This window comes from Amphibalanus amphitrite, unplaced genomic scaffold (genome assembly GCF_019059575.1).
Source record: "Amphibalanus amphitrite isolate SeventyFive unplaced genomic scaffold, NRLGWU_Aamphi_draft 000054F_arrow, whole genome shotgun sequence".
Classification (NCBI taxonomy): Eukaryota; Metazoa; Arthropoda; class Thecostraca; order Balanomorpha; family Balanidae; genus Amphibalanus; species Amphibalanus amphitrite.
This window is the reverse complement of record NW_024881550.1, coordinates 116170-188258: the sequence shown is the minus strand read 5'-3', so window position 1 is coordinate 188258 and position 72089 is coordinate 116170. Positions and strand designations below refer to the sequence as shown.

Here is a 72089-nt window from a genome sequence, read left to right as displayed (position 1 = left end):
GTCCCTTTAAAGGGACCCTCCCACCTTCAAAGAAGTTAATGAATTGGCATGAAAGTGATGTCGCTCGGTTCAGAAAGAGCAAAAACGAATATCTACCAAATTTCATCAAAAAATATTCACCGGTTTTCAAGATATTAGACTTTTACTTTTGTTTACTTTTTTGGATCTCCGCTGTTCCTAGCGACTTTATTTGAAAGTGCGGCATTTGTTGCGCGCAGAGCAGCATATACCACCGCGTGCTACAAAACGTTTTAGTCAAACATTTAAAAATCGGTAGATATCTGCGCTGACGTCACACATTCAGAGGGGTATTCCTATGCATTAGCCCCTCTGAATCAAAATGCTGCAATTTTGAAATTCAATATTTCCGATTTAAGGCATTTCTCGATGTTGTGAGTGCCGAAACCGGTAATTGTGAGCCAGGGACCCCATTTTGGCTATCTCAACTCAAATCTTATGTTAAGGTGGGAGGGTCCCTTTAAGGGGGTTGAGGCTGGGAGAAAAAAAAGGGGGGGGGGCTATTCTCACAATTTCACGGAGAAAATCACGAAAATTCTCACGATTTCACGATGTCACGGAAAAGGCGGCCTAAACACGATTTCAAGGTCATGTTCGGACGACCCCTAGCCCGTGCCTAGCTGAGTGAACGAGGGTTCATGTCTGTGGTGATAAACTGAATGTCCAATGATAAAAGCGCGCGTTAGACGGCGCCCAAAAAGGGCTTCAGGACTTTCCGAACACCCTGTACAATACGCAATATGCATGCATTGCAATATCTTGATTCTTGAATTGCGCTGTGCCAGTCTAAGGCTATGTATATTGGAGTTGGGTATATTTGATAGAGGGGAAGTCCATTGGTGTTAATTTTCATAAGCTTTATTTACGTTGTGATTATAAAGGTTGAATCAGATTGAACACTTTTTTTGTATGGGTATACAAATGAGTAAACATGCGAAGCAGTTACTCCTCGCCAGTGAAAACATTCCTGCAATGAAACTTTCTCGCTATGAATCGTGCTCCCCTTTCAATTATATTGATTTTCATCCTTACCTGTCGCATATAACCCGCCTCTTTTAGAAGAACTTCTGAAAGGTGTCACCACGACACGCATTATAAGAGACACCCGGCGCTCTCTGGAGGCACGCGGTGACCCCGGCACAAGCAGGACATACTGGATCAAGAGGAAGGACGTCACGAACATGGCGGCCTCCATCGGGGTCAATACGTCTGGCGACCCTACGACCACCAAAAACCCAACGAGGTCGTCAGCGTGAGCATGTATGCTGAGGAGATTCGCGCATCGGAACAGGTGAGCTTATTACGAGCGAGTTTGAAGTATGTAAGTGTTTGGCAGATTATTGAAAATTATTACGAGCGAAGCAAGAAACGGCATATGGATGGATAATCTAAGCATAAGCGGCAATGGTCACGTCTTTGAGAAGCTTATCTTTCAGCATTTGCAGGCTGGGCCCATTGACATACGCTAGTCATACGGCCAGGGGGGCGACACGGCTATTCGCGCAATGTATTAATTTATGGGCCGCGCGGGGCCTCGCGATGACGCGGCTGGAGGCAACTGCTCAGCGCGCTAGGATACTTCTGGCGGGGCCGGGCGCTGAACGGTGTGCAATGAATGGGTTATGGTCGGGCAGACAGAGATGAGGTATTGAATTTGAATTGACATCAGCAATCGGGTAGGGAAGGAGAACGTTTCTAATCGAGCTCAGGGGGATGTCGTCCCGGTTTTCCCCATGTATTATTCGCCAATCAGCTTAACACTACCAGTGACGTCACTGGTGGATCGCCAATCGGGGCCGGCCGGCCGGCCGGCCGGGCCCGTAGGAGGCCAAACGCAGACGTTTTCAGAAAAGCGTAAGCCGTATAGATACAGTTGCGGATGGAGTTTTGATGTGATTCGGCTCTCCAAGAGTGCGTCAGCGGACCAGGACCCGGATTAAGGTCATAGTGAACCGGCATCTGATAAAGTCCGCTCACGGCTTAGCAGCCGACTTCGACGGGACCCTTCGCCCTCGTAAAGCACAAAAGCTTGCCGGTCATCAATCCACCTGCTTCTCCTCATCTGCTTAATGCCTATCTCGACCAGTTACTGCAGCCGTTTTGGAGCGACTCACGGTCGATAACACGCCGGGCGTGCGCTAGCCGCCGGTGCTAAGCGCTAACCATTGAGTGCGCGTGGCCGACTGCCGCCCCGATGGCGCTGGCCCCTGGCACCGGCACTGCCGCGGCGCCGCTGACCCATGGGGGGGGGGGCTGCTAATTAGTTGAGCCGGAATTGGGGATAGAAGCCGGTATGGGATTGGGATAGAAACTCAGCGAGACTAAGGGAATGTGTTGTGCCTTCGGTAGGCCCCAAAAATCCCCGGTGTAGTGCCCTCAGGGCCGCCGGTTATGAAGCCTTTGGAGGCACTGGTGTGGGCCCTCACAGGTAGGTACCGGTGTGAGGCCCTCCATAGACCCGGGAACAGGGGGGGGGGCAGCGGGGGCGCTTGCCCCCCCCCCCAACTTGGGAGCCGAGGGGGCGGCGCCCCCTCAACATTGAGGCAGCGAGAAAAGATCTTTCCTCCCTTTTCCGGACTTCTTTCCTTCTTGTTTCCTTTATACATCTACATATCAACACACGACATTTTCCTTGCCATCTGAATTGTTTCTGCTGATACAGTATCGATTTGTCAACATCTGCTATTGTCATCCTGCTTTGATTTGGGCCTGACCTTGGCCATAAGTTTGGCAGGCCAGATTTTATACTGCACCAGCTTGAGTCAACTTTGAGAAATACATAACGTACAACGGTGGTAAAATCGTTGCTACAGGTATAACACAGTTTACCCGCTCCGGGTGTGATGGGGGGGGGGGGCAACGAGTGCACTGACGTGGCGCCCTCGGAGGGCCGGTATGGGATTAAAGCTCAGCGACACTAAGGGCGTGTGTGGTGCCTTCGGTTATCGGTAGCACCCTCAGAATCACCGGCGTAGGGACCTCAGAGCCGCCAGTAAGGGGCCTTTAGAGGCACAGGTGTGGGGCCGCCATGCAGGTGCCGGTGTGGGCGCTCAGAGGTGCTAGTGTGATTTTCTCAGAGGCGCCGATGAGGGTCCTTACAGGCGTTGCTGTGGGCCCTCATAGACGCTGGTGTGGAGCCGTTCAGACGGGTGTTGACTGTGGGGCCCTTAGAGCTGCTGAAGCGAACTCTCTACAAGCCGACAGGGGGTCTCAGTGACCGGCAAGGGGTCCTTAGGCCGTCAGAAGAAGTCCTGTGGGGTCCTTAGAGACCAGCATGGTACTGTCAGACGAAGGTGGGGCCCTCAGACTCACCGGTGTGGGGTCCTCAAAAGTCACCAGTGGGTGGCCTTAAGATGAACAGGTGTTGGTTGGGTCCTCAGAGCCGCCAATATAGGGCTTTAATAGGCACTGGTGTAGGCTATCGAGTTGGGGGTGTGAAACCCTCAGAGACACCGGTGTGGGCCCTCATAGGCGTCGACGAGGGCCCCACAGTTGCCGTTATGGGGCCCTCAGAAAAATAAGTGTGGGACCATCACAGGCGGGATATGCCCCTAGAACTGGCCCCTCATAGGCCGGTAAGACCTCTCAGAGGCCAGTAACGGGCCTTTGGAGACCACCAAGGTGCCCTTAAAAGCCGCAAGAGGCCCTCAGAAGCAGACTTGTAAGCGATTCAACTCTGATTGAATCGATTCTCATGAATCGCTTGAAAATGCCGACTCACTGTGATTGAGTCGGTTGAATCACCTCTTGTCACCATATGAATCCTGATTGAATCGGTCACACATGGCAACTGCAAGTGATTGAATCGGCAACTCATCGATTCAAGTTGATTGAATTAACAAAATGATTCAATCACCATGTGCTGGAAATTGAAGTTATGACCATATTTAGTACTATATTATGTAGAAATATATGTGCTATTTGCATCATAGTCACACACAATGCACTGCAAATTTTTTAGGTATTTTGTCAGTATTATAAATGCGCACAGCTATCATAATTGAAAAAAACATAGAAATTTTGTTTTAAGTTTTTAATCAAACAGTAAACACAAAATTATACATAAATGTCAATACATGAAGATGAAAAAAAAGAATGTTAAGTTTCATTCCAGTGCCCTAAAATCAGTATAGTAATCAAGTTAACAGTAGCAGTAAGCAGGCGCACATTGCTCAACACACATGTTTATGATATCATGTTAATCTTTATATTTTCAATGCCCTGTTTCAACAGGACATTTGTGAGCAAGCAAAACATATTGATGAATACACAATGCATGTTCACATTATAATTTGGTAACCTTAGTAACTGATTTGATTTTGGGCTAAGGGTCATAAATTGCTTGATCTAATCCATGGTCTTCTCACTCACTTTACATTGCCCAGCAGAATCAGCGTTTACCTATCAACGTAAATATTGGAATACCTTGGCTTATGAACATTGATGGATCTGTCACATATTGCCGTGGTGGCTCCCAATTACACAAAAGTAAAGATACAATGGCAAAAAGTAGATACATACCCTACTAGGTATTAAAAAAAAACAACCACCTTCCCATCACCTCCACCATCACCCAAAAACTATTGTTTTCATAGCTCAACAAACAATCTTTATCCGTTTGGTGTTCTTCACCTTCCAGTTTTGAGGACCGCTAACAGTTTTGCATTCGATGCTAAATTCGGATTAGAGATTTGTCAGACTGCTCGCAATATTTGCCACATGGAAACCACGCAAAATACGCTTTTATGTCGCAGCCGCGTCAATATACGCTGCAACTACCTAGTGCTGGGCTAAATACATATTGCCAAACCAATTTAGATTTTTACTGTTTGATATTTTTTTCTTTAATGGACTGGACAGAATAAAAACTGTTTCACACGCATGCATAAATATGCTTAATTGAATCTAAAAATAAAAACTATGTATTTTATATAGTTAAGTAATCCATGGTTCTGCTGCTAAACTAGAGATGGCTGCCCACTTAGCGCATGCGTACTTCAGTACTAAAGTCCTGGCTACACTATGCGTGTTCTGCGTGCGTTTTTTGCGAGCTTGCGTGTTTTGCGTATATTATATAAAAGTTAATAAAACCTTTTATAACAATTTAATAATTATTTTTTTTTGTATAAAAATATAACAAAAACAAAACATAATATCGTTTCTTTCTTGAACCATATTATGCAAATCACGCAAACTCGCAAAAGCAAAAAACGCACGCAGAAAACGCGAACTGGCCAGGCCTTTACAACTTGCAACTCAGCTCCGCCGCGTATGAAGTTTGGTGTCGTGGGGCGGGCTTGGAATTGTTATTTTGTCATTGAAGATATGGATGGTTGAGGTAGTTTTATCATGAGAGCATTCAATTTATATTATGTAACTATTGAATAGCTTCGTATGTGTCGATATTCCGTATTCTTGATAGTAAAGAAAACTTGTAGCACGCCGAAAATGTCAAGTCCTGTGTAATGCTTTACCGGCTTTACCTACCACTGCTTCCTAAAGTATCAATCAATATTTTTTTTTAATGGCTGATCACCAGCTATTTTAGTTTGGGTATCACAATTGATTTGCAAATTTTGGTCCTTTTCGATGATGCTGATAATATGTAGTAGTGTTCTGTGCAATTTTGCATGTTTCCTTTTGCAAGCGCCAAGCCAATAAATTAATTTTGGTAAGTCCTCTGGTAGCTTCATTTGTAACAGAACTTGTGTTTTCTGTACTTAAATTACCATCTTTTCACCGTATTTATATAAATAGCTACAACTTTGTTGAGTTCAGTATAGATTTAGTACTTTTCTGTTTTTTGGTATTCTCCTAGTGTATTTGGTTGGTATCTGTTTGGTATCAGTTTCCAAAAATATCTTAAATTGATATCAAATATGTATATATTTTATATAACATCTTGATTGAATCGCGTTGACTTAAATCATGAGTTGAGTCATTCCCTGAATCGCTGATAATGGGATGAGTCGTGATTGAGTTGAATCACAAGGTCCATGAGTCGTGATTGAATCGCTTGGAAAATCAGACTGTTTGATTGAGTTATGATTGAATCGGTCATTTCATCAAGTGAGTCGTGATTGAATTGATTGAATTTTTTTTGAATCGTTTACAAGTCTGCTCAGAAGCCGGCGTGGGGCCCTTATGGAGATCTTAATGTGGCTATTTAGGGCCCATGAGCTGCTCTAACGAGCCCCATGGGGCTGTTCTGAGTAGAAATATGGCCATCGTTAACCCTCAGCGGTCAAATGGCGCCGCAGGGCCCCTCGGAACCGAGGGTCCCTTTGAACCCGATGGGGGGGGGGGGGGTACGTGTCTCCTTAGACCCCTAGCTACGCCACTGTTTCATATGCATCATGTCAGGCATTTTAGGCTCGCCCCCCCCCCAACTTGAAAATCGTTCCCGGGCCCCTGAGGCCCTCGGAGGCATTGGTGCGGGGCCCCAGAGGTACCGCTGTGGGCCCTCTGAGGTGCTAGTGTGTGGCCCTCAGAGGCGCTGGTGAGGGTCCTCACAGTTGCCATTGTGGGCCCTCAACTGCAGTGTGGGGTCATCACAGCCGGGTGCGGGACCCTTAGAGCTGCTGGCTCGAACCCTTTATAAGCCGACAGGGACTCTCAGAGACCGACAAGGGGCCCTCAAGAGGTCTGCGGTGTCTTCAGGAGCCCTAGGTTGAGTCCTCAGAGACCAGCAAGGTACTCTCAGACGCCGGTGGTGGCCCTCAGAGTCGTCGGTGTGGGGCCCTCAAAAGTGACCGGTGAGTGGCCGTCCGATGCGAAGGTCCCGTCTTAGGCCGTCAGAGGCTCCGGCGTTGAGCCCTCAGAGCCGCCGATATATGGCCTTAAGAAGCACTGGTTTGGGCCTTTGGAACTTCATTCAGGGGTGCCGGTTAAACTCAGAGGTGGCAGTGTGGGGCCCTCAGCTGGGCACCGGTTTGGGGTTTTCACAGCCACCGTTGAGGGCCCTCGCAGGCGCCGTTGTGGGGGCCTTCAACCATTGGTTTAGGGGGTCATCACAGGCGTGTGTGGAACCCTTAGAGCTGCTGCCGGTCCCTGATAGGCCGGTAAGGGCCCTCAGAGGTCGCCAATGGGCCCTGAGAGGCCGGCAAGGGGCCCTCAAATGCCGACAAGGAACAATAAAAAGCCGGTGTGTGGCTCTTATGGAGAGAAGTGTGGCTATTCGGAGCACATAAGGTGTTCTTTCGAGCCCTGTGGGGCCCTTCTGAGTCGAAAATGCCAGCGTGGACCCTCAGCCGCCAATTGGCGTCGCAGGGCCCCTCGGGCCCGAGAGGCCCCCTGATCCGATGGGGGCACGTGCTCCCTGCCCCCCCCCCCTCCGGGTACAGATAGAGAATGCAATCGGCGGTGCAGGACACAACAATTGCAATCGTTCCTTTTCCCGTCGCGAGGTCGCCCATCCGACCCATATCCCAAGATTGTCAACCCTGGGGCTCGGGTCGGCAATGTATCGGCAAGGAAATCAGCTTTAGGTGGGTAAAAAAGTTATTAAGTCATTAGTTGTCGTTACGTTCAGTAATAACAACGATAAAGTGCCAAATGTACCCGACGTACGGCTTGGAGCCGGGCGCCGCGCGGTCTCCACCAGTGACGTCACGCTAATGCTTAGCGACCGGTCCATTGGAAATTGCGGGATGATTCTACCTCTCTTATACGGCCTTGATCGAGCTTGGGATGGGGAAAGCCGAAAATATCGGCCCCCGCCGAAGTTAGTTGGTAGCACTGCTGCTCCACGGCGTACATTTCCTACCAGCCCATAGGGTTTACATGTTAAATGGCCTGTTTTCGGCGAGCGATATCTCGGTGAACCTTTGAAGGAATCAATGGTTCTTAGTCTCAAATGATAGATCGATGAATTTTCTTTCGACAATTCCTCTACCATTTTTCACGAAACCCAGCCGATCTTCTACGGCGTACAGGGTAAAGATTTCTCTGCACGCCAGCACCCGCGATCCGCCTCTCCGATCGTCGGCGCGCGGTCCTCGGTAGCGCAGTCGGTAGCGTATCGGGCTACGGATCCGAGGGTCGTGAGTTCGAATCCTGGAAGCGCCGTGTGATTTCGGCTAGAATTGAATGATGTAGAATCTTGAATGTTTGCGTAATCAATTATTAATTGCTAATTGAATGTATCTGCGCACTAATCGGCCCCCAAAACCTGTTATTTAAGAAATTTAAGAAATGAATGTCACGTGCGCGTCACGACTGCCAACCATTAGCGCTACCATATTCTAGTTTGAACTAACTTTTTGCTAGTCCCGACCACATATAGTAGGTTTTCTAGTAGTTATACTAGAAATTCCTACCAAAGTTCGTCCTACCCTTCACTCAATATATCCTGGAAAATATCACGATCGGCTCATAGCTCAGACAGGGCCGGGTACCGTACCATGTGTTGTATATTTAGGCGGGCAGACACTAGACAGAGATGAGTTATTGGATTTAAATTCACCTTACCATCGGTTTCTGGTGGGGTTTGAAGACGTTTTTAGTCAAGCTCGGAGTGGGGCAACCCACTGGCGGATCCAGGGGAAGGCATTTGGGGCAAATGTCTTCCCCCACATTGGCAGCGCCCGAAATCGCTTTTCGAGAATAAAAGAAAACTTCACAACTTTTCTGAGGAAATGTTGGTTAATCACGCTGCACAGCAGTGCGCAAGGAATCGAAATCCGAGTTTTTTTTAAATTAATTCCGAGAAACCTTTTTGGGGTAAGCCCCCGCAGTGTCCAAGACCGCTTCCTGGATCCGCCAGTTGTGAATAAGTCACGGTCGATACCGAGCTTCGGCGGGACCAGGCGCTGTATACAGTTGTTCTTTCAATGAAGAGGTGGACAGACACCTAGCCCCACATCCTATACTGCTATGCCCGTGCTTCTGTGGGTGAAGCACTAAAGCATCACGGAATCCCACAGGACCTGCGAGTCGACGAGGTGGCCGCTTTGGCCGCCGGGTACTGCAGCTCCCTGGAGTTGCCTGGGACCGATGGCAAAACAACAGCTCCGGCGGTGCCCCTATGGGCCGTAGTAAATTAGTGAATTCCCGTAATGTAGAGATCATATCCTCAATGATCTCCATTACCATTTTATATTCCTAAACAATATGACAGACCAATTATGCTTGCCTACGTTCAGGCATTACCTCTGATGGTCATACGCCCAGTACAACATGTGTTGTCTGTCAAACAACAATCGACGACGGGATCCCTTCTCATCATCTCTTAAGCCATCGGTTGTCAATTCACCCACCCCGTTTCCCTAAAAATAGACGGTCAGATTCGGCCTGGGTCCTTACGACCCTTCTAGATTCGCCAGAGACGGAATCGGATCGCCGTCATTGCACCTGTCTTAAGCCCGGTTCTGACTGCCGTTTTTCCAAGGCCCTAAATACAAGGTTGCACGGACTTATTTCTACTAAACCTACCAGAATATAGTTTCACGGTTGGATATTTTAATAAATATTCAATCAAAACTTCTTTATTACTTTCTCGTTATCATTAATAAGCAATTTAATAAATTGACTTTCAATTTGCTAGCCTTTTACTGGCAAAATAACTTTCTAGTATTGGGTCAACATAGTTGTGTAGCAGTAGGAACCATATCTGGCAAAACCCCTATGCCTACATACAGCAGAAAAACAGCCACCAGGTGTCGCCACAGTCGCCACTTGGTCGCCACACAGATGTCGCGCGCGTCGCCAATCGCCACACTACCGATTTCCATAAGGACGCATATGTACGGATATGTATAGGAAAGTCACCCTTAAGGATTACGCTTACATCCTTTGCTTATGAGGTCGATGTTTGAAAATTGGGAGGGGCTCAGCTATTTTCGACCACGGATATGGCTTTATCACATGATGAGGAACATGCTGATAAGCGTTTTATGTGTCATATCAGCACAAAAGTATTTTTAAACATTTTTCAAAAATAGCCGTTCTGCCGTATCTTTCAATGCAAGGTGCCGTCGGTCAGTCCCGACGTGACGTCACGCAGGGAATTTGCCAGATTTTCCTACTAGACTTCGACACCCCCTGCGTTTTTCGATCGTTTGGTGGATCGTATGGTGATCGTATCGTGATCGTATGGTGATGGGATGGGGATCGGCACCCCCGTTTCCCGATCGCCGCGATGGTAATCGTGTGTGTGCAGTGAGAACCGGGAAAAACGTGACTGTGCGCGTCGTTCGGTAGCGGCAGATCGTACGTCGTAGCCGTCGTAGTGCGTTCCGTCGAAAGATGGATTGAGTTAATCTTTTGTCTTGATCGTATCGTACAGTTGACATCGTGTGGAGAACTCGCTGTGCTGCTGCTTTTCTTGCTGCTGTCTTGTGGAAGGTTTGTGCTAACACATTTGATATAACTTATCTTATCAGTAGCATACTCTAAATAAATAAGCTTGATTGACACAATAATACTTATAATCAAAGTAGGTACCTCCACTTAGAAGATACCATACGAAAAATCATTGTTTAGTTCAGATGCGTCAATTACATCAAAGTATTAATTTTATTGCACGAAAAAGTCTCACCCGATAATGTTAATTTGATACTTAAATTAAAGAAATGTTTTAACTACATTTAACCTCTTTATAAGTTTGAAAAGTATTAATTACCCTGTTTATAGATCTCGTCCTTTTTTTTGTCCTCCCGGCAAGCCAAGTGGCTATAGCCGGGGGAAGGGGAAAGTTACTAGCTGGCAATAGGCCAGGTCTTTCGTTTACGTTACGTTAATGCCGGCTATTTGATTCCGGCCCAAGAACTAAGAGAAAGGCAAAAGACTACGTTAAACCGGCTCATGTGGCGTCCGGTGGGTTGCAAAGCAAAGGGAAGGCCGAAGTTCACGGCGGCCAATCAACGCGCTTCCCCCAGATGACGTCATCTGTGCGCCTGCGCTCTGCCGAGCCGGCAAGCCTCGTGGTGACCGGCGATTTACCGGCGACACCGGAGGTGGCAGGAGGTGGTACATAGATATCTTACCAATGAATTTCTGTCAATTTCAACGAACCGATTTTCAAGAAAACCGATGCACAGCATTCACAATACTCACTTTTAGGTTGTAGGTTACTTTCCAGGACAATTTGACATGATTTTCAATTTTTCAACGTATTTTCAAAATCGCGTACCTTCCACGGCCGAGAATGGTTTCCGCCGCCATGCTGCTCCAATGAAGCCGAAATGTTGATTAACTTCACGGAACAGTCAGACCCGACTATTCAAACTAAATTATTGAATTAGAGAGATGTTTTAAACTACATTTAACGTCTCTTCAAGCGTAAAAAGAAAGTATTTATTTCGTTCTTATCTATCACCGCCGGCAGTAATGGCGGACGCAGACTCCCACACGATACGCACGATCCGCACGATACGATCTACCAGTTACCAGATCGTATCGGGCCTAGAGATTTTTATCTTTTTCCGCCAGCCACGCTCACCATACGATCACCATACGCTTACCATCCGCTCCGATCGATTTCGGCAGTCAGAACCGGGCTTTAGTGTCTTTAATACTATGACAGCTTCGACCACGGACGTCGGACGGGGTGATCGTTCCACGAATGTACGCACCATCCAGGCCTAGGATGCATCGAGGTTTAAAAGAATGCAGTCTGTAGATCAATCAACACAAAAATGGTGGTATGCAACCACATTAAAGGAAGACTGCCACCTTCAAAAAGTTTTCTCAGATCGGCCTATGATTTATTCCCTGGACAAAACAAAATTTTAGAATTCACCTGATAAAGTATCATCACGTGAATCGCGAAAAAAATGTCGATTATCATACAATTATCAATCGGTTAATGTCTAGCGACAATGTTTACACATCACTAGACTTCAAGGTCATAAGATTATTACATTTTATTTGAAAAAGTAAGGTATTTTATGATTTACTAATATATGATTTCATAAGAAATTGGCCATGTTTAATTTATTTTGCATTTAAGTTAGTAAAACATTTAAAAAATCATGGCTCATTTGGAATGGGTCTGGCCCATGTTAAACCCCATTTCCCACTTTTTTGGAAAAAATGAACTACTGAATATATAAGTTTAACTTTTATTTTGACACTCCAAAATTCTTCTCTGATCTCGAAACAATCAAAGTTTTGACATATATTTACCAAAAGATAAGAAAATTCGTGTTTCAAAGTTATCGATAAACAGTAGAGATGTCGGTTTTCTTGGACTAAAAAAATGGCATCAAACTGAACTTTGGTCTCCGATTTCTCGCAAACGGGTTCGAATTTCGGAAAACCGACTTCAGTCTGGGACATAGGTGGCTCAGCTCTAGTGAAAACCGTTTTGTGGAAAAAAGGTGGCAGTCTACCTTTAAAATATCTCCCCGGCTCCCGCAACGTTCCAACGCCCCTCCATTATGCATTCGCCTTGTGTGTCCGCCGAGCCGGCTTGCCTCCAATGACGTCATCGGCTGGCCGGCAGCGTTCAAGGTCAAACGGCTGGTGTTCTTACCTGGAGTTCTATAGCCTTGTATACGGCCTTGACGCTAGTTGAGTGGATTAATCCATTATTCCAAGTAGGGACTATTCCCGATGGGCGATGCATGTGGGTGATCCCTATTAGTTCCTGTCAGAGGTGCAAAATAAAGAGATGCTCAGCGAAGAGTTAGCTTTTTGAAGACTTACGTAGCTCCAATGATACATTTATAACTCGGTAATTTTTAGCTGATTGTGCTAACACATGTCAAATTGGCAGACAAGTGCTTTTCTATGCATCACGTCCGAGGGGTGCTAGTGACGTAGACACTGACTTTGACGATGCATCAAACAATCTCATTCATTGCTTGAACTGTGTTGTTGCCCATTAACTGTAACAATGTCGTGTCTTGCAGCAGCACCTGCTGGCGCTGAAAATGCCTGGGGACACCGATCCTGAAGGCTGTGTGGCAGAAGACGACTTCATATTCTCGTTCTGCACGGAGTTTCAGCTGAGGAACTTCATCAAGCATGGATGTCGCACCATCTGCATTGATGTACCTCATGGGACAAGTGGTGAGTGTCTATCCGTGATTGCAGGTTCGCCTCGCCAGTTTCAGGTGCTGAGTGTTCAACGTGCGTTGGAAGTTCGATGCGAAGTTCGATGTTCGATGCGTACACATTGCTTGTTGGTTTTAATTATATTGTTTGTTTGTGAGATGACTAGAATAGTAATTCGTTGGGTCACAAGTGATCTCATACTGTTGTACAGATTCGGTTACGCCATCTTATGTATGCCTGTTCGTTAAGTCTTACATTGGTTAAAAGAGGCCGTGCTACTTATATGGCACGAGAATGTCACTAATATCCGTTGGTGAGATCAGTTGATTCGGCGCTTTTGTGACGTTCGATGATTTGTACATTTCTGTGCCTTGTATAGTTAACTTTTGAACTGAAGAAGGAACGTTTCCGAAATATATTCATTCATTTTAGGCTAATTTTGGATTGTTAAAAGACAGCATACGGTTATTCTTCTATGATATTCAAATGTATTATACTTCCAGAGGTAAAAAAAACTTATTTTGTGTCTCCTACAAATTTTTCAACCCCCTTTGTGTCCCCTGCCCCTGGAGGCCGGATAAGCGTTGCACTAGGGAGGTAAAATTTGAAGAAAAAATATAGAATTCATTGGGCCGGGTCACTCGGAATTCTACTCGACAGGGCGTGTCGTCAACGTCAGTGTGGCCCTAAACCTGGATAATATACAGTGTCCCAAAATTTGTTGATTTAGGTGGGAAATAATTAAATTCATTTGCCACTCTCGTTACCAATTTCTGAGACCAATCAACCATCTCAGCCAGGAACACCTTGAGTTTGTTACCTCAAAAGGCACTTGTGTAGATACTTGGTTTATGATCATGGATAGGGGAGAGTGGGGTAAGATGCCCAGGGTGGGAAAGACGCCCCACCCCCTCTAGCGGCGAAACAAAGAATAGAACCTGGAAATTAATGTTCTTAGCGTAAAGCGGAAGCCTGCCTTGTTAACTGCACATAAATTTGCGAAGCTCAGTTGGGCAACGGCTGGCTGGTGATTGCATGTTTTTTATTTGCTACTTTCAAAAAATATTTTGGTGTCAAAACATTGTAAATATCAAAGAAGGTAGATAATTTTTGCGTCCCTTGCTATAGTCGTGATACATTAATATGCGTGTACTGCGTCCCAAACAGTTTGTTTCAGGGTGTAGTTTTATGGCTAACAAATTGTACTGATTTAATGTTACTTCGGTACCTTGGGGTAAGATGCCCCCTGTGCTGATGGGGAAAGACGCCCCCCCCTAAATCCGTAGGCTGTCCTTCAAGCAGCCCGTCAAATCATTTATTACATACTTGTGATGAGAGACAAAAGCAAATCTGGGACTATTGAGAGTCCAGTACGGTCGGGTGCTCCCCATGCCGGTCTCTCGGCCCAAACAGCGACTTTTTGGGCGGCATCTGACTCTGAGAGCCCTCACGACGGCCTCTGTGGGCCCCATTATTGGCTCCAGGGCGCCTCACGACATCCTTTGAGGGCTCCCACGTTGGCTCCACGGGCCGCGCTGGCATCTGAGGTCCCCACGATGGGCTCGAGGGCCCTCAAGCATCATGAAGACCTATAAGGGCCCCACAGTGGTCTCCAAACGCCACCACGGAGGCTTGTTTGGCCGCGCTGGACTATGATGGCCCTAACGATGACCTCTGAAGCCCCTTACGACTACTTTTAAGGGCCCTTACGATGACGTTTGGTGTCTACTGCGGGCTCGAAGGGACTACTGATTCGTTCAGGCGATTCACGTGCCCATTTATGTCACTTATAGTGCAGGGGGCATCTTCCCCAACGCCAGGGGCGTCTTTCCCACCCTGTGGGGTAAGATGCCCCCTTTCACTTCTTCAGGAAAATGCTTAATAGCAAAAAAAGTCATTATATTTCAGGCACGAAAGTGTGATATTTTTGGAGAAAAATGATGTCGGCTTCCGTTGAAACTCAAGTTTTTGATTTCCGATCAGGGGCGTCGACGCGTAAGGAAAACTGGTCCGACTTTTTCTCGGGGGGCCCCCACCGGTGGGGGCCCCCAGAAGCCCCCGTGGCCGCAGCAGGGGCCCCTGGCAGGGGCCCCCGTGGCCGCAGCAGGGCCCCCCGAGAGCCCCAACAGGGGCCCCCCGCGGCCGCAGAAGGGGGCCCCGCGGGCCGCAGCAGGGCCCCGCGGTGTCTAGCAGGGCCCCAGAGGCGCAGCAGGGCCCCCGCGGTCTCTAGCAGGGCCCCCGAGCCGCAGTAGGGCCCCCGCGGTCTGCAGCAGGGGCCCCCGCGAGCCACAGCAGGGCACCGCCTAGTCGAAAAAGTGGTCCGACTAGTCGGAAAAGTCGGACCGGTGTCGACGTCCCTGTTTCCGATCGTCATTTTCGAACAATATATGACATAGTAAAACCCTGGGCATCTTTCCCCACTCTCCCCTACTCATATGGATAAAAATAAATGTCACTGATCTTTTTTCACTATTTTTATATCTAATATTACCAGCAGTATCTACTCTCTTCCCCCTTTTTGGTGGATAATATTCCCCTATCCCGCGAGTTGCTGGGGAAGGGCGTTAAAGGGACCCTCCCACCTTCAAAAAAGTGAATGAATTGGCATGAAAGTGATGTCGCTCGGTTCAGAAAGAGCAAAAACGAATATCTACCAAATTTCATCGAAAAATATTCACCGGTTTTCAAGATATTAGACTTTTACTTTTGTTTACTTTTTGGGATCTCCGCTGTTCCTAGCGACTTTATTTAAAAGTGCGGCATTTGTTGCGCGCAAAGCAGCATATACCACCGCGTGCTACAAAACGTTTTAGTCAAACATTTAACGGACGTTCGAAAGCCTGATGACGTCATCAGACTCCCGTAATGGTTAAGAGATAGGGACCACGCTGGTCCCACCCTGCAAGTAAAGGGAAGAAATTTCTTGAACACCATAAAGCTGCGGGGGTTGCGACCAGGATAAATGGTGGTTTCTGAGCCTGGCCGCAAACTTGGCTATCTCAACTCAAAACTAATGTTAAGGTGGGAGGGTCCCTTTAAACGCCCCCACTTTTTTCGCCGCGCTGTAGGTTAAAAACGGCGCGCCGTAGGCGTGCCAAATTTTGGGTACCTGTAGGGAATTGATTAAAGTATATTGTGCCAAAGCTTCAAAAAATTGGTCCTACAATTTTTGAGATCTCGAGGTTTTAGTGACGTCATGATATGGTTTTCCCATTTTGGTTGAAAACCAAAATGGGATATGTTCGAAAAATAATATAAAATCACAGAATAGACATAACGACATGCCATAAACGCCATTAGACTGCCAATGTTATGTACAATCAAATGGCTATCTTCGATTTTTGATAACCGCTCTACATTTTCCAAAATCTTGGACTGAATCTTGACTATTTCTCGTGACACTGTACGATCTTGATGCATGCATTTTTTAAATTGATATTTTTCAATCAAACACGTACTCGTAGGATAAAATAAATGTCACCATCGTTCTACGCCCAAAATTACCCATAAAACATGTGTCATAGACTGCGAATATCAGTTTTGATTTTCGGGGGTATGTTCTTATCTGATTCACCTGACCTTGACCCTGACCTATACTTGACCGACCCCTACATGGATCTGACACTCTTGTAGCACTTATATGAGGGATAATGCTCAGTTTTGACAGAGTTATTGACGAGAGGCGCCCATTACGAGGTTCTGAAGTTCATGCTACCGAAAGCCCCATTTCAGGTGTTTGACCTGACCTTGACTCGACCTGTGATCTCGAAATTGAGCTTTCAAGTACTCATCTGAAGCGTCTCGTCGCGTTCTTTCGTTTCGATGCGCCGATTGGTTCTCGAGTCATGGGCTGGGGGCGTTTAACGCCCCTCCCCAGCAAACGGCGGGTGGCGAAATACCCCAGCAACTGCCGGGCTATAACACCCCAGCAAAAACTCAATTTTGGGATACTGAATGCATGTGTACCTAACTTATCTTGTGCAGTGCAGATGCATTTAAGAATTGCTGACAAGCTATTTTACATTTTTCCATAATACATTTGGATTTGTGATCTCTATGGTGAGATTTCATACCTTTTATGGCATAGCAAATAATAGGTACCTATGTATAGTACAATATACCTGCCTATGCAACATGTTGCAAAAGGTGGCAAAAGGTTCCTTTTCTAGGTACATACATCAAGGACACTAATATTGTTAAACCAAAATTCCAATCAATAAATTTTTGGCATTAGTATACCCCTCGCATGTGTGCGGCGTTTGCCAGCTTCTCATGTCTAATCGGTTCTTATGTCGGGGGGGGGGGGTCGGTTGGACCCCCTTGGCGTTTGGCCCCTGATCGAGCTAGAGCTTCGCGGAAAAGACGAGCGTGTTGCCCGTGAGGAGAGGAAGCTGATGATACCCAATTTTAAGGTCCTAGGTCATTGGTTGACCTTCCAGGTCAGGTCAATGACCCAAAGTCGGGAAAATCGGGACCTGTTAGAAAGTCGCAAAGTGTGGCTGCTATGCTAAGGGGTTTTTCGGGATGCTGATCACGAATATCGTGTTAGTTTTGATCACAGATGATGTCTTTAAGCATTTAGACAAGGTCGGGTCAGGTCAGGTCAGGTCAACCAGTAGGCGTCGTGACGGGTATTCGTAGTACTCAACCACCTCTGACAGCTTCGTAACATGTTACTAAGTCACCAAAACTACTTCGTAAATGTCCAAATGGTTGCTAAATTCGAATTCAGCTCCAAAAACTAGCCTAGAAACATGTAAAACTCGAAAAAGTGAACCGAGGTCACCAAAGGTCACTGACTGACTTCAGGTGACCTTGACACCCACCCTAATGCATGGGAGCAACATCAAATCACATGTTTGAACATTTGAAACCACGAAAAGCCTGCAAACGCGCGGCTAATGCGAGCCGACATACGCGGAATCGCGATTCCGGCCAAACATGGTCTCGGAAAAGAGGTCACAGATCAAAGGTCATTGGGGTCAGGCCAGGGTCATGAAATTTTCAGGGTAGGTGTAAACTTGATCAATGTGAGGGTACTGAAAGTTTCGTCGCGATCGGCCGCTTTTTACGCGAGTTATTCGCGAAAAACCATGGGGGGTCCATCCGACCCCCCCCCCCCTACACATGCGAGGATACAATACGTCCAAATAAAAAAGGTGTAGGTGCTAGGTATACAGGGTGTTGCAGATAAATTGGGACTAAGTTCATGACCTTACAAAAAATTTGGTATGCGGAGGAACATCATGAAAATTTGACACAATATAATTTCAACAATTGTTTTTCATTTGATATTGAAATTTTAATCCTAACATATCGCGCAGTCATGGAGCAGCGTCGGAGGGAAACGATTGGTGAGTTAGTTCGCGCCGGACAGAGCGCGAAGGACATAATAAGTTTAACTGGGTACCCAAAGTCTACCGTGTACCGATATTTAACCGAAATTAGTCTAATATTTGCTTCATATACTTTCAACCAGTCAATCTGTCCCATCTCTTGCTCCCAACCCAACTCCCAACTATTTTTACTTCCCTTGAATTTATGATGTAGAAGTGTGTTATAAATATACTTACTGCCTTTTTTCTGACTAATGATCGCTTGAACATTTGGGTGAATAATAGGATATGCTTCCTTTACTTTGCCTTGTCTGTTTTTCCATTCAACAGGCAGACTATATACCAGACCTAGATAATCTATTATTGTCCCTTTCAGATCATAAGTAGCTTTTGCTTCCTCAAAGGACATTATTTCTCCATTGTCCCTTAATAGGTCATTGATGTAAACTATTCCTTTTTGCCTCCATGCTTTTATTTCATAGTTTCTAAATTTTGTATGATTTGAAAACCACACGGAATGTCGATTAACATCTTCTATGTCCACCATGATGCTCTGATCATATTTTGCCATTGCTCGTACAACATCTGTCCAAAATTTATTGGACATATTTCTTCCCATTTCCAATAATGAATCTGCATTGCGCTCCCAGATAAACTGGAATCGTGCTATTTCTTGCCTAAACAACTTGCACCAGTCATGATTACCCATGATTTCTCTCCTCACCCATGTAACTTTCAGGGCGGTATCGTACGTGTCAACATCTATCATATTACACCCTCCCTTTAAATGATCTCTATAAATACTACTTCTTTTCAACCGATCAACTTTTCCGTTCCAAATGAACTGGAATAATGTCGCTTTCAACTTTTTCATAAACTCCTCTGGCGGACTGGGGAGTGATGTAAGTATATGTGTCAAAATCGGTAGTAACAACGTCTTGATGATTATGATTTTACCAGGAGCTGGAGGGGATGTCGCTCGACGTTCTCACACACCTCGCAGTGACCGAAAACGGACACCAACATTCCTGAGCGGCTTGAAACGCTCGATACAGGCCAAAACGAGGACCTCGATGAACAAGCTTGCGCGTGCCCGTCACGTGAGCAAGAGCACGATCAGCAGAGCCGTGAGAGAGGACCTCGGGATGAAGTCGTTTACCAGAAAACGACAAAGCCTCCTGATCGAACCAGCAAGAGCGATACGAAGGGAGAGGGCACCGAAGGTCCTCAATCTTCTCAAGCACCTCGGGAGTGACGTCAGAGTATTTGTCGATGAGAAAAAGTTCATGGTAGAAGAGGTCGCCAACCGCAGGAACTCGCAGGCTATCGCCTACAGCCCTGATGAAGTGGCTCCCGTGATGAAAGGCAAAAATCCGGCATCAGTAATGGTGTTCGGGGCCGTCGCAAGTGATGGCCGCATAATGCCGCCCCATTTCATGCCTGCTGGTGTGATGATCGACACTGACGCGTATTTGACCATCCTGAAGGAGTCTCTCATCCCCTGGATGATGAAATACTATGACTTGAGCAAAGTCATGCTGGTGCAAGACTCCGCCCCAGCACATGCTTCCCAGAGGGTGCAAGATTTCCTGAGCCAGAGGATCCCCCTATATGTACCCAAGGACATATGGCCCTCCAACTCGCCTGACTTGAATCCATGCGACTTTTGGATGTGGGGCGTGGTAGAACAAAAGTCCAACTCGACCACTCCTGCCAACGTTTCTGACCTGAAGAAGGCCATCAGGAAGGCAGTCAGCACCATTGACCAGGACGAGGCCCGGCACGCGTGCTCCGCTTTCCGGCGCCGTCTCGAGAGGGTGCGGGACGCCGACGGCGGTCACATCGAGTGACAAGGCTGTGTGTACATGACACAATACACGTGCGAAGTTTCAACTTTCTGTGTTTTCATTCACCGTATTAATAGCATGTTGAAATTAGGTCTGAAAATTCCCAATTTACCTGCAACACCCTGTAGGTGGGTTGTATTGTGTGCTTCCGAGCTTGTCGGTTGGCAGGTTAAAAGGGACCCTCCCACCTTTAAAAAAGTAAATGAATTGGCTTGAAAGTTATGTCGCTCGGTTCAGAAAGAGCGAAAACGAGTATCTACCAAATTTGGTCTGAACGAAAATGACCGCCGAAAGGTCATTGGCCAGTTTTACATGGAAAACTGGGCGAAGGGCAAACCATATACTGTAAAACATTTTTCTGTGATGAATGTACCGAGAAAAACAATCTACCGGGTAATTTCGAAGTGTGATGAAGGTAGGACATTGACCCGAAAACCTGGGAGTGGCCGGCCAGCGGTGAAAATGCCCACACAAAAAGTTAAAGTCCTGAAGAAGTACATGAACGAGAAAATCGGGAGGTCGCAGGCACGTGCGGCAGCCAAATTCAATGTCACCCAACAGTATGTGTCTAAAATACTGTCGTCTAAGACACCACTGAAGTATCGACGCCGGGAAAAAACGTCGGGAGCCTCGGAAGCCCAGAAAGAAAAGCAAAAAACAAGATGTCGCAAGCTCAGGATGGGTGACCTGAAGCCATCAGAAAATACAGTCATTGCCATGGACGACGAAAGTTATTTTCCGTTTCATTGCCCGGAAGTCCAAGCAAATAGAGGTTATTATACGGAAGACAAAGAAAATACCGCACCAGAAGTCAGATATCAACGTAAGGAGAAATACCCAAAGAAGGTGATGGTTTGGGTGGCCATTTCCACCGCTGGGATCAGCCAAAGTTTCATGGCATACAAGAGTGCCATGAATGGGGAAACATACCGAAAGCAGTGCCGTCCTCGGTTAAAGGCCTTCGTTGAGAAACACCATGCTAAAGAAAACGTGATCTTTTGGCCAGATTTGGCCTCAGCCCATTACGAAAAGTCCGTCCTGGAAGAGCTGAAGAGGCTTCATATAAAGCTCGTTAAACGAGACGACAACCCACCGGCACCTGCTGTGCCTCAACTCCGACCAAGAGAAAAGTGTTGGGCTTTGCTGAAGGCATCAGTATACAAGGACGGCTGGCAGGCAGAAAATGAACAGGAACTCCAGTCACGAATCGTCAAAAAGCTGAAGGAAGTTCCCGCGGAAGTGTGCCAGAGGCTGATGGCACAGGTGAAGACAAACGTCCGCCGTGTGTCTGACGAAGGCCACCAGGCGCTCCTGCGGCTCTAGGTCTAGTAGAGGACAGTGCACCGAGTGTGTTGGTGTGATTTTCATATCTCTGAGTCGCTCAGTATGCAAAATACAAGCTCCTGTATTTTGTGTCAATTTTTAGTTGTGGACCTACAAAACATGGCAATTTATGCGCCAACGGCGTATAAAGACTTTTATCGGTCGTCGCAAACTTAAGCGCTTGTCAACCTGCGGCGGCTGAGCCGGCGCGGCGGCGGCGCCGCACCCGCAGTTAACGCAGCGACAGGCGACGCAGAGCCAGCAAAAAAGTCGTTGTTCGCCCGCCGCCACCCCAACGCCTCCTGTGCCTTGTTCGTTTATCTTGCTTTAGGCGGTGCTAATGCTGTGTGCTCTCTGTACTGGGCTGTTCCACCTCTCCAAAAAAACGGACAAAATACAGCCCCGTTACACACTATGACAATGTTTTTTGCAAGCGCGAGGGCGGCGACGGATAAAAATATGTATGTTACAGGGAGTTTGAGAAATCCGTGAGTTTGCAAACTCCCTAGGGAGTTTGCAAACTCACTGATGGGTCAGGGAGTTTGCAAACTCACTAGGGAGTTTACAAATTTACTAGGGAGTTTGCAAACTCACTGACCGGTCAGGGAGTTTGAGAAGTTCCAGAGCGATTGGGCCAAATAAAAACAAGTGGGCAGCATGTGAGTGGCATACCGTGATGTTAAAACAAAGGAGGCTAGTTGTAGGGCCTCGCACGCTGACTAAAAGCTTATAGATCATATGCACACCATAAATACCTTGTTTTATTTTCAACTGCTCAGTGATCTATCCAAGCATGTACCGCCGCTTTATCTAGTCATACATTTATTTAGTTCACGTCCCAATCAATTAGATCCGTTCCACTCAAGTGTGACTATTCCAGAGTCAGGCTCAATATATCAAAGTAGAAACAGCTCAGTTGGTCACTTATGATAAAGTGCAGGCACACGCACCAATTCACGCCCATTCCCATCCGCCATAGACGTGTCATCGAGAGCCGGCACTGCTGGCAGCCAGCCCAGCTCCGACTGGCGCGCGCTGCTTGTTTGTTTTTGTTTTGCTGCAGGTTAGGCCCTTTCGGTCTGACAAGACCATTTCAGAGCCGGAAGAATGATAGGAATTAGGGGGAGCCATTGATCTGGGCAGACACCCTAGAGAGTCGCCGGGGCCTAGCCCGTCCGAATGGAAAGGCCGACCAGCCCCCCCCCCCCCCCAAAGCACTCTCTGCACCCGGCTTCGGGGTGCGCTCCCTCGGGAGCAGCGCGGCGGTGCCGCTCCAAGGGAGCAGCTCGCATGAGATAAAGGTGCCTGTCCAGCCCGGAGTGGGGGTTTCGGCGTGGAGGAGAAGGATTTCAGTATCCTGATTCCTTAACCCGGCAGGCGGTGGGCCTACCAGCCACCTTCCGCGCGGTGGGGGGGGGGGGGGCATTTTTCCCCCCTCCCATATCTCCGAAACTACTAGACGGATCCGGAAAATTCAAACGGCGTTCGATAGCCCTGTCAAATTTGTCGAGGGAAACCAAATTTCATTGACTTCAGGGTCACCGATGACGTCGCAGGTCAGGTCAAAGATAAAATGTTTCACCGTTCACGGGGCTTCTAGGGAAAGCGCTATAACACCGAGTAAAACGCATTTTGTCGATAATCAGCGATAAGGCGTCAGTTGTCTAGTACATATGTTGCTATTAGAGGTCACTGGTCATACCAGGTCAGGTCACAGGTCAGGTCACCAAAGGTCACCAAGGGTCACCACATGAGCCCAACTTTACTAAGGTTATGCGATGCATGTTTTATGGCCAGTTTTTCATTTCCAACTCAATGGTGTTGGTTATAAGACCATCAGGTACGGTTTAGGTCACTTTCTGGTGGAGGTCAGGTCAAGGTCAGGTCAAAAAGGGTCAAAATTCAAAGTTGATATTTTTACATAAAATGGGTATTGATTCGATGCAGCTCGTCACGGGGAGTCTAATGGTGGTCTTTTTTTGCGCTACGAGGTCTAGAATTGCTAAAAATTGAGTTTAAAAATTTGACGTTCTCATTTTTGAACAGTTTTTTCGATATAACTTGGCCAAAAAAAGAGGTATCGATCTCAAATTTGGTATGTAGATAGAAGGCGGTAGGGACTATCACATATATTCCGGTTTTTCGAAATTCAAAAAACTTTTTGGATTTTTTTGGTATTATATTCAAAAAATCTAGTTTTTGATTTTGGGGGTCAAAATCCAAAAAATTCGAAAAACCGAAATAGCTGTTTTGTAGCCCTTTTGATTCCACACCTTTTATGTCTGAAACATTTTTCTGTATCTCTAAAGCTGTAGGCCTGACAGCTCTTCCCGCGAAACCTTTTTTTGGGTCAAAAATGACGTCACTCTGACGTCATTAGCGGCCAACCTATCATAGCCTTTGGAAAAAAAAATTGTTCACCATGTGCGCTAGCTGCTCCCGGGAGGGTACTGAAAGTTTGGTGACGATCGGCGCAGCAGTTCTCGAGATATATTGAAAAAAACTAAGGGGGGCAAAAAAATGCCCCCCCCCCCCCACCGCCTGGAAGGTAAAGATGGAAACGACGGAACGGAGGAGCACGTTGCTCCGAACCTCCCCTTTACATAGCCGCGAGTAGCATTTTTTTCCGGCAAAACAATTAAGGATCTGTAAGCTTTTTGTCAGCGTGCGACGGTTATATACTAGGCCGTACCACTAGCCGCCTCTGTTTTAACATCACGGACGGCACGTATGCCACCCTCATCCTACACACTTGATTTTTTTTTGCCCAATCGCTCATTAATTTCTCAAACTCCCTGACCGGTCAGTGAGTTTGCAAACTTACTAGTGAATTTGTAAGCTTCCTAGTGAGTTTGCAAACTCACTGATGGGTCAGTGAGTTTGCAAACTCCCTAGGGAGTTTGCAAACTCACGGATTTCTCAAACTCCCTGCAACATGTGTTTACACTTTTTTGTGAGACACCCTGTATTGTTCATCCTAGGTGTAAAAATTAATTCCTAGATATTGTTACTTGATTACTTTAATTGTATAAAGCATCATTTACTGATGACACTACTAGCCACTGAAATGGACCCCCGGTTGCTTTGCCGAGCGCCGAAATCGGTGCCCAAGCAGGGCTCCATGGGACGAAGGCGGCGTGGCCCCATCCAGGGGGTACGCTCCGGCTGTTTAGCATTACGAAAAGTGGTGACAGACGTTTGTGGAGGATTGTCGACGAACTGTTGCTCCGCGAGCAGTAGTTACACGCTAGCGGAAAATCCACCAATCAGCGCTCGGTAGTGCTCGACGCTGATTGGTCCGGTACTCGTGCGGGGGACCGCAGTTATTCTCTGTGGATCCGAATAGGCTTTTGGATTTCGGAGGGGTTTCTTTAAGATTATATGCTGTTTCGAGCTGTTTTCGAGTTGAAATATATTTCTTATGACTGTTAGCCATTAGCGTCGCCACGGGGGGGGGGGGGCAAGCGGGGCAGCTTGCCCCCCAACCTAGGACCGGGCACCCCCTGAGATCGATACAGATCCGATGAGATTTTGGAGTCGGGGAAAAATGGGGGTACCTTTCTGAGAATGCCTGTGAGGTCAGACTCTGTTGGAGCGTGCAGTTCAAACCAAAGTCAGAGTCGCAGTCGCCAAAATCTTCAAGACTCCGACTCCAGACTCGGAATGTCAATGTCATGATTCATGCCATGTTCCTAGTTGGTTCTTTGTTACATTTTGTAGCTGATTTTCATAAATTTTTGAGTGCTGACACATAATTTTCGTTCAAAGCGTGACACGAAATTTTCGGGGCCTTTCTCAACTCTCGTCAAATGTCTGCGACAGGCACAAGTACCGTTCAAGTGCCGCAGGGCTCATGAGCCTGCTTTTCACACAGGCTCCTAAGGAGCTCCACTGAGCTCTAAGGATGAATGATGTACTTCCGATTCACACTTCCGACATTCTCTCTCAGTCTCCGCCGAATGCCCAATTCTTAGCTACAATCGGCGGCTGGGATAAGCCCTATGCATTCACGTAAAACCTCGTCATGCATGCGTGAATGGAGGTTTTAGCGAGGTGATCCGATTCAAATGGAGCGTTTTTCACCTTCTTCTGGGTAATGATCATGAGCGACGAGAATCTGTACAGGGGCCCTCTGCAGTGCGTCGGCAATCGCAGCCACTGTAATTCTAACGGTCGTTTTTGTCCATAAATTTCAAAATAGATTTTTTTTTGTAAAAAAAAATACATGCTATAGCTAGAAGGAAAACTTTGTCACCATCGGATTCCTCGCACCATTGCGCGTCGAATGATATGTAAAACGAGTGAGTAACGGCTGGGGAAAGGCAAGATTTAACACAAAACTTGATTTTGCCCCCCCAACCGAAAATGTCTGGCGACGCCTATGCTGTTAGCTATATAATGGCACCATAAAATCATGATTTTTAATAAATATGACCGATGTAATATCGGCCGAAAAGACATCCTGTCATGGTACGGACTGCCCTGCGACTGGTGTGGGGCCCCTAGTGCCAGCGTATGGTAATAATGGGTTGACGAAGGGTTATTGGAGAGGGTTATTGGAGCCCCACAAGGATTCATTATAGGGTCATCAGAGGCCGGGAACGTCCATCAGGGGGGTCTGAGTAGGCCTGTAATAGGGGCATACATTACACATCATGGAACATGGGTCAATGTAGATCCATTAGGGGCTGTTGAAGGGCCATCATTGTTCAGCGTGGGCCCGCAATTACCTCTGATGGGCATATGCCGTGCCCCGATGGACTAACGCTGGCCCCTGATGAACCATCACCAGCCCCTGAAAGGTCTACAAAGCCCCCTGCTGGGCCTAAATTGGTCGCTGATATGCCCGAATGGGCCACTGAGAAACCCGCACAACATCCCCTGACTGCACCTGATGGACCAATGCCGTCCTCTCATGGGCCCATCACGGCTCTTGAATGGCCTCTTCAAGTCCCCTGAAGTGCCTTTATTGGCCTAAATGGACCCCTGATTAGCTTATGTGGTCCCTTATGGTCGTATATGGCCCCCTGAGCCCCCAACGTCCCTAGACAGCCTTACATTATATGCCACTGGGCCCTGTTGGGTCAGCACCGGCCCCTGATACGCCTGCACTGGACCCGCCGGGCCTATACCGACCCATAAAGGGCCTATGTCGAGCCCTCATGGGCCTCCGATGACCACACGCCGGCATGTGTGGCCCCATCAGCAGTGGTCCGTCTATCCCATGTACTTACGGTCTTTTTGGCCGATGTGACACCGGTAGTATATAGAAATGTCATGATTAAATGCCATTATTACATAGTCAAAGGTCACGGAAAGAATATCCAAGCTAAAAAATGGCCTTAAACCCAACAAAAACTGATATAAATCACCTTCAAAAGTCATAAGTCTATGAAACGCCATTGGGGAATAGCTGCAGTCCCCCGCAATTTCATCAGAGCATCGGGCCAATCAGCGTTGAGTATTGCCGAACGCCGATTGGTCGATTTTCGCTAGCTTGTAAATGCTGCTTGCGGATAGAGACCCCGTTTCCATGGGCATCACTGATCCGGATCAGTGCCTCGTAAGGGCTTAGGCTGCCCATGGAAACACCCGTAATCCCTTACCGCTGATCCGGATTCTAATCCAGCTTCGAAAGAAGCTGAGCCGTTACGATAGGGATTAATGTTTGACTTTTTAATTTTCTTATTTTGATTTTAATTGTCTTAATGGGCCTGGATGCATATATCACATTAAGAAATATTTTATTTAAATTATACTATTATTAGAATGATATGTTACAAAATTTGGGCTATATTATTAAAGATTTAAACCATTGGAGATATTTGTTTGTGCATTCCTCCTGCAGGGAGTCAAGCATTCCGTTGCGCAACAGCATCCACCCATCAGTTATCTTGCTACGATCCATTGTGCCGATATTCTAAATCTATTTGTTGGTGTTAAATGGCATATTAATTTTGCAATCTTTTCCAGCATTTTTTCATTACCCGTGTAATCCCTTACAGCACAAATTGAAATGCAAACTTTCTCGATGTTGCATCATTTGCCTGTCAACTATTGTCACATATAAATTTAGGACGCCGGGAGCCGATTGCCGCGGTGGCGCAGCGGTATGATTTTCGCTTTGTGAGCCGAAGGTCTCGGGTTCGAAACTCGGGGTCGCCCGAAACGTTTTCTGAAGTAATAAAAGACGAACGAATTACTATGTAAATTTATTTGTTTATTATTATTTTTTTACATGAATCGAACTGAAAAATGAGTTATTGTAGAAAGTTTGGAAGATTTTCCCAATAGCCGAGTTTGCTATCGGCATGTATCGGTATGATAAAAGAAAGCCAATCTTCAGGACGCAAGATCCTTGTCGATTTTTGCACAATACCAGGCAAAAATGTTAGCTGGTCTTTTTATCAATTGCCAAAGTGCGCCAAACTCGTCTCTCCTAAGCCGATCAGTAGCGGCTGAGCTCTTATTTCACTGATCCGGATCAGTACCGGCTTTGCCCATGGAAACGGCCCCAGTCATCCGGATCAGTAGCGGCTTCACTGATCCGGATACGAATCCCTTTGCCCATGGAAACGTAGTCATAGTCTTGAACAAGTGAGGGTCGCGGCAACTAATTATCGCTTGTCACCACTTTTTCGTCGGGAGCGTTCTACCTGGTTTATATAGCCTGGGAAAAGTCACCTCACCGTGACTTTTTTCGCGGGATTATCTGCAAAGTGCAGGCTAAGCGGCTGCGGCCCACGGCGCCGCAGTCTGACAGCGGGGTACGGTGCCAGGGCCGGGCACAGGAGGCCGTGCCGCCGTGTGCCGGGGCACAGGAGGCCGTGCCGCCGTGTGCCGGGGCACAGGAGGCCGTGTCGCCGTGCGCCGTCGGCTCAGTGACCCGGCTGCCCTTGCCGGGCCGCCGCGGAGCACCTGCGCGGCGCCGCCGGACCGCCTCTTACATAACCGCCAGCGCAGTCGCCGTCTATGCATTGTCCAAGTGGCTTTATCGCCCGACTTACATCTGCGGTAAGTCGCGCTGAACGCGGACCTGCTTGTCGGAAGGACATCATAATCTGCTTGCCATGATTAATATAAACTTAATGTGACGAACAATTCTCACCAGCTGAGCCGTTTTTTCATTGCTCGGGATGGCGAGCTAGGCCGAGGCGCACGCCGTCGTGGCGGTATATAAGACGAGGCGGGCGGGCGACACACACACACACACCCCGCTCTTCTGGTACAGCAGTCGGGGCCACCTGCCGCAGAGATGAACGCCAAACTAGCGGTAAGACCACCAACTGTGTTCTGCGCCAGGCACGCCCTGACCTTGGCGTAACGGGTGTCACATTGCCGTCTTTTGCAACAATTTCAGGACGTCGTTTTGTGTTTGATCGCTTTCAAGTATAGACTTTGCACAGCTCTTGCGTCACTCTTAAATGATAAAAGGACACGTGGTGTTAAAATTTATGCCAATATTTGGTCGCCCGAGTACATTTTTTAAGTGAAATGAGGCAAATATACATTATTCTTGTTCGCGTGATAGTCATGGTACTCTTATTGCCTTGTGTTATAAATGCATATGTTTTGGTGCGATGAACTTAAAAACATATTTTTTATTAATACTTGATAGTTACTGGTAGAAAATGTCACACTGCACCAGAAGTTAAATTGCCACAAAAGAAGTATCTAACATTGAGCTGAAGAGCAGCCTCAGCCAGCCAGTTTATTAACATGGGTTGGGCCAGCGGCACCCGGTGGCTGGTGGTCTCAGTGTGTGTACGGGCCCGCGCCCCGCTGAGCCTGCTCTGTACGGGCTCACGCCCCGCTGAGCCTGCTCTGTGGTGTCTCTGCATGGTCACGCGCCCCGCTGAGCCTGCTCTGTGGTGTCTCTGCATGGTCACGCGCCCCGCTGAGCCTGCTCTGTGGTCTCTGCACGGTCCCGCGCCCCGCTGAGCCTGCTCTGTACGGGCTCACGCCCTGCTGAGCCTGCTCTGTGGTGTCTCTGCGCGGGCCCGCGCCCCGCTGAGCCTGCTCTGTACGGGCTCACGCCCTGCTGAGCCTGCTCTGTGGTGTCTCTGCATGGTCACGCGCCCCGCTGAGCCTGCTCTGTGGTCTCTGCACGGTCCCGCGCCCCGCTGAGCCTGCTCTGCACGGGCCCGCGCCCCGCTGAGCCTGCTCTGCACGGGCCCGCGCCCCGCTGAGCCTGCTCTGCGGTCCAGTGAATCAGTCCGGCACTGCCGTCTGACGCTGGAGCCGCGGGTAGCCGGGCTTGTCCGCTCTCGATCAGTCTTGTACCGTCTCGCAGCAACTTACGTGCAGCGCGTGCATCATGTTAGCCGCAGCACTGACAACACCTTTATTCGATCTTTTTATCTCCCACTTTAGTTGCACGGTGCACCTGCCCGCAGCGTTTATGGCAACTGTTTACAATCAGTGGGATAAGTGCTCACAAAACCCTGCCCTTTTCAGCTGGTGACGCTGATTCTGGTGGTGCTGAGCGTTTCGGCGCTCGGTTCCAAGTTCGGCGGCGGCCATGGCGGCGCGTTCGGCCGGCCGATCGGCGGCGCCTTCGGCCGGCCGATCGGCGGCGCGTTCGGCCGCCGAGGAGGCATCAGCCACGGCGGCTTCGGCGGCAGAAAGGGCTTCGGCGGCGGAAAGGCCTTCGGGAAGGGCCGCTTCGGCCGCTCCCTGTCGTACGGCAGCGGGGTCGGACGGGTGAGCAGTGGAGTCGGACGGGTGAGCAGCGGAGTCGGACGGGTGGGCTCCGTGCACGGCGGGCTCGGACGCGTGAGCAGCGGGCTCGGACGTGTGGGCTCTGTGCACGGTGGGCTCGGACGCGTGAGCTCTGGCCGCGTGAGCTCTGGCCGCGTGCCGGTCCGCTCCTTTGCACAGGGCAGCCGTCGCTACGGATAAGGAATCAAGTGCTACAGATACAGAACCCAAATGCTACGGATACGGAACTTAAGTACTGGAACAACAACAGTTCTTGGCCGCCTTTGACGTTGAATGAGTGATTTCACGCAGCAAGAATAGCAGGAGTGGCCGCTGTTTTCTCAGAACCTTTATCTACTTATTTCATTATATGGGAATGCCTAAAACGCACCGCACGACAGGTATACTGAATAAGCGCACGGTATATGAATTGAAACGCCGCCAGGCGCGGGCTGGCAATGAAACCGGTTTGCTCAATAAACGATTTTGACCCATGGAAATATACCTTGTATCTATTGCCTACTACGTTTGCTGTCTCGTTTTCTGAAGACTTCGAGTGCTTTGAGTTTTGCGACAAGATCACTACGTCAGGCAAACTCAGTGCGCACTCTGGGCAGCTGCAGCTGGCCGTCAGCCGTTGCGCGGGTGTGGCGGGAGGACACATCGGAGCGCAGGACGACTCGCTCGCGTAACACCTCGGACGCACAGGGGGCTACGATCAAATGACGCAGTGTGGCGACTGGCGATGTCACGCTCTGTAATCATCTCATCCACCTTGCACCACCCGAGTTCCCGCAACGCAGGCGTGACATGATCACGGCGGCTCAGACCAGCGACGATGTGAACACCGAAATTTATCCTTTTTTTGATACGCTGCTTTTGGCTGGCGTATTTGGCTTGTAATGTTATAAGATGACACTGCAGTGTCGGCTTGTAATGTTATGGCAATGGGGAAAATGATATTTTAGATGGATCAGTGGGGATTTTCGCATGGAAGTGAGAAGAACGAACGAACAATTGATATCGTGAACTGAGATGACCTCTGTGACCTGACATGACCAATCGTGACCTGAGGCGACCTCTGTGACCTTGCATGACCCATCGTGACTTGACCCGACCTATCGTAACCTAAGGGATCTCAGTGACCTGTCATGACCAAATGGTGACCTGTCATGACCAAATGGTTTTCATCTGAGATGTTTTCATCCAAATTTTGACGCCGTGACTTGAGTGTGACCATTTCGGCTTTTGCTGGGTTTATTTCAAGACTGTTCTGAGTGAACCATGCAAGTGCTACAGAAAGGGTGTTTTCTATGCGAGATTTTAGTGCCTGAATATTGGTTGGTTGGTCGGCATCGAGGAACTGGGTGTCGTCTGCGTACATTATGAGTTTTCCGTTGGATATGTGCTGCGGGAGGTCATTAGTGAAAAGCATAAAGAGCACTGGCCCGAGGATGGACCCCTGGATCACGCCGTGCGTCACGTCCAGCGCCTCAGTACCACCTCGCACAGTTTGAGTACGTCCGCGCAGCCACGCAGAAAACCAGTCGGGCTCGATCCCATACCAACCGAGCTTGTCCAGGAGACAGCCGTGCTCGACGCTGTGAAAGGCCTCCGAGTGACGCCTTTGACAGCCGTGACGAGTGACGTCACAAGACCTCCATCGATATTCTCGATGGAGATCACAGATATAAAGACTAGATAGGACAGCCCTGTTTAAAACCCGCTCGCTAGATACGTAAAGCGGCCCGGCGGCCAACTACAGTCGACATCATAGACTCGCTAATGCCTTCCCATGTTAAAAAGAGCAGTTTTGACGGACTCGTACGAGTTTTTGAATGCGAGTTAGATGTGATAAAGGGTCTCAAATGAAAGATTAGACCGTCTTCTTATTAGTATCCAGGGTTTTTAGTGGCTGACATGCCCCTGACAACTTGCAGGACCCCTCGTAAGAGGACACTGCAGTGTCGGCTTGTAATGTTATGGCAATGGGGAAAATGATATTTTAGATGGGTCAGTGGGGATTTTCGCATGGAAGTGAGAAGAACGAATGAACAATTGATATCGTGAACTGAGGTGACCTCTGTCACCTGACATGACCAATCGTGACCTGAAGCGACCTCTGTGACCTTGCATGACCCATCGTGACTTGACCCGACCTATCGTAACCTAAGGGGTCCCAGTGACCTGTCATGACCAATGGTGACCTGAGGTGACCTGACCTGACCTACTGTGACCTGAGGGGTCCTAGTGACCTGTCATGACCCCTTGTGACCTGACATGACCCAGCATGACCTAATTTGACCTTTTCAGCTTCTAGACGTCCAATCGACATCACAACACAAATCGATTTCAAATTTTATCACCATTTCCATGCGCAGCGATAGCAAGCAAAGTCACTAGTGGACACTACTTGGATACTACGGCATAAGGCATTTCACATCAAACGTCTCCCGTTCAGTCTCGTCCTCCTGCTGCCGCCCCCCCCCCCCTTCCCATCGACCCCACCAGCAACCGTGTCTCACAGCCTCGAGCACAGTCGACCACACTGACCGTCAGTCTTCTTTTTTCCTCGTACCGTCTCTTCCTAACCCACTCACCGTCTCCTGCCGTGCGGCGTCCGGCGTCGACTCTCACTTTCAACGACTGCATCCTATCGGCACAGCCGCAGGGCTGCGGAGTCAGAGTCGGAGTCGGAGTCTGTCGGAGTCGACAAATCTGCCCGGAGTCGGAGTCGGAGACGATTAAGGCCGATAAAAATCTCACCGATGGAATGGGATGATGGTGCATGGTATCAAATATTGAACTCCGTGGCGAGATGGCGGGCTCAAATCCCGTCCGGCCAAGTTAATTTCGAACTCAATCATAACCCTAACGTAACCTAACCTTACATAATCCTACTTTCATCTACAGATAACATACCAAACCTAACGCATCGCGTTATGTGAAAAGTAGATAGGTTAGGTTAGGTTAGGTTAGGTGGTGTCGGTTAGGTTCGGTGTCGAGCCAGAAGCCTTTGGATGCGAAAAAGGCGCGGGAACTCGCACGTCTGCGGTATTCGTTGCAGAATGTGCCGGTCGTCACTTGAGACATTTCATGTAATGCCTAGGCAAAGAGTATAGGTACTCAGCTAATTTTGACCGTATTTCGGCGACTTCCTGGTCTCCGCCTGTCATTTCATGAAATGCCTAAAATTTTCAGTCATTGGCTGTAACGGGCGTATTTCTACGAAGATTTCAGTCTTTGCCGGCATTCCGCGTAATGCCTAGACATTTCATGAACTGCCGGATTTCAGACAATGCCTACGACATATGTACCTTCTCTGGCACAAAAATGGAAGCAATAAAGACATAATAATTGCTCCCATTAAAGCTATTTGTAGGCACACGCCAGATAATGCCTCTCTTGTGTTGCAGAAAGCAGGTGGGTGACATCACGTGACCAGAAAATGGCGGTGGGGTTCAACGATTTTTTCTTCTTCTAAAACATTATGTAAATCCTATGGACTTTTGTCAGGGTGTTGCAAGGTGCCAAAAATCTTCATTTTACTGCCGGGGACATCTAATTTTCTTCCTTATCTCATAGAAGGATGAACAGAACTACGTATTCATCCCATAAAAACAAAAATAATTTTTGATGCACCACTCGAACGATGGCACATTCCAAGGGCGAGAAGGAGCCTCAGTTTTTGTTGTTATAAATACTGCGCAAACAATACATTTATTCGATATATATTCGAAAAACCGCTTACGGCTGCTTTTTCACGTTGAGTGACGTTAGCGCATCACGTTAAAGCCAATCAGCGCATTCCGTATCTTTATGAAAGTGCTTTTTGAACAGATAATCAGAAATGTGCATTGATTCGCCCTTTTGGCTTTTCCCGCTTTTTTCATCGAGTTTGAGTGCTGTTGGGGCGAATAATCTCGGAGATGAGTTAGTCTTACATCTAAGGAGCAAATATGCCTTTTTGTTTTGTGCCTCAATGCAGTCATTCCAGCGCCAGGTCCCAGTCCAAGTGCTCCTTCTTCCGATTGCCCCGGGACGAGGGGGAGTTGAAGAAATGGACTACACTGATGAGGTTCGTCATGCGACATTGTGATATCTCCTTTTGTTTATTATCGTGATATTGCTGCTTTTATGACTTTCTAGATATGCAACCCTCACAGGCTCACACCATTTTGTTAAGTACCTGCTTGGGTAACTTCTAGGTGATTTCAGGACAAATCTTTTTAAGTACCTTACCTAAAATGTCGGGCGCTCGACATTTATGGGCCTCCTGACAGGTATGGCTGCGGTTGGTGGCAGGCCGTACCCAGGTGAAGTCAGCGAGGGGACCGGCCGTGCGCGGATTTGTGCGCACGTTAAACTTTGGACTCTAAAGGCCGCCGTCCACTGTGCGGAACGCGTGCGGTCCGTACGGAATTTAACACAGAACCCTATGGGCGCATCCGGTCCGTACGGAAATCGTGTGCGCTCCGTCCGGACCGCATCCGAACGGCAATCAGCTGTTGATTTTCCGTCAGCTCTCCGCATGCGTTTCGGATGCGGTTGCTACGGAGACGGAAGAGTGATGTCCGACGCGTTGAACTTTTCTGCGGAAAACGCATCCGGAACGTCCGGAACAGACGTGGTTTGGGGCCGTATCGGAGGCAAACATTGTGAATTGTACGAAGAATTGGAACTCGATCATCATGAAGTAAGTAAAAATTATTTCCTTAGAATGGCAAGAGTATTCGCTGCTGGTTACTTGCAATATTTTATTTGGTAATAAGTGATAGGAAACATTTATTAGCTCTCCGCATCCGGACCGCATCCGGACCGCATCCGGACCGGATGCGGCGACATTCCGGACGGACTCCGGACGGAATTCCGTCGCAGTGGACGGCAGCCTTAAATTCTGCCATAGAATCGGAATTGCGCGATCGGAGGGTAGAGGGCAGGGTCATCGCAACAAGCTTCGCTTAGCGGTGGCTCTGTCCTTGTGAATCCTTCCCATCAAAAGGTTCGGACTAAATTTATAAAAAAAATTCTTCATCGCGTAATTACTTGTCGGGAAAATGTTTGTCCCAGCAATTCTTTGTATCCATATTTTTCAGTCGGCACATTTCTTTGTTTCTCAAATGGTACAATTGCAAACAATGTATCAGTATGACTGTATGGGAGGCTCAGCAGGATCAGCAAGGGAGTAAGCACCTTTTGTTGCAGTTAATCATACCAAAAGTACAAATTTTGGCATTAGTAGAGCAGACGTCACGCAAAGGCCTTCCAACCAAAGATAGGCGCTGTAGGTTTGTAGGTTAGGCCAGGTTAGGTTATGTTTGTTTTCTGGTAAACAGGAGATCCTGAGTTCGGATCTCAGTGGTGCCTCCAGAACAGTGGGTGAAGGTGCCAACACCACCGGCGTTTAGGTTAGAAAGAAGCATCTCCGGGTATAGCGCCTCTCCTTAGCTGGAAAACCTTGGTGTGACGTCTGCTCCACTTGTACCTACCCAAATTTCTAGGTAGGTACATTTGGTTGTAAAAATTGCTGATTTTGCTTGGTGCTTGCTGGTGTGTATTTGTAGATTGGTTGATGTAGGAAGTCTGCTGGTGTGGAGATGCTGCTCTAGCTCGTTTGTCTTTTCATTTTCAACTGTTTGTTTCCACCCTTTGCTTAGCATTGCTGAGCAGGGCCCTGTTTCACTGCACGCTGCTACCCACATTCAGGTTCAAATGGAAATGCTGACAAAATTCTGTCCAAATGGAAATGCTGGCAAAATTGTTTAGATATTTCACTGACATTTCTAAATTCTTTTGAAAATGAGCACCAATGCCCAGCTGCGGTGAGTTGGTAACTACGGCTTGCCGTGAAGCAGGGCCATGCTGTCTGATTCATTTTCTGCTAATAGAACCAACTTTATTGCTTTGCTTTTTCACAGGAGACAAGATGCAAAGCCCAATGAGCATTCAAGAGTGTGCTCTTGTCATTTTAGGAATGGCAAGAAAGAAGCTGGTCCAACCCTATTTGCTTGGAATGACTTCAAGAGAAGGTAATCTTGTTGTTGTAACTAGCCTCATACTTATCACTTGTAAACTAGAATAATTCAATAATGGTAATGCTAAGGTGAAGGTCAAATTGAATGCTAATAATTTAATCCAAACAGCTTAACATTAAATGAGCTTCAAATGATTAAATTCCTCTCATGTTCATGCACATGTTGTCTTACGTTTGTCAGTTTCGAAATTGCATCAAGTTTAGATGATCCTTGGTCAGTCTGAAATGGAAATTCATGACTTCAATCATTTCATCAGATCTCAGATGTATCACAATACTCATTATGTTGCTACTATCTTACTAAGTATTATGTAGTGGTGCCAACTGCCATTAATGCAATGCTTGTTGTTTTGTTTTGGCTCATCGTAGTGACTACATTTGTGATCAATTGTTAAGAGTACACGTTATTCATTTCTGCTCTTTTCTTCACCACTCACTAACAAACATGTACGACCCCTCCCCCCCTCCCCCCTGTGGCAGGTTATCGGCCGTCGTCCAAACGGTGCGCGCGGGCCCTCATCTTGTCCGACGGCGCGCCCACTTCGCGACTGGCTCCGACCTCGCTTGGCGTTGGTACAAGAGCTGCCGGGAGTCGCCCTGCGTCCTCGTCGGGGAGCCTAGATTCCGGGCGGGCCGACTCCAACGTTTCCACACGATATCGCTTTGATAGCCAGGTCTGGTTTGGATTTGTGAAGGGAACAGCTTGTATAGAAACCTGCTATTTTCCATGTGATTCAGAACGTCTTTATTGCGTACCTATTGCTTGTGGTCGGTCCGATTACTGATAATCGAGTTGGGACCAGACCGATGCATAGAGTTTTAACCGTATCGTTTGCTGTCTTTTCAATGATTATTTCTGTAATCGGTCACGAGGCGAATCCTCGTTGAGCCTAATTTGTTCTCCAGTCTGTTAAGTCTGGTTTCCTTTATTGATGACTTTGTGATGTTGATGTGCCAAACCACATGCTGCATTAGATATTCAACTTGAGAGTCAAATCAAAAACAAGTGATGCTTAACAGCTATACTACGGCTGGGAACGGCCATTTGCGCTGTTTTGTCATATTTGGTGTCAACATTTAACGAATAGTTGCCTCACATGCCTTCCATTCTCGGCTCGTCAGCCTTCACAGCTGACAGTCGATCGTTTTGTCCTGCAGAACGGCCTACGACGTTCCACGGCGCACGCCCACCCGGAGCTGGCGGCCGCCCTGCCGTGACGGTCGCACGCCGCTGTACCTGGCCGTACTGCAGGGCTGGCGGCCGCCCTGCCGTGACGGTCGCACGCCGCTGCACCCGGCCGTACTGCAACCCACCCGGAGCTGGTGTCGCAGATGCCAAGCTGCGAGATGACGGGGGTGAGTCGATCTGGAGCTGATAATGTCGCTTTTTATATGACGTGTATAACGCATGTGTAGTTGCAAATGTATTTCGCTTTGCGTATACTCATTTCCGGAATGTGAACGTCGGCGTGGCGCTTTCGCATGGCTCTTGATGGCTCATCATAGTGACTACATTTGTGATCAATTGTTAAGAGTACACGTTATTCATTTCTGCTCTTTTCTTCACCACTCACTAACATACATGTACGACCCCCCCCCCCCTCCCCCCTGTGGCAGGTTATCGGCCGTCGTCCAAACGGTGCGCGCGGGCCCTCATCTTGTCCGACGGCGCGCCCACTTCGCGACTGGCTCCGACCTCGCTTGGCGTTGGTACAAGAGCTGCCGGGAGTCGCCCTGCGTCCTCGGCGGGGAGCCGAGATTCCGGGCGGGCCGACTCCAACGTTTCCACACGATATCGCTTTGATAGCCAGGTTTCTTTCAATGATTATTTCTGTAATCGGTCACGAGGCGAATCCTCGTTGAGCCTAATTTGTTCTCCAGTCTGCCAAGTCTGGTTTGCTTTGTTGATGACTTTGTGGTGTGAACGTGCCAAACCACATGCTGTACTATTAAAGGGTGTCAAATAAAAAAAACGAGTTATGCTTAACAGCTATATAAACTACGCCTGGAGTTTGCTCTGATATGAATTGCATTTTATCATTATGACCTAACCAAATAACTTGAGTGGTGTAGTTGGAAAGTACTTAACATAATACGTGGCCGCTGGCTTCGTTCCCCACGCTCGACGGCTCGCCGTTTTCAATGTTCGTCTGCGCACTGTACATCTGCAGCCCAGTAATCAATAAATGGCACAGGTACTCGCTTTTTGTTTTTTTTTCGGAAGTAGTACGTTGGAGATGGAGACTGACTGAACCTTATTGAAATTAACACCACAAGTTGTCATCCTGACATATCTAAGTACAGGGTGTTCCGAAAAAAGTGTCACAGTTTCAAACGTGCCGCTGCTGCCCCTGTGAGTATTCAGGACTGAACCTGTTGTCTCAAAATGGTTAACAAACCTTGCAATGAGTTTGTTGCAGGGCAGATCTCGAGTTTCCATGTCACACTCGCGTCGAAGTCGGCGGCGGACGGTGACGTACGATTTCGTCTCGAACCATAATCGGACGATTTTGATTTTTTGTTCTGGCGAGAAAACCATCGTAGATTTTGGTGAACCGTTTTGTCCACCAAAATCGACAAGGGTTGTGAGCAACATATCTTAAGCCAAACTATTTCGGACAATTTTTACGGAAATCGCACGTGACTAAAATCGTGACACTTTTTTCGGAACACCCGGTACACTTTCAACTGATGTTGGACATTTTACATTACAGGTATGGTAAGATGCCCCACTTTGGTTGTAACTTGGTGGAGTCTGGTTTGCATAGATAATGCATTAAATATTGTTTTGAGCCTTACTAGTCAAGTATTTAGGTTAGTCAGTATTCAGTAACATGGCCCTCGGAAAATAGCGTTGGATTGAGTACCATTTTTAAAAAGCTTTGGCATTTGGAAGTAAAATTGCCTTGCACAATAAATTAACAAACTGCAAAGAAAACCCCTGCTTTCATTGACCAGAGAGGCATTTGTACCAAAACAGCAAACAGAGTGCATACATCCCTACATTCATTATCTTGTTGAGCAACATTACTAGGATTTGATTGCATCAACAGTATCACAGATGATCTAGAAGATAGAGAAATTCAATCAAAGAGCAAGCAAGACAGGTGAAGAAGACCTCGCAACTCGTATCCTACGAGGTACTATTGGTCTCAAGATAAGGGCCCAGGCGACCAGGACCTTAAGTATGGATGTGGTGAATACCCTCGCCCTTGCCACAACTCGAGTGGGGTTGGCGCTGGGCCGCTGAGTGGAAGGAGGGGTACACTCAGCCCGAGCTGTGGCGAGGGCAAGGGTATTCACCTAATCAAAACTGCAGGTCGACTGGGCCCTTATCTTGAGACCAATAGTACAAGGTATAAGCAGGGGCGGATCCAAGGGGGGGGGTCACATGGGTCATGGCCCCCCCCTTGAGGCCCGGGGGCCCAAAGACCTGCCAGGGTCACCACCGGCCTATCAGGGGTATCACAGTCCTGACAGGGGCACCACAGGACCGCCAGGGGCACCACAGGCCTAGCAGGGACACCACGGGCCTGGTGCCCCTGGGCCCTGACAGGACTGTAACGCCCCTGACAAGCCTGAAGTGTCCCCGGTAGGCACGTGGTGCCCCTGACAGGCCTGAGGCGCCCCGCAAGGGCGGTGGTGCCCCTGGCAGGCCTGTGGTGTCCATGGCAGGCCTGTGGTGCCCTTGCTAGGCCTCTGGTGCCCCTGACAGACTTGTAATGCCCCTGGAAGGACTGTGGTGCCCCTGGGCCCTGACAAGCCTGAGGTGCCCCTGACAGGCCAGTGGTGCCCTTGCTAGGCCTGTGGTGCCCCTGGCAGGCCTCTGGTGCCCCTGACAGGCTTGCGGTGCCCTTGGAAGGACTGTGGTGTCCCTGGGCCCTGACAAGCCTGAGGTGCCCCTGACAGGCCCGTGGTGCCCTTGTTAGGCCTGTGGTGCCCCTGGCAGGCCTCTGGTGCCCTTGCTAGGCCGCTGGTGCCCCTGGCAGGCCTCTGGTGCCCTTGCTAGGCCGCTGGTACCCCTGCGCCCGGAGAGGACTGGTGCCCCTGAAAAGTCTGAAGTGCCCCTCGGCAGGCCCGTGGTGCCCCTGACAGGCCCAAGGTGCCCCTGCGAGGCCGGTGGTGCCCCTGGCAGACCTCTGGTGCCCCTGGCAGGTCTGTGGTGCCCCTGGCAGGTCTGTGGCGCCCCTGGCAGACCTGTGTTGACTGGTGCCCCTGCTAGGTCGCTGGTGCCCCTCACAGACCTGTGGTGCCCCTGGGCCTTGACAAGCCTGAGATGCCTGGCTATGACAGGCTCGTGGTGCCCCTGATAGACCAGTGGTGCCCTTGCTAGGCCTGTAGTGCCCCTGGCAGGCCTCTGGTGCCCCTGCTACCCCTGCGCCCGGAGAGGACTATGGTGCCCCTGAAAAGCCTGAAGTGCCTCTCGACAGGCCCGTGGTGACCCTGGCCCCTGACAGGCCCAAGTTACCCCTGCGAGGTCGGTGGTGCTCCTGGCAGACCTCTGGTGCCCCTTGCAGGTCTGTGGTGCCCCTGGCAGGCCTGTGTTGACTGGTGCCCCTGCTAGGCCGCTGGTGCCCCTCACAGGCCTGCGGTGCCCCTGGAAGGACTGTGGTGCCCCTGCCCCTAGGGGTGCTCATGGGCCCAACAGGTCCGTTGTGCCCCTGACAGGCCTGTCGTGTATACTTGCTAGACCTGTGGTGCCCCTACTTCCTGGCAGGCCTGTGGTGCCCCTGGCGGGCCTGTGGCGCCCCTACAAGGCCGTAGGTGCCCCTGAAAGGTTTGTGGTGTCCCTGGAAGGACTTTGGTGCCCCTGACAAGCCTGAAGTGTCCAGGACAGACCCTTTAGACGCCAGGGTCAAGTTCGTCGGACTGACAACGATTTGCTTACCTGATAACGTTCCTGGTAAGTACTCACTACTCAGCGTCCACAACATATATACACATAGCATCTATGCACATAGCACATTCATATATACTTGCTTACAATTGGTAAATGTGGTTGTGGCTAAGAGTTAAGATACTGACTAAAAATAAAAAATAAAAATAAAAAAAACTGAAAATGGGGGCACCACCAAAATGAAGTGGACGAAATCCGTTGAGTTTTTAATTTTGGGTATAGGTAGGGGCACCACTTCGATTCATGACCCTCCCCTTGGAGTTTTCCTGGATCCGCCCCTGCGGTATAAGGTACGTACTTACTTACTCCCAATCAGCAGCAATGCATCACAATAAAGCCACGTCTACAACGTGAGCCATTTTTTACATATGAAATAGTATGGACATCTGAGAAACTCGGTGCCAGGGCATTTAGTGAATTTTATAATGCTTGTATCATCTAATAGATCGGTAAGCATCAAAGTCATTTTGAACTGCTTCAGCTTTTGGAGAACAATTAACTAGTCTTGTTTACTGATGCTACTCAGATCCAAAAGACAACTGAGCAGTGAATCAGTGTCATTTTTATGACAGATATTTGTTGAAGAAATGGCAAAAACGGGCTTTTTACACGATTTTCCCCCAAAGTATTAGTTAATTTTACTTGATCTGGAGCCACATCAACATACCCTAATGCCACATAAATATTGCCTAAATGCCACATAAATATTGCCTAAATGCAATGCCAATTGCCATCTATCCTAAATGTCTCTACGGCGCCAACGGCGCCGGCACCAAGGTTATTCCTTTTCGTCCGAGCGCTACACGGGGTTGGGAAAAGTTTCGCGTGGGGTACCAATTGAAAGAAAATGTCACGTGACTGGCGTCCCAACCTTATCTATAAGAATCTTGGCAGAAAGCAGCAGTAGGTATGCCTCGAAAGAAAAGGAGGCATGTGGGAGCCGGTCCTGTAGAAAAGTCTCCTGAAAAGAAGACTTTTCCTGAAAAGAAAAGGAGCCGGTCCTGTAGCTCAGTTGGTTAGAGCGTTGGACTCCGCGTGGTGAGAGCACGCGTTCCCGGTTATGACAGTCCGGGTTCGAAGCGCGACGGGCGCTCGACATTTATAGGCCTCCTGACAGGTATGGTTGCGGTTGGTGGCAGGCCGTAGCCAGGCGAAGTCAGCGAGGGGACCGGCCGTGCGCGGCTTTGTGCGCACGTTAAACTTTGGACTCTAAATTCTGCCATAGAATCGGAATTACGCGATCGGAGGGTAGAGGGCAGGGTCATCGCAACAAGCTTCGCTTAGCGGTGGCTCTGTCCTTGTGAATCCTTCCCATCAAAAGGTTCGGACAAAATTAAAAAAAAAATGTGGAGGTAAGACAACTGATTTTTCCCCATAACTATTTGTCACTATTTCTACTCGCTGCGTAGCTCAGTAGCCGCGTCAGAGGGGACGTAAGAATGCCCACCCCTCGACTTATCGTAATGGTAAGGCTACCACCCTGGCGCAGGCTGTTCTAGGGAGCTTCGAGCTCCCGCAGCTCCCCCGCAAATCTCCCCTGTCAGGTGATACCCTAGACCTGTCTTATGATGCTACTTTAGTGCCATCTTCCAATAATGGCCCTTCAAGAACAGTTTAATTCCCTTTGATCGAATTTGTCAGGCTCTTGGCAAAGTATGCTGTTGTGTCACGTCAGTAGCTTGACTGGCCTTTGCTTTGCCCTCATCACTAAAGCAATTTATTGCATTCACCTGGCATCTGTTGGAAATCTGCCAACATATTTATCCTTTTCAACTTTCTGAGTGATGCACATCACTTCCCTGCTGGTTTTCTTGTCAGTATGCTCTGCCACGCCCTGTACGAGTCTTCACAGCGATTCTAGGAATATCCCAGTAATGTGAGTCTTCTTATTTTTCCTTGTGTTGTACGCGTATGTTACACAGATATGCAGCATGTGACCATTCACTGCCTCACTGGACTGTCGTAGACCCCATCTGATGTGATCAACAAATTTTCTAATTCGGTCGTTCATTGCAAGATTTTTTGGGTTTTTGTTCAGCTTCGAACACAGAAATCCGATCCGCAGTGTTTTGGACTGACTGTAAAAATCAGCCCACAGAGATGATAGTGGGCTGACTAAATAAGTGTGTTATGATATCATAAAGTCTTTCTTTTGATGGAATCAAAAGTAATATAAAGTTTAATGTTAGGCATGACACGACATTCATGTCTTAAATTCAGACCGGTTTCGAATCAAAAGATTCATCTTCAGTGACAAAACTCTTTTCAAATTGATACAGGACACATATTCAAACACACCTTTGATCATAAAATATATCGCACACGCACATGCAATAGTTTGAGTTCAGCTTCGAATTAGAAAACTGCCTAATGCAATTAAAAGTACAATGACGTATACACAACGAAACAGCTACATAAAAGTACCCAGCTAAGCAGTGATATGTAGTGGATACGCCGAGGACATGTCGTTGATTTGCGGCTTCAGACGATGAATATACAACGATTCCAGAATTCTTAAATCAGGGAATGTACTGCTTCTACTCAAAATTTGAAAGTCGTCTATCCCTAGTGATGATTGACATGACAAGGCATGGTCTCTGATGGATGATGCTGAAGGAGATGACAGTAGTTGACCTGTTCGATGTGACTTGCCTAAGTGCTGAGCTACTCTGGTGTAAAAGCGTTGGTAAGCTTAGCCAACGTATGACGCCTGTCATGAGGCGCAACTATATTTGTAAACCACATCAGAGATGCTCGACTTGGGCAGTCTATCCTTGTAGCGAAACATAGATCCTATGGTTAATCTGTTACGTAATACTATTTTTTGGTTCATATATGGGTAGAACTTGCTGAGAACTTCTAGAACTTCTTTTTGCATTTTAATGGACTGTTCCCCAAAGTATGGGGCATATTTACGTCTGGACAACGAGTTGCGTTGGAGAGGCCGAAAATAGTGGCGATTTCAGGACCGCAAGAATGGACCGTCAATCGTCATTGGAATGATTCTTTTTGAACCCGTGCACTGTTTTTAGCTGGAATTTAATGGTTACTACAAAACATTTTGTGATTACGTTTGGCCAAGGATAAATACCATCGGCGCTAAGTTTTCACTACCATTGCATTTTGTCCAGAAACATATAGTGCTGTAATATTGCCGTTCTTCCGCGTTTGTTACAAAATATGAAGCAAACATTCCAAAGCAAGGCCATATAACCACTCCAAAGCGATATACAACGTTCCAAAGTAACGTTGTATATCGCAAAATATCATATTGACCTCAAGTTCATCCGTTGAATGATTGACTAGACAGATTTACACATTTCAAGTTTATCTTGAATCAGAGATGTCAGTGTAGTTCATCAGTGCCAGAGGCCCGCGCCCTGATGGGGGGGGGGGGGCATTTTGGCCCCCCTGTGGTTTTTCTTAAATAGCGAGAAAACGGCGGCGAGCAGCGCCGCCAAATTTTGGGTACCTTACCGGGCATCAATATGACACCTTCACACAAAATTTCAAGTCACAGGTCACCTCAGGTCAGGAGTTATTGAGGTCAAACTGAGGTCATGTTCGAGTAAAAATGAGCAAAAAACATGACATCTTGAAACGCTCACCAATTCTACAGTTAACAAGCAATTTTAAAGTTCTTTATAAGGTTGTGTAGAGAAAAGACGGTGCTACAAAACTGCTATCTCGGATTTTCGAAATTTTGGGATTTTGACCCTAAAAAAAAATGATTTTTTTAGAAAAACTTAAAAAATTTCCAAAAAATTTTCGAATTTCGAAAAAATCGGAATATATGTGATAGTCCCTGCGCTCTTCGATATATTTACCAAATTTTAGATCGATACCTCTTTTTTTGGCCAAGTTATAGCGAAAAAAAAACTTAAAAATTGATGACGTCAATTTTTTTAACTCAATTTTTAACAATTCTAGACCTCGTAGCGCAAAACGGAGACCACCATTGAATTCCCCGTGACGAGCTGCATCGAAACGATACCCCATTTTATGCAAAAATATCAACTTTGAAATTTGACCTAATTTGACCTGACCTTGACCTGACCTTAACCAAAACGTGACCTAAGCTGGCCCTAAAGTCTGTCTGACCCACATAATCGCATTTGTCATGTAAAATGAACCATAAAACATGTATCACACGACACTTTCATATTGTGACCCCCCAGTGACCTGGGGCCGTATTCACGTCGACTTCGTAAGTCGATTTTCTTTCGTAAGTATAATTTGGTATTCACGTCGACACTTCTTAAGTTTTTATCGACGGAGTTCACGTGATTAAAAAAATTTACTTAAGAAGTAGGTCAAACTTAGGAAAATTCTTACGAAAACGATCGACGTGAATACGGCCCCTGACCTGGTATCAGTGACCTCAAATAGCAAAATATGTGTCTGAAGAACATTTCCCCATCGATGATTTTCAATGAAATACATTTTACACGATTTTACAACGCATTTCTAGAAATGCCTGTAAACGGTGAAAATTCGACCTTTGACCTGTACTGTGACGTCATCCGTTTGACCGAGGTCAATGAAATTGGGTCACAAGGTAGTTCCCCGTTGGGGCTATCTAACACCGTTTACCGCTTGTCGCTATGTTGCGTGGTTCTCGAGATCTGAGGGGGGGGGGGCAAAATGCCCCCCCCCCCCATCAGACCGCGTTGCTCGGCAGACCCCATCTGGGCGCGGGTTAACATGAGGGGAAGCTATGATAATTGCTCTGGTCCATCCACCAAGAAGTTATTAAATATTACATATTTTGTTTTGTGTATTCCAAGAGGAGAGGGAACTATTTTCTTTGTGCCTTCATGTCAGAATTGAAGATGGATCATAAAATTTTCAAGGCAGTTACTCAACCAAGTCTTTCTCGTATATAAGCTGTGGCTAAGAAGAAAAGGTTGATCAATCTTTAAGCTCAGTCATCTATCTTACTTCAACTTGGCAGGAAGATCCCCAAGGACAGAGGATATATTGTATACCTATCCTGTAAATCAAAGCATTTTTTTGTGACTGCAAGGCTTAGCTATTTGTTGTGTGGCGAGTGAGGCTATGGGCATTTTTGTTGTATGTTTATGTGGAGATTGAATATAACTGTGACCTTGTGTTTGTTTGTATATTTACTACAGTCCAATAGCACACTCACCTAACATACTCATTACTCACCCAGCTCATAGCTTTACCCCACAGGATTTGTACTTGTTGATGTCTTGAGCATGAACAAAACACTAAAGTAGCCTAGTTATCATTTCCCACATTTTTCTGAGCATCTAACATGACATACAGTAGTGCTGAGCAGCTTCAGAGAAGAGACACTTTGCACAGACTCTCACCAGCCACCCAATGAGCCAGTTCCTCAGTTGACTGTTTCCCTGGATAGTTGGATACGGCTTGGCAAGGTGAGCTTACTGTTGGCAAGTTGAAGGTTAGCAGGTGAGATGGAGCTAGGGTGAGTAAGTACCTACCTATAACTGAGTGCTACTGCTATGCAGGTCTTGGGTAGGTTGCAAATATGTGTGATGATTGAGGTTAGGTCAGGTTAGTCAGGTATGCTCAGCCCTCAGGTCACATTTTTATGGACACTAGGCAATTTAAAAACTAACAGCCTAATCTAAGAGCACCCAACTAACCTTCACAACTACTAGCTATATGACTAAGTACCTACCTACTTTTGCCTACATCTCATACCAAATCAAAATAAACTATAAAGTTCCTTGCTGGAAGATTACCCTCAGTACTTTTTATCCCAGCCCTGTGAAGAAAACTAATAATACTTCTAAGTTCTGAGTCATTTCTGGCCATCCACAGAAAGAAATGCTGACGCCTGACAGCTTTGCTATTGTATATTGAACCAGTAATCACTAATGACTATGAACACATCATACGATCACATCGTTGCATGGATTTGGATTGCCTATTTGTCACATTGACAATTCTTCTTAAATCCTTTTTTCAAGAAATGCAAAGTAATGATGAACATCAAATTAAACATTAAGCTAAGTTAGTGATCCAAGCGGCAAGCTGTCTCCTCCAGTAACAAGCACTGGAATGATTGTGTTTCATTTGCCAGGCACTGAGTAATGCACGTTACGACATTACCATTCTGCAAAGCAAAGCTTCCCGAGTTCATTCATTCTAGATTTTTCACTTGATAGTTAGCACAAATTAATCTTGCTGTTGTAAGTTATAATTCAATATTCACACCAATCCATCAATACGCGTTCGTCAGCCAGCATTTTCTGGCTTGATATTGCTCAGCGTGCTCTTCAGTATTGATCTCCTGCAATAGTATAGCTTGTATTTGGCCAATAAGCTCTTTTAATTTTACTTTTTCTTGCTGATAAGTGATAAGTGAGCCAGACCAACTTGCGTTTTCATCAATCAACATTTCCTAAATTCAACTTGACATCGCTCAGGGCTCAGGAGTCAGGCCTCTGGAGCCTTAGCCTCCTGGATACTTGGAATTGTTTTCAGTCAACATGTTTCTTTAATATGATATAATTCAATCACAAGGGATCCAAAACTTCCAACAAAACGACGTACACACGAGTACGAAAACACCAGATGAACTTGAAAAAGGCCTTGGAACAGAGGCAAGCGGTGCTCCATTTGTTTGCTTACAATAATTGTAGTGCTGATGTATTGATTTATGACTCTTGCGGTCGGCTTTTAAAAATGAAACAATTTAACCAAATCTATTAGGCAAGTAATATTTTTCTGAGAGAACTAAAATATTCAAAAGCTAAACACTATGAAATACAGGAATCGGAACGAAAAAGTAACCTAAAAATCCAGCCTTATCACCGACTCCTAAAACTGCGACAAAATCAGCACTTTTCCCCGCAACTCGTTGTCCAGACGTAAATATGCAAGTATGGGAGCACTAAGTATTTCTCGAGTTTGTTGACAGTGACAGAGCTTTGAGGAAATAAAAAGCTCTGTCACTGTCAACAAACTCGAGAAATACTTAGTGCTCCCATACTTTGGGGAACAGTCCATTAAAATGCAAAAAGAAGTTCTAGAAGGTCTCAGCAAGTTTTACCCATATTTGAACCCAAAAATAGTATTACGTAACAGATTAACCATAGGATCTATGTTTCGCTACAAGGATAGACTGCCCAAGTCGAGCATCTCTGGTGTGGTTTACAAATATAGTTGCGCCTCATGCCAGGCGTCATACGTTGGCTCCACTTACCAACGCTTGTACAGTGGGTCTATTTAAGATCTCCAGAGCCACCACGTGGCGCTACGGTCGGGGTAGGGCGAGTCCAAATCCCGAGGGAAGTGAGGTCACCGGTCATTGTGGGGGAAGGAGGGAGGGGGAGTGACGCGGTATCACGGCGCATGGGGCGTGCGTAGCGCCGGGAGTGGGCCGCCCAGGGCCGCCCGCCACTGCGCCGAGGCTGAGGGGAGGGGATGATGGTTGCAGGTGCGTTCACTCCGGTATGGTGGTATCCTGTTGATGTGGAACCAGCGACTGAAGAATGCGACTGAAGAGAATCATTATCTCAAACAAATGGGCAAGCGAGAGCAGTGGCGGATCCAGGATTTTCACTGGGGAGGGGCTGCAGGTCATAATTGGGCGCCACGCCCCGGATGGGCGCCATAGTCGCATCGTATTGGCGCTGAAATATTGGCGCCCAGTGGCCCTGACAAGAGGCGCCCAGGATCAGTATGTACAGTGACACCACACGATTGGAAATATCGGTGCGGAGCGTACTGAAACGACGTTATTCGACTGATTTTTGCATCCTAGTCCTAGTATGCGGCACTCCGATGAGTTGCGAATTGAAAATTGGCGCCACTGCGCCTTCGGCGCAGTGGCGCCAGTTTTCCTTGGGTGGGGGCTGCCAGCCCCCGCAGCCCCCCCCCTGGATCCGCCACTGAGCGAGAGGCAGTGCCAGTTCCAGTCAAAATGTTGAACAATGATAGGTAATTGAAATCAAGGACGTATTCATAGCATGCAACTATTCAGTCGATAGTTGCATGATGTCTTAGGCCCTTTTCTAAACTGTTATTTGAGTTGGATATTTTTTCATTTGGCACGTTCAGTTTTCGTGGGTTTTATCGGGTCGAAGAGAATTAGAATAGAAAACAAAGAGTTGAAATGGCTCCAGAAAATTCCCAAAAAATATTTTCTTAAAAATGAAACTTGCTAAACATTTATAAGCGACAATTTTGACTTTATTGGGAGGATATTGGGGGAAAATGTCATTGTGCTTGTCTGTGTTGCAGTAGAAGGAAATTTCTAGTTCGTGTCTAGATAAAACTAGACCAGGGAGTGGGGCTCGAACTCACATCACATTCAGCTCACAGGTTACCCAACCTCGACGCTACGAGCACCCACCGCCCTGCGCAGCTTGCTCAGTGTTTCGCCTAAAGTTCGGCCAAAGTGTCTGACGTCTGTCAATGTCACGAGGCTAAACAAGGTAAACGTCCGTCCCGGTAGCTCAGTCGGTGAAGCGTTGGACTCCGTGTGGTGAGAGCGCACGTCCCGGTTTCAAAAGTCCGGGTTCGAAACGCGACCAGCGCTTGACGTTTTTGAGCCTCCTGACGGCAGGCCGCTGCCAGGCAAAGTCAGTGAGGGGACCGGCCATGCGCGGCTATGTGCGCATGTTAAAACTTGGACTCTTACTTCTGTCATAGACCAGGAATTGCTTAATCGGAGGGCAGATGGCAGGGTCAACGCAACAAGCTCAGCATAGCGGGGACTCTGTCCTTGTGATTCCATCCATTCAAAAGGTTCAGGCCAAATTTATATTAAAAAAGGGGAGCCGAGCCAGGTTGGGCCGGGTTGAACCAGGTTAGACCGGGATCTTACACGCAATCATGGTCAGACAAAACAGAAGCTAATTTCGGGTCAAATATTTTTATTAAGTGATCTTATTGTTTTTTAGCTTACACGCATAATAACTAAGTTTTTTTTAAACTCGAGACTTCATGCGCAAAAAGGTGGTATTCGTCCACTTTTCCTCATCTTCTGTTAGCGAGTTCATTCGACCTAAAAGACCAGTCTTACCAGCAAAAAAACGCCAGCCGGTCAAAAAACTGGCGAACGATACGATCTTTCGAGTGCTTATTATATTCAATGAAAATTTCAGGAGACATAAATTATCATAGGTAATCCTTATACCTAGCTACTGGGCGCTCGGATCATTCGCTGGCATTCCATTGCCAGCTGCATTACCAATATCACATTTGCATTACTTTGGGTGCATCCTAGTTGACAGCAGGTGAACCGGTCCGGCCACAGCAATGAGCAAACCCATGCCTCATTTATTATCCTTTCCTTCCAAGCAGCCAAGCTAACCGGCCGCCCGGCCCACCACCGCGCTATGGAACAGCGCTGGAGTGCGCCATTTGCCTGCGGCAGTGCCCCACCGCGCCGGGGCTGTTTGACAGGTCACCCGCACCGTGACCTCGCCAACCGCCCCCCTGCCCCGCCCACCTCCCCATCGGGCCCAGCTCGGTACTGACCTCCCCTTGAATTTGACATGGACTCGACTGAGGCTCAACGCCATCTAGTAACGTCTGGAGATCCTTACTAGATCCACTGTACACCAGAGTAGCTCAGCACTTAGGCAAGTCACATCGTACAGGTCGACTACTGTCATCTCCCTCAGCATCATCCATCAGACACCATGCCTTGTCATGTCAATCATCACTAGGGATAGACGACTTTCAAATTTTGAGTAGAAGCAGTACATACCCTGATTTAAGAATTCTGGAATCGTTGTATATTCATCGTCTGAGGCCGCAAATCAACGACATGTCCTCGGCGTATCCACTACATATCACTGCTTAGCTGGGTACTTTTATGTAGCTGTTTCGTTGTGTATACGTCATTGTACTTTTAATTGCATTAGGCAGTTTTCTAATTCGAAGCTGAACTCAAACTATTGCATGTGCGTGTGCGATATATTTTATGATCAAAGGTGTGTTTGAATATGTGTCCTGTATCAATTTGAAAAGAGTTTTGTCACTGAAGATGAATCTTGTGATTCGAAACCGGTCTGAATTTAAAGGGACTATTCAAGGCTATAGAACTCCAGGTAAGGACACCAGCCGTTTGACCTTGAACGCCGCCGGCCGGCCGATGACGTCATTGGAGGCAAGCCGGCTCGGCGGACACACCTTGAATGCATAACGGAGGGGCGTTGGAACGTTGCGGGAGCCGGGGAGATATTTTTGCATACCACCATTGTTTTGTTGATGGATCTACAGACTGCATTCTTTTAAACCTCGATGCATCCTAGGCCTGGATGGTGCGTACATTCGTGGAACGATCGGATACATTCGTGGATCCGACGTCCGTGGTCGAAGCTGTCATGTATTAAAGACAACTAAGACGGGTGCAATAACGGCGATCCGATACCGTCTCTGGCGAATCTAGAGGGGTCGTAAGGACCCAGGCCGAAACTGACCGTCTATTTTTAGGGAAACGGGGGTGGGTGTATTGACAACCGATGGCTTAAGAGATGATGAGAAGGGATCCCGTCGTCGATTGTTGTTTGACAGACAACACATGTTGTACTGGGCGTATGACCATCAGAGGTAATGCCTGAACGTAGGCAAGCATAATTGCTCTGTCTTACTGTTTAGGAACATAAAATGGTAATGGAGATCATTGAGGATATGATCTCTACATTACGGGAATTCACTAATTACTACGGCCCATAGGGGCACCGCCGGAGCTGTTGTTTTGCCATCGGTCCCAGGCAACTCCAGGGAGCTGCAGTACCCGGCGGCCAAAGCGGCCACCTCGTCGACTCGCAGGTCCTGTGGGATTCCGTGATGCTTTAGTGCTTCACCCACAGAAGCACGGGCATAGCAGTAGGATGTGGGGCTAGGTGTCTGTCCACCTCTTCATTGAAAGAACAACGTATACAGCGCCTGGTCCCGCCGAAGCTCGGTATCGACCGTGACTTATTCACAACTGGTGGATCCAGGAAGTGGTCTTAGACACTGCGGGGCAATTACCCCCAAAAAGGTTTCTCGGAATTAATTTAAAAAACTCGGATTTCGATTCCTTGCGCACTGCTGTGCAGTGTGATTAACCAACATTTCCTCAGAAAAGTTGTGACGTTTTCTTTTATTCTCGAAAAGCGATTTCGGGCGCTGCCCTGGTTGTGGGGGAAGACATTTGCCCCAAATGCCTTCCCCTGAATCCGCCAGTGGGTTGCCCCACTCCGAGCTTGACTAAAAACGTCTTCAAACCCCACCAGAAGCCGATGGTAAGGTGAATTTAAATCCAATAACTCATCTCTGTCTGCCCGCCTAAATATACTACACATGGTACGGCACCCGGCCCTGTCGGAGCTATGAGCCGATCGTGATATTTTCGGCTTTCCCCATCACAAGCTCGGTTAGAAACGTTCTCCTTCCCCACCCGATTGCTGATGTCAATTCAAATTCAATACCTCATCTCTGTCTGCCCGACCATAACCCATTCATTGCACACCGTTCAGCGCCCGGCCCTGCCAGAAGTATCCTAGCGCGCTGAGCAGCTGCCTCCAGCCGCGTCATCGCGAGGCCCCGCGCGGCCCATAAATGAATACATTGCGCGAATAGCCGTGTCGCCCCCCTGGGACTATTCCACCTTCTAAAATGTTGTTAAAACCAGTTAAATTGTGCCCGACTTTATAGATTGGATGACCAGGAACACGGTTCTGACATTTATTTTTCATTAAACATCTTAGGCTTCCCATATTCCTAACACAAACTTTCAAATATGTGACGTCACAGCCCAAAATTACCTCCTTCCCCAGGCCACATTACTGTCATAAAGCTGATTCTTTTTACCCTGTAGGCACCACAACAGAGTTCAGACCAAGTTTTAAGCGATTTTTCAACGAACAAACCCATTTAAATCAGAATGACTAAACGAGGTGACGTCACACTAACGGTCGCTCCATGTTTAAGATAGGGCCTTGTACAAGGCCCATTTTCAAATGAAGGAAACGAATTTCTTCAACACCAAGAGGCCGCGGGGGTTGCAACCTAGATAGATAGTGGTTTCTGAACCTCGCCGCAAACTTGGCTATCTCAACTCAAACCCCATGTTAAAGGTGGGATAGTCCCTTTAACCCGCGCCGTGCTGGGGGGGGGGGCGTTTTTACGCCCCCCCCCTCAGGTTTTTTGCGAATATCTCAAAAACGGCGGCGCGCAGCGCCGCCGTTTTTGGTACACGTGTTCCTACATCATTTCCGCACATGTTGTGAAAATTTCAGACCTAGGCCGTTCAAGGTCAGGTCACCAGGTCACGTCAAGTGACCTTACCTCAGAAAAAGTTCAAAGGCTCGCTATAGCTACACCGACTGAACGATCACTTTGAAACTTTCAGCGATTGATATGAGTAACAGTATGTATAAAATGTATATCTCGGATTTTTGATATCTGTGACCTAAGGTCAGGTCAATTTTGCGACCTCTCCATTATAAGTCAATGGGAGAAAATTGAAATGCGCCTCTTTTGGACGAATATCGTTCAAAACGCTCTCAAACATCGGTTCATAGGTAAACATGACACACTGAATAGGAAAAATGCACCTGTGACCCCTCTGTGTGCCCCTGAGGTCATCTCAGGTCATGAACGGTCGCCAGCAGTTTTTTGGCTATAACTTTTGATAGAGACGTGCTAGAGCGGTGAAAACACGTCAGATGTGTTCAGCTCGACGATACGGATCGACTGATATGCAACATGACCCTTTTCGGTCAGGTCATGACCTTGACCTGAGGTCAAATTTTCAAAATGACCTTTCAAGGTCAACGAATAGTTCATTCGACGCGTCTCGACGAGAGGAACACGATGCTGGCAAAAGTAATGTCATGGCGCTTATGAGTCAAAAGTTATTGACGAAAAAACGTGTTTCGTAAAAACGGCTATTTTTGGAGTTTTTGCCCTCTGGAGGCTAAACCGTTGACCTGAGGTCAAATCTGAGAACATTACTCAGAAAGGTCTGTAAAAGGGCTATCGAATGCGCTTTTCCGCGGCGCTGTAGCTCTATCGGTTCCCGAGATAGCCGTTGGCAGTTTCCAAAATGTTGAAATAGTCAACATTTTACCTTTGGTGACCTCTGGTGACCTGACCTTTGACCTGACCCAAAAAATGACCGAAGTGTTTTCGTCTTTATTTTTGACGCTCTTTCGATTGCCGCTTACCGCGTGTCGCTACGTGGCCCAGGAGCCGAGTTAGACGGGGGGCGTGAAAACGCCCCCCCCAGCACTCGGCGGAAAGTTCAGGCCACCAGCACGGCGCGGGTTAATACATGAATGTCGTGTCATGCCTAACATTAACCAAGTGTGTTAGTTTCGCAATTCATTAACTTTGCCTAATCTGTTCTTTGCAGGAGCGTTTTTTTTCATTGAGTTCATCATCGCATGTGACTCAAGCTGCCAGATGTATGAAGTGAAGTGGCAAGGTTTTAAGTGAGTATGACATGAATTTTGTGTTTTCAGTGTCACATTATGTAATGCTGCGCAAGCATGCGTAATGATTTGTTAAATTTCTCTTTTTTCGTCGATTCACCGTCATGTATGCGCCCAATGTTAAAACAAAGGGATGATACTTGGCGCTTGTGTCACCGTCTATCTGCGTTTGTTTAGAGGGGGGGGGGGGGGTCCGCAATCTCCTCCACAGAGCCTGGCTATTTTGTCGACTTTTTTGTCACCCCCAGGGGGGCGACACGGCTATTCGCGCAATGTATTAATTTATGGGCCGCGCGGGGCCTCGCGATGACGCGGCTGGAGGCAACTGCTCAGCGCGCTAGGATACTTCTGGCGGGGCGGGGCGCTGAACGGTGTGCAATGAATGGGTTATGGTCGGGCCGACAGAGATGAGGTATTGAATTTGAATTGACATCAGCAATCGGGTGGGGAAGGAGAACGTTCCTAATCGAGCTTGGGTTGGGGAAAGCCGAAAATATCGCGATCGGCTCATAGCTCAGACAGGGCCGGGTGCCGTACCATGTGTTGTATACATATTTAGGCGGGCAGACAGAGATGAGTTATTGGATTTAAATTCACCTTACCATCGGTTTCTGGTGGGGTTTGAAAATGGTTTTAGTCAAGCTCGGAGTGGGGCAACCCACTGGCGGATCCAGGGGAAGGCATTTGGGGCAAATGTCTTCCCCCACATTGGCAGCGCCCGAAATCGCTTTTCGAGAATCAAAGAAAACTTCACAACTTTTCTGAGGAAATGTTGGTTAATCACACTGCACAGCAGTGCGCAAGGAATCGAAATCAGAGTTTGTTTTTAATTAATTCCGAGAAACCTTTTTGGGGTAAGCCCCCGCAGTGTCCAAGACCGCTTCCTGGATCCGCCAGTTGTGAATAAGTCACGGTCGATACCGAGCTTCGGCGGGACCAGGCGCTGTATACGTTGTTCTTTCAATTAAGAGGTGGACAGACACCTAGCCCCACATCCTACTGCTATGCCCGTGCTTCTGTGGGTGAAGCACTAAAGCATCACGGAATCCCACAGGACCTGCGAGTCGACGAGGTGGGCCGCTTTGGCCGCCGGGTACTGCAGCTCCCTGGAGTTGCCTGGGACCGATGGCAAAACAACAGCTCCGGCGGTGCCCCTATGGGCCGTAGTAATTAGCGAATTCCTGTAATGCAGAGATCATATCCTCAATAATCTCCATTACCATTTTATATTCCTAAACAGTATGACAGAACAATTATGCTTGCCTACGTTCAGGCATTACCTCTGATGGTCATACGTCCAGTACAACATGTGTTGTCTGTCAAACAACAATCGACGACGGGATCTCTTCTCATTATCTCTTAAGCCATCGGTTGTCAATTCACCCACCCCGTTTCCCTAAAAATAGACGGTCAGATTCGGCCTGGGTCCTTACGACCCCTCTAGATTCGCCAGAGACGGGATCGGATCGCCGTTATTGCACCCGTCTTAGTGTCTTTAATACTATGACAGCTTCGACCACGGACTTCGGACGGGGTGATCGTTCCACGAATGTACGAACCATCCAGGCCTAGAGTACATCGAGGTTTAAAAGAATGCAGTCTGTAGATCAATAAACATAACAATGGTGGTATACAACCACATTAAAATATCTCCCCGGCTCCCGCAACGTTCCAACGCCCCTCCGTTATGCATTCGCCTTGTGTGTCCGCCGAGCCGGCTTGCCTCCAATGACGTCATCGGCCGGCCGGCGGCGTTCAAGGTCAAACGGCTGGTGTCCTTACCTGGAGTTCTATAGCCTTGGTCACCCCACTGAACCTAGCCTTTCAAATCAAACCAATTGGACCAAGCCACGCAACTAGCACCAAGTGACAGGCTGGAACACAGCTTTTAAGCGTGCAAAACGCGTCTTCGCACCTCCCATTGGAATACGGGTTACGGACAAAAGTACGTATCGCTAAAGTACGTAGGACAAAAGTACGTAAGCAAAAGTACGTAGGATTAAAGTACGTATCGCCGAAGTACGTACAGTATAAAGTACGTATGGACAAAAGTACGTCAGGGACAAAAGTACGTATCGCAGAGGTACGTACAATATAAAGTACGTATGGACAAAAGTACGTCAAAGACAAAAGTACGTATCGCAGAAGTACGTACAGTATGAAGTACGTATGGACAAAAGTACGTCAGGGACAAAAGTACGTATCGCAGAAGTACGTACTGTATAAAGTACGTATGGACAAAAGTACGTCAGGGACAAAAGTACGTATCGCAGAAGTACGTAGGGTATAAAGTACGTATGGACAAAAGTACGTCACGGACAAAAGTACGTATAGCTAAAGTACGTAGGGTAAAAAGTACGTATGGACAAAAGTACGTCACGGACAAAAGTACGTATCGCAGAAGTACGTAGGGTATAAGGTACGTATGGACAAAAGTACGTCACGTACGAAAGCCTACGTATAGCAAATGTACGTAGGGTATAAAACCTTGGGCAAGACGCCCCAGATAATTTATTCTGCTACATAGGTGCCTACTTTTGTCTCACATCACCTGGAAGGCCAAATTTGTGCTCAATGTGTTCTTTGGACATTTTACTTTAAATTCCACCCCTCAAATTCATTCACTTGTGATCGGACTCCCAGCTAGGAAGTGCTTTGTGAAGCAACTGCAAATGGGGCATTTTGCCCCAACCCCAGGGCAAAACGTCCCACGGCCTGAGGCAAGAAGCCCCATACACTAGATTAACCCTCGCGGGCCCGGGGGGCGTTTTTCGCCCCCCCTCCCCTGGCGAATATTTGCGATAGCTCCCGAACGCTTATAGGGATAGGAAAGCGAAACTTGCAGTACCTTTTCTTCCATCAATTTGACATCTTCTGAAGTAAAAAAATGTGGACCTAGCCCCATTGATGACGTCACAAAGTCGATTTTTCTAGACCTCTGCATGGCAAACTTCGGTGTCAAAGACGTGAACTTCAAATAGCTGCTAAAAATAGAGTTTTAGAGATAAAGACAAATTACGAGCACGGTTGTGTAGCGTTTGACCTAGAGAAAAATACAAAAATAGCTTAAGTGACCTGAGGTCAGAGGTCAGGTCAACGACCCCGAGCTGTGGTTTTAGTTTTTTTGCAAATAACTTCGACAAAAATGGTCCTAGAGCTACGGCAGTGGTACCATCGCATTTGCCTTGTCAAGCCGCGTCCAATGATATATATTTGTTTGGAAAAGGGCAAGTTTTATGTTGACCTCATGCGACCTCGAATGACCCATCCATTTTCCTCTAAGCCTTTATTTAGAGCCTCCAGATGGCAAAATTGTCTTATTTATTATTACTAACTTGAATCAGTGAAATAGCCTCTAGCAAGGACTCTCTTCTGTGACCTTTGAGCAGTCTTGTATCATAAGATGAACCACAAATAGGGACCTGATAAGCCTCAAAACATTTCAAAACATCTTGGAAGTTGACACGCAAGATGTACGAAAAAGTGCAAAGTTTGAGGTCAATTTTGAGCATGACCTTGACCTTGACCTTTGGGGTTGAGCACATTTTCGGAATTCTCAGATTCTCTTCTTTCGTTTGACACCCAATTTTGCCAGTTTCATGCATCCTGCCGTCATCAAGAACGCTCACTTTCAGATCACTACACATGTGCCGGTTTTTGCCTTTGACCTTGACCTCTGACCTTGAAAATTGACCTGAGGTCAAAAGTTTTAGGTGTTTTAGAATCGTCTCGTAAGGACCTTTCGTTTGGTATCGCTTTTGTTTGCGTAGCTTCCTTGAAAAACGCCCCTCCCCGGGCTGCGGTGGTTGGAATTACCCCCCCCCCCCGGCCCGGCCGGGTTAACAGAAGGGGGATCTTTCTTCAGAACCCTGCCAGTTCCGAGGAACATCGGTGAGGCGTTTTACCTCGGCGGGGCGACTTGCCCCGGTCTACCCTACGTGTGGACCAAAGTACGTCACGGACAAAAGTACTCATAGGAAATGTACGTAGGGTACCCCACCCTTGGGTTAAGTTGATCAATGTGTAATACCTTTCTTATTCTTTATTTAATGAGCATTTGTTACAAGGCATAGCAAAATTTCTCGATGAGTAACTGGGCGAAATGGACAAAGCTATATTATTTGGTATAAGAATTTATCATGAGTTCCCTGTAGTATGGCAACAGAGCAGCAATAAAGAAAAAGCGGCTCAACTTACACTACTATACCCTACTTCTAGCATACGTACTTCATACTGTATACACTACGTACTTTGGCATACGAACCGTACGTACTTTTGGCATACGTACTTTTTACACTACGTACTTTTGCATACGAACTTTTGCGTACGAACATTTGCGTACGTACTTTTGTCATACGTACTTTATACACTACGTACTTTTGCACACGTACTTTTGCGTACGAACATTTGCGTACGTACTTTTGGCATACGTACTTTATACACTACGTACTTTTGCATACGAACTTTTGCGTACGAACATTTGCGTTCGTACTTTTGGCATACGTACATTTTACACTACGTACTTTTGCATACGTACTTTTGCGTACGAACATTTGCCTACGTACTTTTGGCATACGTACTTTATGCACTACGTACTTTTGCATACGTACTTTTGCGTACGAACATTTGCGTACGTACTTTTGACAGACGTACTTTATGCACTACGTACTTTTGCATACGTACTTTTGCGTACGAACATTTGCGTACGTACTTTTGGCATACGAACTTTATCGCCTACGTATATTTGCGTACGAACATTTGCATACGTACTTTTGTCCTACGTACTTTAGCGATACGTACTTTAGTCCTAAAATCTTGGAATACATGGCATATGCATTTTCTGCTTGCAACACGCGGCTTAATGCGCTGCGTGTTGCAAGCAGAGAATACATATGCCATGTATTCCAATGGGAAGTGCGGAGATGCGTTTTGCACGCTTAAGAGCTGTGTTCCGGCCATTGACCTATATTAAGAATAAGTCCTATACTTATTATAGGTCAATGGTTCCGGCCTTATAAGTGACCTACTCGATATGCAGAAATAATGTTTGACATAACTGGCGAAGACATGACATAGGTCATTAAAATGCACTATTCCTGGGCCAGTTACTACAACCACCCAAAAGCGTGTACCCCTTCTTGCGGATCGTCCGTGTGACGGTATTCCTTGTTATTTGTATATCTCTCCCTAATCACTGTGTTCCTTGTGTTCCTTTTCAGCGAAGTCACTTGGGAGCCTAGATCCCATATAAACCCCATCCTTATTGAGGCCTTCCACGAAAGTGAGTGGCTAGGTTTTAATGTTGCTTTTTTCAGGTGCGAAACCTCCCCACATCGTCGTAACTCTAAAACTTCCGCTGTGCTGGTGTATCTATAAAAGCTCGGCTTAGGTATTTCGTTTGCTTATTCATTCCCAGAGGGGCAGATCGATATGCATTTGCTTGTTGTAATGAACAAAGTGGCACTTTTACATTTGCAATGCAATCCAAGTTTCTTCGATCGCGTTTCCGCGTATTTAGATTTAACTTGTATGTGTGTTTTTTCCTAAATGTTAGTAGTAGAGGTATGTATGTGCGTGTGTATTTAGGTACCGGCGTGCGTGCGTGCGCTCACTTAACCGCGACGTTGATGTCCACTATCTAGTCTTTATGTGATTGTTTTTTAACTTGACGTTTTTTTTTCTCCTACAGCTGCTGGATTCTGGACTCCACCGCCAGGGCGCAACATGGATCAAGGTATAGTATTTTCTAGACAATGAAGCAAGGCTGGATACGTATGCAAATATATAGGTTCATCATTATTTTTTGCCATAGCCTTTTTAGTAGACTCGTAGATTATTATACACGTGGTCCGCCATAGGAATGGGTGTGACTATGACCGGAAGTAACGCTGATTTTTCTCGGTTATGACGAGGATATCAAACAACACGCTACAGAACGGTGATGCGATTGCAAAAAAAGAGCAGTAATTGAATCGCGCTAGCATGTCAACTGCCAAGGCGTAAGCAGAGTTCCTTGCTAAATTAAAGGGACCCTCCAACCTTCAAAAAAGTTAATGAATTGCCATGAGTGATGTCGCTCGGTTCAGAAAGAGCGAAAACGAATATCTACCAAATTTCACCGAAAAATATTCACCGGTTTTCAAGATATTAGACTTTTACTTTTGTTTACTTTTTGGGATCTCCACTGTTCCTAGCGACTTTATTTGGAAGCAATAGTTTGGCAGCTGAAAGTGCGGCACTTGTTGCGCGCAAAGCAGCATATACCACAGCGTGCTACAAAACGTTTTAGTCAAACATTTAAAAATCGTTAGATATCTGCGCTGACGTCACACATTCAGAGGGGTATTCCTATGCATTAGCCCCTCTGAATCAAAATGCTGCAATTTTGAAATTCAATATTTCCGATTTAAGGCATTTCTCGATGTTGTGAGTGCCGAAACCGGTAATTGTGAGCCAGGGACCCCATTTTGGCTATCTCAACTCAAATCTAATGTTAAGGTTGGAGGGTCCCTTTAACCCATTAGTGGCAGGCTCCTGGCTATCCCTATTAGTGGCAGGGGGGCTGTTTACGACCCCCCTTGATATCTCGAGATCTAACGGGCCGATTTTCAAAATTCAAACGGCATTCGATTTCGCTCAACGTGATCTACATTTCTTAAAAATAAAAATTAAAAAATGTCAATAGGGGGTAGAGGGGGGTAAAAACGGGCAAATTGCAGATACATTTTAGACTTTATCACGGCCAGGTTTCTGAACCAATCTTAACGCTACTTTTGCCGATCGATAGAGAATGAACCAGGAATTCACATGGATCCTAAAAATATGCATTTTTAAAAATCATAGGCGGATACAGATCATTGAGATTGGGGGTACACAAAAAGTGTAGTAAATAAGGTTTTTGTTGGTACTGTTTCTAAAAAGGGTTGTAATGGTCTTATGTTACAATTTTCTTATGAGAGAACGACTACAATTGTATTGGTCATGCATAGGCGGTGTCAGGGCACCTATGTTGGGAGGTAAAACATAACCCCCCTTTTTGGACGCCTGGATCCGCCTATTATAGCAAAAACGTGTCAAAAGAGGATGCACAATAACTTTGTATATGTTATCACATGATACCTTTCATTCACTGTTCGTAAAACTGGTGCATACAGTTATAATACATCGGCATCGTGATCTTCGCCCAAATGACTCGCTTCACGAATAGGACCCCCCAATTCCCAGTGCTCTGGAGCCGCCCCCGTTAAAGTTATGAGCTTGAAATTTTCAGGAAATGTGCTCAATTTAGTTTTAGGAAAAGTCAGAAAATTTCAGCACCGTAGCTTCAGCGGTTTCGGAGATATTCCCGAAAAACCTGAGGGGTGGATGAAAACAACCCCCCCCCCCCCCCTGCCACTAATAGGGTTAAACTCTGGCTTTTGTGTACTCTCAAGGCCTGACTTCTGCCTCAAAGTGAGAGCTAGACTCGCCTGCTGCCGTTTTTTTTACCTTAAGTCGTTCCCGAATTTCGCCATTCAGGCGAAAAAGTCCACTGATGTAAATATTAATATCAGCCAGCCTAATTTATAAATTATACATTTTCACATCAGCGGTCCTTTTTCTCATGATGTGTTGAACTTAGGGAGCCTTCTAGAAAAAATACCGGCAGCCAGCTATTTTATGTTGGTAAAACTGACGTCTGGACTACTTTTGCAGAGGTGCGCAGTGCGCACTCCGCCCCTGGGCGCCCACCGGCAGCGGTCGTCGAGCTCACCAAGACCCAGTACGTATGTTACAATATGCTTTAGTGGCGACATTGTGATTAGTACGTACACAGGGACAGGTATTTATCACCTGAACGATGAACGTATAATTATACAAAACGTTGCCGATAATCATGGTCTGGAGCTATTCATGTAATATAATTGTGTCAGTACGTTCAGCGATATAGCCTCGTAGCTGCTGCGCCTTCTTTCTCTCAAAATCATCATCGTCATCGGTATGTTTATGCTGATCTCGTTGAGTGGTCGGTCAGAATGATTATTTTTCACAGAGCCTGCAGCGGCCAAGGTCCTCCCCATATGCCGGGAGGATTCAGATACGAGTGAGTGCTCCTTAGGCGGTGGCTGAGCGGCAAATGTGCGGTCCCTAGTTTAACCCGCGCCGGGCCGAAAAGTGTTTGGACACCCTGCCCCCTTCCCTTGCGGTTTTTCGCTGATATCTCAAAACTATTTATGCCCACTTGTTCATGCATGTTTTCCGCACATGTGAATATTTCAGACCCAGGTCCTCAAGGTCAGGTCACCAGGTCTTGTCAAATGACCTCACCTCGGCCAAAGTTAGAATGTCGTCATAGCTACAGACTGACTGAACGATCGCCCTGAAACTTTCAGCGATTGATAAGAGTAACAATATGTATGAAATGTATATCTCACAATTTCAATATCGGAGTCAGGTCAATATTGCGACCTCTTCACTATCGGAAAAATTAAAATGCATCTCTTGGACGAACGCCATATCAGTCGATTGGTATAGTCGTAGATCATACTGGGAGCTGAATATCCGGCCCCTGAGATCTAATAAAAATCCCCAACGCAGTGAAAAGCGACGTGTGCACGAGGCCGTGACATAGCCCATGAAAGCTATCATGATTATTGCTTAATTTTTGTTGGGGTCAATGTTAAGGTCACGAAAGGTCATTCCAGGTCATTTTGTTCTAGGCATGGAGAATTTGAAGAGAAACAGAGCTGGAGGCCAGATATTTTTGTATTATTCTAAATATCTAAATAGTACGCATCCATGAACAGAGGACCAGGAGTGCCCCTCCGCAGTGCAAGCGACGCAAAAAAAACCTTACATTAAAAGTCCAGATATTATAAAACAACTAGTCGCGGCACTCCGTGCTAAGAAAGCGAAATGAACATAAAAACAACACGCTATCATGATACCATGCTAAAAGAGGTAGTCACGCGAAATCCGGCAATGACTGACCGCACGTCGGTATCCCTGGCAATGTGCGAATAGGTCCTCAGGCTTCTTTAATCTTGCTCGTTCTGATGCGTATAAACTTGGATTCAGATTGGATTCAGATTCAGATTTATTTGGCGAAAGATCTGCACATTCACACGTCAGTAACTCAAAAGTTAAAAACAGGGAAAGTTATGGTCGACCCATGTGGCTACACGTATGCATATGACCATGTTTTAGACGCTGCTTAGTTGAAGAATACGCTGCTTCAGTTGGTGTTTTAGATGCACATCTCGTTTGATAAATGGGAGCTGGTTGTAAGCTTGAAGATCCCCGTGGCACAGCCTGCGTCGGCCCGCTTCCCTTCAGAGGCGTGGCGCTTATCATGAGCGTCTCTCTGTCCCGCCGTCTGACTGAGCGTGTCGGCTATTACCGCTATTGCCTCGGGCCGACCAGCGACAAGTGCGCAGCGCTAACTATGTACATACACGCAGGGGGCGTCGAAGTCTAGTAGGAAAATCTGGCAATCCCCGGCGTGACGTAACGTCGGGGATGACCGACGGCACCTTGCACTGAAAGATACGGCAGAACGGCTATTTTTGAAAAATGATTAAAAATACTTTTGTGCTGTTATGACACATAAAATGCTTATCAGCATGTTCCTCATCATGTGATAAAGCTATATCCGTGGTCGAAAATAGCTGAGCCCCTCCCAATTTCCAACCACCCACCTCATAAGCAAAGGATGTAAGCGTAATCCTTAAGGGCGACTTTCCTATACATCTCCGTACATATGCGACCTTATGGAAATCGGTAGTGTGGCGATTGGCGACGCGCGCGACATCTGTGTGGCGACCAAGTGGCGACTGTGGCGACACCTGGTGGCTGCTTTTCTGCTGTATGTAGGTATTGGGGTTTTACCAGATACGGTTCCTACTGCTACACCACTATGTTGACCCAATAATAGAAAGTTATTTTGCCAGTAAAAGGCAAGCAAATTGAAAGTCAATTTATAAAATTGCTTATAAATGATAACGGGAAAATAATAAAGAAGTTTAGATTGAATAGTTATTTGAATATCCAACCGTGAAACTTTATTCTGGTAGGTTTAGTAGAAATTAGTCCGTGCAACCTTGTATTTAGGGCCTTGCATACACGTTGGTACTTCCCCATCTCAGATGCATGGATCTGAAATATACTGTCATCTATGAAATGAGCTCACCACTCACCAGCCCAGGGTATATAGAACAACGGGTACACCAACGACGCGGAAAGCGCCCATTTTACCTGGACAAGTTAGAGGGTAGGTGATATATTTTTTGTATATCGAAAAAATAGAGTATTCCATTCTGAAGAGTTAAGCCAAATTCATAAAGCAGTTATTTTTAAATTATATGTACCAGAAATAACATACTAACCATAGTTTAAAACTTAGTCTAAAGTTAGTTGAAAAGCGTATAGTTGATACTAAGATGGAAGGAATCAATGGAAGGCAGAAATGGCGCAGCTGTTTCATTCTTGAAGTGTGTTCGCAAGCAGGATTTACGTGATGATAGCGACATCTATGAATGTAATCGTGGATGCTGATTGGCTGAGCGAGTCCGCGAGCAGTATCACTAGTACAGGGTTGAGGCAATGTGCGCATGCGCAGGAACTTGTGCTCTCACGGAGGGGCTTTTGGTACCTCGGGCAGCGCCCAATGCTTTTTGGACCTGTTATGGCCTCCGCATCGAAAAATGCTAGATAGAAAGGTTGTAGAGGAAGCTTGAGGCTTCCTTTCCCCACAATAATATTGGTACTTTATTTATTAGCTTACGCATGGGGCTCGCTTGAAAAAGGTCGATTTAACATGGAAACCCTATGGGGTAGTAATTTTTGAGCGCCCATTTGGCCTATTGCTACCAACTGTTACTGGCTACCCCTGCACCAGCCCTCCCCAAACCCCGCGAATGACGCTCATGTGTAAGTACGTGCTTGTTCTCTAGAACAATCAGTTTGTCCAGGCGCACGACGGGGCCGGACATCCGGACACCTTCTCCTCAGCTGACGGACCCGGACTCGGACCCCGAGTGGGAGCCGCCGTCTGGGGCATCACAAGGAAACGTCACCGAGACAGTGTAAGTTTGACGACACTAGTGGCATCCAAATGGTTATAATCTATCTGTCTATCTGTATCAGTATGAAATGAGCTCACCAGCCTTTCCCAAACCCCGTGAACTACCTGTTTCTGCGTACATGCTTGTAAAGGCGCGCGCGGACGGGGCCGGCCGTTCGGACACCGCCTCAGCTGACTGACACGGACTCGGACCCCACGTGGGTGCCGCCGTCTGGGGCATCATATGGAGGGAGACGTCACCGAGACAGTGTAAGTTTAACAGCCTCGCACTGGTGGCATCTAATCTGCTTTATACATATTGTTCATTGCCCAAGATCGACCTAAAGCGTATGGTGGCAAACTCCAACTAGCGATGATCTGCCGTCTAATCCATGACTGCTCGCTAACACATTTGGTAATTGGGCTCGTTATTTCGAAGAAAGTTGGTGATGTCACAAAGTCACTGTAGAAAGCTGATTCGTTTAACGCCAGTCATGGATATAAAAAGCATAAATAACGCGCAAGTCAGATTTCGTTTTTGCAATCTTCCTCATTTAACTGATCCAGTTGACCTGCTCAGCACAAAGATCTTGTGCCTGATTGCCGTGAGTGGATGTGAGGTAGCACCTCTCTATCTGTATCATCATCCGAAGTCTCGTTGCGGGGGTGGGACGCAATGAGAACCGCCTACAGCCAGGTTCAACTTGAGAAGCCGGAGCTAATCACGTCAACCAAACAAGTACAGGTCTCGCGGGTTTTAGCGGTAGGTTTTGCCGACCCCCACCAAACACGATTTGGCAGCACTGTAATGACGCCTGCTGGGCGTGAAGTTTTCCCTTCACCATAGGGTTTACACACAAATTGGTCAAAGTTTGAGCCAGGATATACTAGTCTAAAAATGCAAAAAACGAACAAATTTTGGCATCAATACATTCAGCATTTCATCGTGTGCCTCAAACCGTCCATCATTTGGCCTCAAAGGAGGTAAAAATTGTTCAAAATCGAAGTTGAAAAGATGCTTTCTGAGCACATAATCTGGTAGCAATCACGTGACCTGCTATAAGCAGCTTATCGATAATTTACAAACATAATTATTAATATGCTGCTTTAAACAACATTAATTATACATTTTGATTATATATGTTGTTGTTGAGCTGGGACGGATTCATTTGGCAAAATATTGTGTGTAAGTTTTTATTGGTAGCTTTCGGAAGCGTTACAGCTTCCTTCGTCAGCCTTGGATAGAATTCTTAAAAAGACAGATAAACACGTAAATACAAAACAATTCAAAATTCAAAAAACGCCACTTAAACTCAAAGTGGCGCAGATAATCGAGAAAAGCTCGTTTCGTAATTCGTAGCGTTCCACTTCGTTGGCGAATTCGCGTACATGAGTAAGCACAATAAACAAAAATACACCGCACGAACATTGAACTATCATTTAGTCGCCTAGCCGAGCACACGATACACATCTGCCACCATGACACCAGGTTTCACATTCAGCACATTTCCTCTCGCCTTGTCGATAAAAATACCCTCTTTGATTTTTCGTTTCCTCCAGTCAGACTCGTAAGCTAAGACTTTCACATCTCCCCAAGCGACACAGTGGCCCGTTTCTATAACATGTTTGGCTAGTCCTGAATGATTCTCGTCCAAGTTGCGTATCGCCCTCTTGTGCTCTGTTTCTCTCGCTTTAATACTACGACACGTTTCTCCTATGTAAATTTTTCCACACGCACACACATATTGGTAGACCACGTCCGTCCTGTGACACATGTCCCTCTTGTCCTTGGGGTGCACCAGAAAGCTTTTCAAATTCCTCTCTGGCCTGGTAGCAACCCGGGCAAACGGTTTGACCGCGCGTGTAACTCTCTCCGTGACCCCCTTCACGTAAGGTAGAACAACTAAAGGCTTGTCCGTCTGCTCCTCTCTGACCCCAGTCCTCTTTGGTCTGGCTAGTTTCCTGCGAGTGGCCTGAATGAAATGTTTTGGATAGTTGTTAGCCTTAAGTGCCTTATCTATGTGACCCGACTCAGCCTCCCTACTCTCCTGACATGATACGAAAGTTTCGCCCCTCTGTACCAATGACCGAATCACCGACTCCTTGTGCTGTTTACTGTGATGTGAGTTAAAATTTAGGTAGCTATCTGTGTGTGTTGTTTTCCTGTATACTCCTGTCATCACCGTCCCGTCCTCCCCCCTCCTCACCTCTACGTCCAAAAATGGAAGAATGCCGTCCTTCTCCCTCTCCACCGTGAAAGCCACCCCTGCCGCCTGACTGTTTAGGTGCTCGTGAAGGCTCTCCACCAAGTCCCCTTTCATCACTACAAAAGTGTCATCCACGTAGCGTCGCCAGACCTTAACTGGATGGGCAAAAGACTCCAGAGCTCTCTGTTCCAGCTCTTCCATAAAGAGATTGGCTACTACAACACTAACCGGACTACCCATCGCTGTGCCCCTTTTTTGTTTGTAAAAAGCGCCGTTTACCTGAAAGTACGTCGTATCCAGGCATAGACGAAGTAGCATGACTATATCGTCGACATCCATGGCAGTACTTGCCAGAACATCACTGTCGCCCTTCTCTTCTTCAGCCTGTAGCCTTTTTTTGGCCACATCACAAGCTACCTCAGTTGGAACCGAGGTGAAAAGAGAAGGCAAAGGTAGATCAGAGAAAACACTGATCTACCTTTGCCTAGCGATAAAGGTAGATCAGTGTGTGTCATGAGTACGGATCAATATCGATCAAAGATCAATGACCTGGTGTCAGATGTGGACACCTATGAACAGTTACCTAAGGATCCTACGCCTTCTTATACTCGTAAAGTAAGAGATGCCCTGAAATCTGTAGAAAGGAAGGGTCACTTGTCCAGGAAGGAGTACTTACAGCTATATCCGTCTGACCCTCAGGCACCGCTCTTCTATGGTTTGCCAAAAGTCCACAAGCTGGGGGTTCCTATGAGACCTATAGTCTCCACGATCGGGTCAGTAACCTACCCTATAGCGAAGCACCTATCCCGTATTCTAGCCCCACTAGTAGGGAAGACCGACTCCCACGTGAAAGATTCGAAGGAGTTTGTTCAATTTGCGCAGTCTCTAAACTTGGACGAAGATGAAAACATGGTGTCATTCGACGTCACTTCTCTTTTCACCTCGGTTCCAACTGAGGTAGCTTGTGATGTGGCCAAAAAAAGGCTACAGGCTGAGGAAGAGAAGGGCGACAGTGATGTTCTGGCAAGTACTGCCATGGATGTCGATGATATAGTCATGCTACTTCGTCTATGCCTGGATACGACGTACTTTCAGGTAAACGGCGCTTTTTACAAACAAAAAAGGGGCACAGCGATGGGTAGTCCGGTTAGTGTTGTAGTAGCCAATCTCTTTATGGAAGAGCTGGAACAGAGAGCTCTGGAGTCTTTTGCCCATCCAGTTAAGGTCTGGCGACGCTACGTGGATGACACTTTTGTAGTGATGAAAGGGGACTTGGTGGAGAGCCTTCACGAGCACCTAAACAGTCAGGCGGCAGGGGTGGCTTTCACGGTGGAGAGGGAGAAGGACGGCATTCTTCCATTTTTGGACGTAGAGGTGAGGAGGGGGGAGGACGGGACGGTGATGACAGGAGTATACAGGAAAACAACACACACAGATAGCTACCTAAATTTTAACTCACATCACAGTAAACAGCACAAGGAGTCGGTGATTCGGTCATTGGTACAGAGGGGCGAAACTTTCGTATCATGTCAGGAGAGTAGGGAGGCTGAGTCGGGTCACATAGATAAGGCACTTAAGGCTAACAACTATCCAAAACATTTCATTCAGGCCACTCGCAGGAAACTAGCCAGACCAAAGAGGACTGGGGTCAGAGAGGAGCAGACGGACAAGCCTTTAGTTGTTCTACCTTACGTGAAGGGGGTCACGGAGAGAGTTACACGCGCGGTCAAACCGTTTGCCCGGGTTGCTACCAGGCCAGAGAGGAATTTGAAAAGCTTTCTGGTGCACCCCAAGGACAAGAGGGACATGTGTCACAGGACGGACGTGGTCTACCAATATGTGTGTGCGTGTGGAAAAATTTACATAGGAGAAACGTGTCGTAGTATTAAAGCGAGAGAAACAGAGCACAAGAGGGCGATACGCAACTTGGACGAGAATCATTCAGGACTAGCCAAACATGTTATAGAAACGGGCCACTGTGTCGCTTGGGGAGATGTGAAAGTCTTAGCTTACGAGTCTGACTGGAGGAAACGAAAAATCAAAGAGGGTATTTTTATCGACAAGGCGAGAGGAAATGTGCTGAATGTGAAACCTGGTGTCATGGTGGCAGATGTGTATCGTGTGCTCGGCTAGGCGACTAAATGATAGTTCAATGTTCGTGCGGTGTATTTTTGTTTATTGTGCTTACTCATGTACGCGAATTCGCCAACGAAGTGGAACGCTACGAATTACGAAACGAGCTTTTCTCGATTATCTGCGCCACTTTGAGTTTAAGTGGCGTTTTTTGAATTTTGAATTGTTTTGTATTTACGTGTTTATCTGTCTTTTTAAGAATTCTATCCAAGGCTGACGAAGGAAGCTGTAACGCTTCCGAAAGCTACCAATAAAAACTTAAAGCTGGTGTTTGAACAATATTTTGCCAAATTATACATTTTGAGCTTTCAGTACTTTAAATAAGGTCAAAACATCGCAAAACACAAAAGTTAATACAATAGTCACGTGGGTGTCAGGAAATGTCACAGGTGCGTCAAATTTGTGACTGGGGCTTTACTTTCAAACATCGGATCTACCTGTTTCTTATAGGTATCTTGGGTTTTGCACCTAGAAAATTTAGTGTACTTCAGGCTATATCTTCGTCGTCTTAACCCGCGCCCTGGTGGGGTCTGTTTATAACGCGACCTGGTGGGGGGGGGGGCTATTTTTTGCCCCCCTCGTATCTCCGTAACTACTGGACGGATCTGAAAAATTCAAACGGCGTTCGAAAGGCCTGTCAAAATTGTTGAGGGAAACCAATTTTTATTGACCTCGGGGTCACCGATGACGTCACAGGTCAGGTCAAAGATGAAATGTTTCACCGTTCACGGGTCTTCTAGGGAATGCGCTATAACACCGAGGAAAACGCATTTTGTCGGGAATCAGCGATAGGGCGTCAGTTGCCTAGTAGATATGTTGCTGTTAGAGGTCACTGGTCATACCAGGTCAGGTCACCAAAGGTCACCAAGGGTCACCACATGAACCCAACTTTACTAAGGTTATGCGATGCATGTTTTATGGCCAGTTTTTCATTTCCAACTCAATGGTGTTGGTTATAAGACCATCAGGTACGGTTTAGGTCACTTTCTGGTGGAGGTCAGGTCAAGGTCAGGTCAAAAAAGGTCAAATTTCAAAGTTGATATTTTTGCATAAAATGGGTATTGATTCGATGCAGCTCGTCACGGGGAGTCTAATGGTGGTCTTTGTTTTGCGCTACGAGGTCTAGAATTGCTGAAAATTGAGTTTGAAAATTTGACGTCATCAATTTTGAACAGTTTTTTCGCTATAACTTGGCCAAAAAAAGAGGTATCGATCTCAAATTTGGTATGTAGATAGAAGGCGGTAAGGACTATCACATATATTCCGGTTTTTTCGAAATTCAAAAAACTTTTTGGATTTTTTGGCTATTATATTCAAAAAATCTATTTTTTGATTTTTGGGGGTCAAAATCCAAAAATTTCAAAAATCCGAGATAGCAGTTTTGTAGCCCTGTCCATTCTACAGCTTTTATGTCTGTATCATTTTTCTGTATTTGCAAAGCTATAGGCCTGACAGCTCTTCCCGCGAAACCCTTTTTTGGGTCGAAAACGGCAGAACATGACGTCACTCTGACGTCATTTCCGGCCAACCTATCATAGCCTTTGGAAAAATTCTTGGTCACAATGTGTAAAATTGATGTCCGGGAGGGTACTGAAAGTTTGGTGACGATCGGCGCAGTGGTTCTGGAGATATATCGAAAAGTCTGGAGGGGGGGGGGGCAAAAAATAGCCCCCCCCCCACCAGGTCGCGGGTTAAGCTTTTAAGTGTTGAAGATGCGATCGACTTGTTGGGTAACAAGCCGGCCATGATCGTGTAAAATGGCTTCATCGTAGATCGATTAGTTTCTGAGATATAACCGGAAATGTAAAAGTGCAAAACCTACCGCTTAATCTCGCGAGACCTGTACCTGGCGACGGTGACTCAGGTGATGAGTTTGAACGAGAACCAGCTCGAGTGGGTCGCCAACCATTTGGGGCATGACCTACAGGTCTACCTACCGCCTACTGCCATACTACCGCCTGCCGAGCGAGATCTTGCAAGTATGCGAGGTCAGCTAACTTCTGTTGGCATCTGAGCAGGGACCGGTCCACCGGTACGCTAACAAGTCTCTGGAGGAGATCGACGTTAGCGGTAAATGCTCTCTCTCTCTCTCTCTCTCTCTCTCTCTCTCTCTCTCTCTCT

The 72089-nt window shown here is 47.0% G+C and overlaps 1 protein-coding gene and 2 long non-coding RNA genes across 3 annotated transcripts; all 3 read left to right on the top strand.

Moving 5' to 3' along the window:
- Nucleotides 1-28743: 28743 nt before the first annotated feature.
- LOC122378031 (keratin, type II cytoskeletal 3-like) lies at nt 28744-30714 on the top strand. Its single transcript, XM_043358737.1, has 2 exons — nt 28744-28796; nt 29981-30714. The coding sequence occupies exons 1-2, from the start codon at nt 28779-28781 to the stop codon at nt 30422-30424; spliced, it is 462 nt and encodes a 153-aa protein (XP_043214672.1). The 5' UTR covers nt 28744-28778; the 3' UTR covers nt 30425-30714.
- Nucleotides 30715-34104: 3390 nt separating this feature from the next.
- LOC122378030 lies at nt 34105-38460 on the top strand. The gene is made up of 5 exons (XR_006255954.1): nt 34105-34301; nt 36142-36252; nt 36738-36931; nt 37416-37613; nt 37875-38460. It is a non-coding gene; the product is annotated as an uncharacterized LOC122378030 (long non-coding RNA).
- A 12613-nt stretch (nt 38461-51073) lies between these two features.
- LOC122378029 lies at nt 51074-62664 on the top strand. Its single transcript, XR_006255953.1, has 4 exons — nt 51074-51095; nt 60277-60321; nt 62283-62349; nt 62620-62664. It is a non-coding gene; the product is annotated as an uncharacterized LOC122378029 (long non-coding RNA).
- The last annotated feature ends 9425 nt before the right edge of the window (nt 62665-72089 follow it).